The 71,106-nt window shown below is 43.3% G+C and overlaps 16 non-coding genes and 2 pseudogenes across 16 annotated transcripts; all 18 read right to left on the bottom strand.

Moving 5' to 3' along the window:
- Positions 1–17,781: 17,781 nt before the first annotated feature.
- Positions 17,782–17,960, bottom strand: LOC135041115 (U1 spliceosomal RNA; annotated as a pseudogene).
- Positions 17,961–22,449: 4,489 nt separating this feature from the next.
- On the bottom strand, positions 22,450–22,612 carry LOC135041155 (U1 spliceosomal RNA). Its single transcript, XR_010234873.1, has one exon. It is a non-coding gene; the product is annotated as a U1 spliceosomal RNA (small nuclear RNA).
- Positions 22,613–22,764: 152 nt separating this feature from the next.
- Positions 22,765–22,929, bottom strand: LOC135041134 (U1 spliceosomal RNA). Its single transcript, XR_010234854.1, has one exon. It is a non-coding gene; the product is annotated as a U1 spliceosomal RNA (small nuclear RNA).
- A 674-nt stretch (positions 22,930–23,603) lies between these two features.
- LOC135041165 (U1 spliceosomal RNA) lies at positions 23,604–23,764 on the bottom strand. Its single transcript, XR_010234883.1, has one exon. It is a non-coding gene; the product is annotated as a U1 spliceosomal RNA (small nuclear RNA).
- Positions 23,765–23,916: 152 nt separating this feature from the next.
- On the bottom strand, positions 23,917–24,080 carry LOC135041120 (U1 spliceosomal RNA). The gene has a single exon (XR_010234840.1). It is a non-coding gene; the product is annotated as a U1 spliceosomal RNA (small nuclear RNA).
- Positions 24,081–24,754: 674 nt separating this feature from the next.
- Positions 24,755–24,917, bottom strand: LOC135041150 (U1 spliceosomal RNA). Its single transcript, XR_010234868.1, has one exon. It is a non-coding gene; the product is annotated as a U1 spliceosomal RNA (small nuclear RNA).
- Positions 24,918–25,069: 152 nt separating this feature from the next.
- On the bottom strand, positions 25,070–25,233 carry LOC135041128 (U1 spliceosomal RNA). The gene has a single exon (XR_010234848.1). It is a non-coding gene; the product is annotated as a U1 spliceosomal RNA (small nuclear RNA).
- Positions 25,234–25,907: 674 nt separating this feature from the next.
- On the bottom strand, positions 25,908–26,070 carry LOC135041143 (U1 spliceosomal RNA). The gene has a single exon (XR_010234861.1). It is a non-coding gene; the product is annotated as a U1 spliceosomal RNA (small nuclear RNA).
- Positions 26,071–26,222: 152 nt separating this feature from the next.
- Positions 26,223–26,387, bottom strand: LOC135041146 (U1 spliceosomal RNA). Its single transcript, XR_010234864.1, has one exon. It is a non-coding gene; the product is annotated as a U1 spliceosomal RNA (small nuclear RNA).
- Positions 26,388–27,058: 671 nt separating this feature from the next.
- Positions 27,059–27,221, bottom strand: LOC135041159 (U1 spliceosomal RNA). Its single transcript, XR_010234877.1, has one exon. It is a non-coding gene; the product is annotated as a U1 spliceosomal RNA (small nuclear RNA).
- Positions 27,222–27,373: 152 nt separating this feature from the next.
- On the bottom strand, positions 27,374–27,537 carry LOC135041117 (U1 spliceosomal RNA). Its single transcript, XR_010234837.1, has one exon. It is a non-coding gene; the product is annotated as a U1 spliceosomal RNA (small nuclear RNA).
- A 671-nt stretch (positions 27,538–28,208) lies between these two features.
- On the bottom strand, positions 28,209–28,371 carry LOC135041141 (U1 spliceosomal RNA). Its single transcript, XR_010234859.1, has one exon. It is a non-coding gene; the product is annotated as a U1 spliceosomal RNA (small nuclear RNA).
- Positions 28,372–28,523: 152 nt separating this feature from the next.
- LOC135041156 (U1 spliceosomal RNA) lies at positions 28,524–28,689 on the bottom strand. Its single transcript, XR_010234874.1, has one exon. It is a non-coding gene; the product is annotated as a U1 spliceosomal RNA (small nuclear RNA).
- A 972-nt stretch (positions 28,690–29,661) lies between these two features.
- Positions 29,662–29,825, bottom strand: LOC135041124 (U1 spliceosomal RNA). Its single transcript, XR_010234844.1, has one exon. It is a non-coding gene; the product is annotated as a U1 spliceosomal RNA (small nuclear RNA).
- A 674-nt stretch (positions 29,826–30,499) lies between these two features.
- Positions 30,500–30,662, bottom strand: LOC135041114 (U1 spliceosomal RNA). Its single transcript, XR_010234836.1, has one exon. It is a non-coding gene; the product is annotated as a U1 spliceosomal RNA (small nuclear RNA).
- Positions 30,663–30,814: 152 nt separating this feature from the next.
- On the bottom strand, positions 30,815–30,978 carry LOC135041123 (U1 spliceosomal RNA). Its single transcript, XR_010234843.1, has one exon. It is a non-coding gene; the product is annotated as a U1 spliceosomal RNA (small nuclear RNA).
- Positions 30,979–31,670: 692 nt separating this feature from the next.
- On the bottom strand, positions 31,671–31,812 carry LOC135041137 (U1 spliceosomal RNA; annotated as a pseudogene).
- A 152-nt stretch (positions 31,813–31,964) lies between these two features.
- LOC135041149 (U1 spliceosomal RNA) lies at positions 31,965–32,128 on the bottom strand. The gene has a single exon (XR_010234867.1). It is a non-coding gene; the product is annotated as a U1 spliceosomal RNA (small nuclear RNA).
- Between the last annotated feature and the right edge of the window lie 38,978 nt (positions 32,129–71,106).

Genomic DNA, 71,106 nt, shown 5'->3' with positions numbered 1-71,106 from the left:
ATCTCTTTGCAAAAGAGAGATATCGGCAAGGAAAAGCTGCATTGTACTTTTGCATTTTTCTCCCAAACGAAAGACACTAGAATGAAAATTTTAAAGCCTCCTGTTAGTGCTTCATCTACACGTTATAGCCCTGCATTTTCCAATGCCTATCTCTTTGCAAAAGAGAGATATCGGCAAGGAAAAGCTGCATTGTACTTTTGCATTTTTCTCCCAAACGAAAGACACTAGAATGAAAATTTTAAAGCCTCCTGTTAGTGCTTCATCTACACGTTATAGCCCTGAATTTTCCAATGCCTATCTCTTTGCAAAAGAGAGATATCGGCAAGGAAAAGCTGTATTGTACCTTTGCACTTTTCTCCCAAACGAAGGACACTAGAATAAAAATTTAAAAGCCTCCTGTTAGTGCTTCATCTACACGTTATAGCCCTGAATTTTCCAATGCCTATCTCTTTGCAAAAGAGAGATATCGGCAAGGAAAAGCTGTATTGTACCTTTGCATTTTTCTCCCAAACGAAGGACAATAGAATGAAAATTTTAAAGCCTCCTGTTAATGCTTCATCTACACGTTATAGCCCTGAATTTTCCAATGCCTATCTCTTTGCAAAAGAGAGATATCGGCAAGGAAAAGCTGTATTGTACCTTTGCCTTTTTCTCCCAAACGAAGGACACTAGAATGAAAATTTTAAAGCCTCCTATTAGTGCTTCATCTACACGTTATAGCCCTGAATTTTCCAATGCCTATCTCTTTGCAAAAGAGAGATATCGGCAAGGAAAAGCTGTATTGTACCTTTGCATTTTTCTCCCAAACGAAGGACACTAGAATGAAAATTTTAAAGCCTCCTGTTAGTGCTTCATCTACACGTTATAGCCCTGCATTTTCCAATGCCTATCTCTGTGCAAAAGAGAGATATCGGCAAGGAAATGCTGTATTGTACCTTTGCATTTTTCTCCCAAACGAAAGACACTAGAATGAAAATTTTAAAGCCTCCTGTTAGTGCTTCATCTACACGTTATAGCCCTGCATTTTCCAATGCCTATCTCTTTGCAAAAGAGAGATATCGGCAAGGAAAAGCTGCATTGTACTTTTGTATTTTTCTCCCAAACGAAAGACACTAGAATGAAAATTTTAAAGCCTACTGTTAGGGCTTCATCTACACGTTATAGCCCTGAATTTTCCAATGCCTATCTCTTTGCAAAAGAGAGATATCGGCAAGGAAAAGCTGTATTGTACTTTTGTATTTTTCTCCCAAACGAAGGACACTAGAATAAAAATTTAAAAGCCTCCTGTTAGTGCTTCATCTACACGTTATAGCCCTGAATTTTCCAATGCCTATCTCTTTGCAAAAGAGAGATATCGGCAAGGAAAAGCTGTATTGTACCTTTGCATTTTTCTCCCAAACGAAGGACAATAGAATGAAAATTTTAAAGCCTCCTGTTAATGCTTCATCTACACGTTATAGCCCTGAATTTTCCAATGCCTATCTCTTTGCAAAAGAGAGATATCGGCAAGGAAAAGCTGTATTGTACCTTTGCATTTTTCTCCCAAACGAAAGACACTAGAATGAAAATTTTAAAGCCTCCTGTTAGTGCTTCATCTACACGTTATAGCCCTGCATTTTCCAATGCCTATCTCTTTGCAAAAGAGAGATATCGGCAAGGAAAAGCTGTATTGTACCTTTGCATTTTTCTCCCAAACGAAAGACACTAGAATGAAAATTGTAAAGCCTCCTGTTAGTGCTTCATCTACACGTTATAGCCCTGAATTTTCCAATGCCTATCTCTTTGTTATCATGCTGTTAACTGGGTTCAGATCACAAGTTGTACGGTGTGATTGGTGTGGCTGGTATGAGTCTTACCCGGGATTCAAAATCCTTCCTTATTGTGTACGCTCGTCCGGGCACAGTATCCTAACTGAGGCTTGGAGGAGGGTCATAGGGGGAGGAGCCAGTGCACACCAGCTAGTCCTAAAGCTTTTACTTTGTGCCCAGTCTCCTGCGGAGCCGCTATTCCCCATGGTCCTTTCGGAGTCCCCAGCATCCACTACGGACTATGAGAAATAGAATTATCGGTAAGTAAATTCTTATTTTCTGGACTGTGTCCAGGATCATCCTTAGGAATAGAAGACGTGTCTTCGGGATCAGCAGCGATTTTGGAATATTAAGAATCCAACCGTGCTGCCGCAACACTACCTGAGATAGTGCTACCCCGACTACCAACTGTTCCCTGGATCTTGCCCTTATCCGGAGATCGTCCAAGTAAGGGATAATTAAAACTCCCTTCCTTCGAAGGAGTATCATCATTTCGGCCATTACTTTGGTAAAGACCCGGGGTGCCGTGGACAAACCAAACGGCAGCGTCTGAAACTGATAGTGACAGTTCTGTACCACAAACCTGAGGTACCCTTGGTGAGAAGGGTAATTTGGGACATGGAGATAAGCATCCTTGATGTCCAGAGACACCATATAATCCCCTTCTTCCCGGTTTGCCATCACCGCTCTGAGTGACTCCATCTTGAATTTGAACCTTTGTATGTAAGTGTTCAAGGATTTCAGATTTAAATTAGGTCTCACCGAGCCGTCCGGCTTCGGTACCACAAACAGCGTGGAATAATACCCCTTTCCCTGTTGTAGGAGGGGTACCTTGATTATCACCTGCTGGGAATACAGCTTGTGAATGGCTTCCCATACCGCCTCCCTGTCGGAGGGAGACGTCGGTAAAGCAGACTTTAGGAAAACGGCGAAGGGGAGACGTCTCGAATTCCAATTTGTACCCCTGAGATACCACCTGAAGGATCCAGGGGTCCACCTGTGAGTGAGCCCACTGCACGCTGAAATTTATGAGACGGGCCCACACCGTTTCTGTTCCTGGGAACTGGCTGTTTGCTGCAGCCTTTTTCCTCTCCCTCTGCCTCGGGGCAGAAATGAGGAGCCTTTTGCCCGCTTGCCCTTATGGGGCCCAAAGGACTGCGCCTGATAATATGGCGTCTTCTTATGTTGAGAGGCTACCTGGGGTAAAAATGTGGATTTCCCAGCTGTTGCCGTGGCCACCAGGTCTGTTAGACCTACCCCAAATAACTCCTCCCTTTTATAAGGCGATACTTCCATATGCCTTTTGGAATCAGCATCACCTGACCACTGTCTTGTCCATAACCCTCTTCTGGCAGAAATGGACAGCGCACTTACTCTTGATGCCAGTCGGCAAATATCCCTCTGTGCATCACGCATATATAGAAAGCATCTTTTAAATGCTCTATAGTCAGTAATATACTGTCCCTATCTAGGGTATCAATATTGTCAGTCAGGGAATCCGACCAAGCCACCCCAGCACTGCACATCCAGGCTGAGGCGATTGCTGGTCGCAGTATCACACCCGTGTGAGTGTATATACATTTTAGGATATTTTACTGCTTTCTGTCAGCAGGTTCCTTAAGGGCGGCCGTATCCGGGGACGGTAGTGCCACCTGTTTAGACAAGCGCGTGAGCGCTTTATTCACCCTAGGGGGTGTTTCCCAATGTGCCCTATCCTCTGGCGGGAAGGGGTATGATGCTAATAACTTTTTAGGAATTAACAGTTTTTATCGGGGGAAACCCACGCATCATCACACACTTCATTTAATTCCTCAGATGCAGGAAAAACTACAGGCAGTTTTTTCTCACCCAACATAATACCCTTTTTAGTGGTACTGGTATTATCAGAAATGTGTAAAAACATTTTCCATAGCCTCAATCATGTAACGTGTGGCCCTACTGGAAGTCACATTCGTCTCTTAATCGTCGACACTGGAATCAGTATCCGTGTCGGCGTCTGTATCTGCCATCTGCGGTAACGGGCGTTTTAGAGCCCCTGATGGCTTTTGAGACACCTGGACAGGCACAGGCTGAGTAGCCGGCTGTCTCATGTCATCAATCTTTTGTAAAGAGCTGACACTGTCACGTAATTCCTTCCATAAGCTCAGCCACTCAGGTGTCGACTCCCTAGGGGGTGACAACTCCATTACAGGCAATTGCTCCGCCTCCACACCATTTTCCTCCTCATACATGTCGACACAATCGTACCGACACACAGCACACACACAGTGAATGCTCTGATAGAGGACAGGACCCCACTAGCCCTTTGGGGAGACAGAGGGAGAGTATGCCAGCACACACCAGAGCGCTAATAATATATATACAGGGATAACCTTATATAAGTGTTTTTCCCCTTATAGCTGCTGTATTGTTATACTACGCCTAATTAGTGCCCCCCTCTCTTTTTTAACCCCTTTCTGTAGTGTAGTAACTGCAGGGGAGAGCCAGGGAGCTTCCCTCCAACGGAGCTGTGAGAGAAAATGGCGCCAGTGTGCTGAGGAGATAGGCTCCGCCCCCTTCTCGGCGGCCTTTTCTCCCGTTTTTCTGTGGAATCTGGCAGGGGTTAAAATTCATCCATATAGCCCTGGGGGCTATATGTGATGTATTTTCGCCAGCCAAGGTGTTTCTATTGCTGCTCAGGGCGCCCCCCCCTAGCGCCCTGCACCCTCAGTGACCGAAGTGTGAAGTGTGTTGAGGAGCAATGGCGCACAGCTGCAGTGCTGTGCGCTACCTTGGTGAAGACAGGATGTCTTCTGCCGCCGATTTTCCGGACCTCTTCTTGCTTCTGGCTCTGTAAGGGGGCCGGCGGCGCGGCTCTGGGACCGAGCTCCGAGGCTGGGCCTGTGTTCGGTCCCTCTGGAGCTAATGGTGTCCAGTAGCCTAAGAAGCCCAATCCACTCTGCACGCAGGTGAGTTCGCTTCTTCTCCCCTTAGTCCCTCGATGCAGTGAGCCTGTTGCCAGCAGGTCTCACTGAAAATAAAAAACCTAAAACTAAACTTTCACTAAGAAGCTCAGGAGAGCCCCTAGTGTGCACCCTTCTCGGCCGGGCACAAAAATCTAACTGAGGCTTGGAGGATTGTCATAGGGGGAGGAGCCAGTGCACACCAGGTAGTCCTAAAGCTTTACTTTTGTGCCCAGTCTCCAGCGGAGCCGCTAATCCCCATGGTCCTTACGGAGTTCCCAGCATCCACTAGGACGTCAGAGAAACACTGATAGAGTACATTATATTTATGAATTAATTGCTTCCAGATTCTGCAGCAGCATCATCAGCACCACCAGTGTTACTCACAGTCACTTCACACTGACTGCTGCACAACACATCACTTAATTTCCGGGCCGCCCGCCACCTGGTGAAGAGACATGGGAGATGAAGGACCAGCAGTGCCACGTTGAGCGGAAGTATTGTGAATTAGTTACCCACACACTCCTTGTGACACCTGCTCCCCGTCTGCCCTCCCACCCGCCGCCTGCCGTCCGGAACCCGTACTGACAAGTAAGTCTCAGCAGAATGTGTCTGCCAGCAGCTCCCAGTCCCTCCTAGAGGAACACTGCCAGTGGTGTGGTGGCCGCGGCACACTAGGACTGAGAGACCGCAGCAGGAGGAAAGCACAGGTGGGCGGGAGGAGAGCATGGGCGGACATCACCATGTCACATTGCAAGGTGACGCCAGTCCCCCCAGTGAGGCCGCCGACGAATGCACTCAGCATAGTATTAGCAGCAGGCAGAGGGGGGTCGGGTGCAGCGGTGGTGGGAGGTACGGAAATGAGCTGCAGGCTAGGCTCCACCGATCACACACTCAGCGATCACTGTGCTACAGCAAGCGTGGCGTGCAGCGGTGCTGGACATGAGGGAGTGCCTGTGCGCACCAGGCACCCCCTGTACGCACGCCTATGCGCTACCACCACCCATATGCCACACTACATCACTATGCTACAGCCCTCCCATATGCTGCACTTCATAATTACACTATACCCCCCATACAACATACTACATCACCACACTACACTACTCACAATAAAATTAAAACATCCCAGTTCCTCATTCTTAATGAGCTCACGTGAGTTCTCTCCCCAACGGAGCTCCAGACCAAGTAACAATGAAGACACCAGCAGCGTGTAGGGGGCAGGCCTGGTCCACTTGTCAGGAGAGAGCAGTCACAGGAGGGTAAGAAGGGGGCGGGGCCTAGTCCTACAGACGGGAGAGAGCACAGACAGGAGAGAGCAAGGTACAGGGGTAGAAGGGGACGGAGCCTATTCTTACAGGCTTTCAAAATTCGACTTTAAAATTCGACATTTGACAAATTCGACTTTTCTGCAATGGTACAAATGCGGCAATTCGACAAAAGTATATTCAATTGAAGTTTGTAAATTCGACAACAGTGCTTTTAAACAGTAAATTCGTCATTTTCAATCCGCCACACTTTGCTGGCGGAATCTAATAAAAAAAATTTAAAAACATGTTTTTTTTTTGCAGTTTTTTTTTTTTGGTAATAGCATATCTATTTATATTAGAAGGGATTAGGTACTTGGTTTGTCTTTTTTGGAGGCACAAGTATTATTTATATATTTTTTTAAATATTATTTATTTTTTAAATGGAATGTGAAAAACCCGAAAAAAAAATTGCGTGGGTCCCCCCTCCAAAGCATAACCAGCCTCGGGCTCTTCGAGCCGGTCCTGGTTCTAAAAATCTGGGGGGAAAACGGACAGGGGATCCCCCGTATTTTTAAAACCAGCACCGGGCTCTGTGCCTGGTGCTGGTGCAAAAAATACGGGGAACAAAAAGAGTAGGGGTCCCCCGTATTTTTTACACCAGCATCGGGCTCCACTAGCTGGACAGATAATGCCACAGCCGGGGGTCACTTTTATACAGTGCCCTGCGGCCGTGGCATTAAATATCCAACTAGTCACCCCTGGCCGGGGTACCCTTGGGGAGTGGGGACCCCCAGCCACCCAAGGGCCAGGGGTGAAGCCCGAGGCTGTCCCCCCCATCCAAGGGCTGCGGATGGGAGGCTGATAGCCTTGAGAAAATTTAAATAATATTGTTTTTTCTAGTAGTACTACAAGTCCCAGCAAGCCTCCCCCGCAAGCTGGTACTTGGAGAACCACAAGTACCAGCATGCAGGAGAAAAACGGGCCCGCTGGTACCTGTAGTTCTACTGGGGGAAAAATACCCAAATAAAAACAGGACACAGACACCGTAAAAATATAACTTTATTTCCCACCTGCCGACACACCCATACTTACCTATGTTGACATGAAGCAGTCGGTCCTCTTCTCCAAGTAGAATCCACGGGTACCTGAAAATAAAAGATAATTATACTCACCTGATCCAGGTTCCAGATTAAATCCACATACTTGGCAAAACAACAAACCGAACACCCGGACCAGACGGACTGAAAGGGGTCCCATGTTTACACATGGGATCCCTTTCCACGAATGCAGACATCCGAATCTCGCGAGAATCCGACAGCGGGATGATGACGTTCGTGCGCGCTCGGGCTAGCCGAGCAAGGCGGGAAGGTTCGAACCTGCCTCGGACCCGTGTAAAATGGGTGAAGTTCGGGGGGTTCGGATTCCGACGAACCGAACCCACTCATCACTAGTATGTACGTGAGTGTCAGGTGCCGTGCCCGTACATACGTGTCAGTGCCGTGCGTGTACGTACGTGTGTGTCAAGTGTCGTGCGTGTACGTGTGTGTGTGTGTCAGGTGGCGCGTACCTACATGTGTGTATGTCAGGTGCTGTGCATGTGTGTACGTACAGGCGTGTGTCAGGTGCCGCGCATGTACGTACGTGTGTGTGTGTGCCAGGAGCCGCGCGTGTACATGCGTGTGGGTGTCAGGAGCCGTGCGTATACGTACATACGTGTAGGTGTCAGGTGCCGTGCGTATACATACATACGTGTGTGTGTCAGGAGCCGCGCGTGTTCGTACATGTGTGTGTGTGTGTGTGTCAGGAGCCACGCGTGTGTGTGTGTGTGTGTCAGGAGCCGCGCGTGTTCGTACATGTGTGTCAGGTGCCGCACGTGTATGTGTGTGTGTGTGTGTTAAATTCCGCGTGTGTACGTACGTATGTGTGTGCCTGGAGCCGCGCGTGTACATACATGTGTGTGTGTGTCAGGTGCTGTACGTGTATGTGTGTGTCTCAGGTGCTGCACGTGTATATGTGTGTATCTCAGGTGCTGCATTTGTATGCGTCAGCTGCCACGTGGGTGTCAGGTGTTGAGCGTGTATGTGTTTGTGTCGCATCTGTATGTGTGTGACTGTCAGGTGCTGCACGTGTATGTGTGTGTCAGGTGCTGCATGTATATATGTGTGTGTTAGGTGCTGTTCATGTATGTGGGAGTGGCAGGTGCTACATGTGTATATATGTGTGAGTGGCAGGTGCTGCGTGTGTATACGAGTGTGTGTGAGGTGCTGCGAGTGTATGTGTGTGTTAGGTGCTCTGAGTGTATATGATTGTGTGTCAGGTGCTGTGCGTGTGTGCGTTAAATGCCACATGTATGTATGTATGTGTGTCAGGTGCTGCGTGTGTGTGTGGGTGTGTCAGGTGCTGCATGTCTGTGTGTGTGGGTGTGTCAGGTGCTGCATGTGTGTGTGTGTGTCTGTCAGGTGCTGCATGTGTGTGTCAGGTGCTGCATGCCTGCGTGTGTGTCAGGCGCTGCATGTCTGTGTCAGGTGCTGCGTGTGTGTGTGTGTGTCAGGTGCTGTGTGTGTGTGTGTGTCAGGTGCTGCGTATGTGTGTGTGTCAGGTGCTGCGTGTCTGTGTCAGGTGCTGCGTGTCTGCGTGTGTGTGTCAGGTGCTGCGTGTCTGCGTGTGTGTGTCAGGTGCTGCGTGTCTGCGTGTGTGTGTCAGGTGCTGCGTGTCTGCGTGTGTGTGTCAGGTGCTGCGTGTGTGTGTCAGGTGCTGCGTGTCTGCGTGTGTGTGTCAGGCGCTGCATGTCTGTGTGTCAGGTGCTGCGTGTTTGTGTGTCAGGTGCTGTGTGTGTGTGTCAGGTGCTGCGTGCCGTGTGCGTGTGTCAGGTGCGTGAGTGTGCGTGTGTCAGGTGCGTGAGTGTGTGTGTGTCAGGTGCGTGAGTGTGTGTGTGTGTCAGGTGCGTGAGTGTGTGTGTCAGGTGCGTGAGTGTGTGTGTGTCAGGCGTTGCGTGTCTGTGTGTGTCAGGCGCTGCGTGTCTGTGTGTGTAAGGCGCTGCGTGTGAGTGTGTGCGTGTGTGTCAGGTCCGTGTGAGTGTCAGGTGCTGCGTCTGTGTGTGTGTGTCAGGTGCTGCGTGTGTGCGTGTGTGTCAGGCGCTGCGTGTGCGTGTGTCAGGCGCTGCAGGGAGGGCGGGGGGGACGGACAGCAGGGAGGGCGGGGGGGGACGGACACACAGCAGGGAGGGCGGGGGGAGAACGGACACACAGCAGAGAGGAGGAGGGGGGGTGGCCGGACACAGCGGGAGGAGGGGGGGTGGCCGGACACAGCGGGAGGAGGGGGGTGGCCGGACACAGCGGGAGGAGGGGGGGTGGCCGGACACAGCGGGAGGAGGGGGGGTGGCCGGACACAGCGGGAGGGGGGGGTGGCCGGACACAGCGGGAGGGGGGGGTGGACGGACACAGCGAGAGGGGGGGGTGGCCGGACACAGCGGGAGGGGGGGGGGCCGGACACAGCGGGAGGAGGGGAGGGTGGCCGGACACAGCGGGAGGAGGGGAGGGTGGCCGGACACAGCGGGAGGAGGGGAGGGTGGCCGGACACACAGCAGGGAGGGCGCGGGGGGGAACACACTGCAGGGAGGAGGGGGGGGGGACACACAGCAGGGAGGGCAAGGGGGGGGGGGGCGACGGACACACAGCAGGGCGGGGGAGGGAGACGGACACACAGCAGGGAGGGCAAGAGGGGGAGGGGGGGGTGACTGGTGACCATAGAGACCTTGATAAATACCGCATACTGCAGGGAGGGAGGGCCGGACACAGCGGGAGGAGGAGGAGGGAGGAGTGGCCGGACACAGCTGCCCGAGGCGCCTCCTACTGCCAGCCGCACCACAGACGCGGGGAGGAGACGCAGGCAGCCACCAGGGAAGGTCCGGCGGGCGGCCGGGCACACAGCGGGCGAGCGGGCGGGCGAGCGAGCGGGCGGGCGGGAGGGGAGGGTGGCCGGGCGGGCGGGAGGGGAGGGTGGCCGGACACGCGGGGGAGAAGTGGAAGCTGGGTACACAGCGGTGGGCTGCCTGACAGAACTCACCCAGTGCTACGATCTCCTCCCGCTTCATGGACCTCAATGAACTCACACGCCGGGAACCGCTGGCTGTCCTCCTGCAGCTCCACGTGACTCCTTCCCGCTCTGTCTCCTCGTGCCCAACTGCCAGAGCTACTCTCTGTACACCCCCTGCTGGCGGTCACTGCGCAGGCGCAACAAATTGAAATGCCCTATCTCTATAATGGGGCATATTTCTCTTAATTAAAAAAACCCTATAACTTTCTGAAAAACCACAACCCCAAAAGGCACTACACTGGGGCATACTCTATCTAGTAAAACAAACCCCAAGTCTTAATTCGTCCTCTATCCTGAGTTATGCCTTCCCAAAAAAATCTTCATTCACTCTATGGGAAAACGTTGTCAAAAAGCCACAGAGGGAGTGGCAGAAAAAAACTGACAGTTGGAACTTTAGCTTACTCCCAATTCCTCATTTTTTATTATTTTGCCCTGAAATTTGTCCTGCAGCAGCGGGTGACGATTCTACGCGTCCATGCCAAATTTCAGCTCAGTACGTCCAATCAGTTTTGAGGTGTAGCCCCTCAAACACCATGCCCCCATCTCAGAAGTTCCCTATGGGAGAATTCCGTTTGTTCGATTCAGCCTTAATATAAGGGCACGACCGTGCCCTTATAATTGACAGTATTGTTTTCTTTCAAAAATCCACTTAATTTTCTTTACCCGATTATTAAAATGGTAATTGACAAAAACAAACTACATTGTCACCAGAAGAGCAATACAAAATGTACAAGTGATATATTAAAATCATCTTTCCAGCTTGAATTTCAATGATGCATTGGGGCAACGATTTTGTGAGAAACATCTTCACCCTTAAATAAAGATTTTCTTAATTCCTTACCTGTGTGCTAATTAGATATCACCTTGTTTTCACATTAAACAGACTTCCACATGAGAAAACAGCAAAGATGCAGTGGCGTTAATGTTTCCTGGTGTCAACCTGTATTATTTCCGTAGATATTGAAATGAGGATGCATCTTGCTGCCTTTCCAATGAAGCAAGTTTAATTTAGTAATAGGTGAAAAACCATCCCTACAAAGATGTTAATCAGATACTTGGCTTTGTGGACACTTTTCAGAGAACAAATTTGTTATCATAAAAATAAAGCCAGAAAATGAAGAGCTGTTTAATCACTCAATTGGATTTTTCTGCCAGCATTTTTCTTTTTCTCTGCAACCCACTGCTAAATTGTGCTTCCTAGCTGTTTTTTTATAAAATCACTTAATCAAATCTAACTCTGATTACATCAGAGAAGGCCAGGTACCCTACACCATAAGAGGGGGTTTGCAATTTTGACTTGTCTACTTAAATATCACCAAAATCTGATCACAAGGTCAATTACGTCCCTGGGTGGGATTGAACCACCAACCTTTTGATTAATAGTTGAACACACTAACCGATTGCGCCACAGAGACACTTTGCAAAAACTATATACTGACAAAGACTAATAAGCATTCATCTAGAACGTTTCCTAGAAAAACTTTAAAAAGTCAATAATCTGGAGAGTTTTTGTAAGATGTTTCTTCCAGCAACCAATGAAGAAACACATTGGTACTTTCGCATGATGAGTGAGTGCTTCAGGATCTCTTGCACTTACATGTGCAGCAGAGTACTGCAATGGAAGCATGCTGGGCCCATAACCCAGAGGTAGGCAGATTGAAACTATCCTTTGCTATATGCATTTTTTTTTTGTTCATTAAAGTAATCCAAAACTGGGATTGATATTTTAGCTTTTATTTTTACTTAAAGTACAATAACTTTTACCATTTTAATTTGTTTTAATAGTATATTGACAGTATTGTTTTCTTTCAAAAATCCACTTAATTTTCTTTACCCTATTATTAAAATGGTAATTGACAAAAACAAACTACATTGTCACCAGAAGAGCAATACAAAATGTACAAGTGATATATTAAAATCATCTTTCCAGCTTGAATTTCAATGATGCATTGGGGCAACAATTTTGTGAGAAACATCTTCACCCTTAAATAAAGATTTTCTTAATTCCTTACCTGTGTGCTAATTAGATATCACCTTGTTTTCACATTAAACAGACTTCCACATGAGAAAGCAGCAAGGATGCAGTGGCGTTAATGTTTCCTGGTGTCAACCTGTATTATTTCAGTAGATATTGAAATGAGGATGCATCTTGCTGCCTTTCCAATGAAGCAAGTTTAATTTAGTAATAGGTGAAAAACCATCCCTACAAATATGTTAATCAGATACTTGGCTTTGTGGACACTTTTCAGAGAACAAATTAGTTAGCATAAAAATAAAGCCAGAAAATGAAGAGCTGTTTAATCACTCAATTGGATTTTTCTGCCAGCATATTTCTTTTTCTCTGCAACCCACTGCTAAATTGTGCTTCCTAGCTGTTTTTATAAAATCACTGAATCAAATCTAACTCTGATTACATCAGAGAAGGCCAGGTACCCTACACCATAACAGGGGGTTTGAAATTTTGACTTGTCTACTTAAAGATCACCAAAATCTGATAACAAGGTCAATTAAGTCCCTGGGTGGAATTGAACCACCAACCTTTTGGTTAATAGCCTTACACACTAACTGATTGCGCCACAGCGACACTTTGCAAAAGTAGTTACTGACAAAGGCTAATAAGCATTCATCTAGAACGATTCCTAGAAACATTTTAAAAAGTCAATAATGTGGAGAGTTTTTGTAAGATGTTTCTTCCATCAACCAATGAAGAAACACATTGGTACTTTCCCATGATGAGTGAGTGCTTCAGGATCTCTTGCACTTACATGTGCAGCAGAGTACTGTAATGGAAGCATGCTGGGTCCATAACCCAGAGGTAGGCAGATTGAAACTATCCTCTGCTATATGCATTTTTTTTTGTTAATTAAAGTAATCCAAAACTGGGATTGATATTTTTGCTCTTTTATTTTTACTTAAAGTACAATAACTTTTACCATTTTAATTTGTTTTAATAGTATATTGACAGTATTGTTTTCTTTAAAAAATCCAATTAATTTTCTTTACCCGATTATTAAAATGGTAATTGACAAAAGCAAACTACATTGTCACCAGAAGAGCAATACAAAATGTACAAGTGATATATTAAAATCATCTTTCCAGCTTGAATTTCAATGATGCATTGGGGCAACGATTTTGTGAGAAACATCTTCACCCTTAAATAAAGATTTTCTTAATTCATTACCTGTGTGCTAATTAGATATCTCCTTGATTTCACATTAAACAGACTTCCACATGAGAAAGCAGCAAGGATGCAGTGGCGTTGATGTTTCCTGGTGTCAACCTGTATTATTTCAGTAGATATTGAAATGAGGATGCATCTTGCTGCCTTTCCAATTAAGCAAGTTTAATTTAGTAATAGGTGAAAAACCATCCCTACAAAGATGTTAATCAGATACTTGGCTTTGTGGACACTTTTCAGAGAACAAATTTGTTAGCATAAAAATAAAGCCAGAAAATGAAGAGCTGTTTAATCACTCAATTGGATTTTTTTGCCAGCATATTTCTTTTTCTCTGCAACCCACTGCTAAATTGTGCTTCCTAGCTGTTTTTATAAAATCACTGAATCAAATCTATCTTTGATTACATCAGAGAAGGCCAGGTACCCTACACCATAACAGGGGTTTTTGAAATTTTGACTTGTCTACTTAAAGATCAACAAAATCTGATAACAAGGTCAATTACGTCCCTGGGTGGGATTGAACCACCAACCTTTTGGTTAATTGCCGTACACACTAACTGATTGCGCCACAGCGATACTTTTCAAAAGTACATACTGACAAAGGCTAATAAGCATTCATCTAGAACGTTTCCTATAAAAACTTTAAATAGTCAATAATCTGGAGAGTTTTTGTAAGATGTTTCTTCCATCAACCAATGAAGAAACACATTGGTACTTTCCCATGATGAGTGAGTGCTTCAGGATCTCTTGCACTTACATGTGCAGCAGAGTACTGTAATGGAAGCATGCTGGGTCCATAACCCAGAGGTAGGCAGATTGAAACTATCCTCTGCTATATGCATTTTTTTTGTTAATTAAAGTAATCCAAAACTGGGATTGACATTTTTGCTCTTTTATTTTTACTTAAAGTACAATAACTTTTACCATTTTAATTTGTTTTAATAGTATATTGACAGTATTGTTTTCTTTCAAAAATCCAATTAATTTTCTTTACCCGATTATTAAAATGGTAATTGACAAAAACAAACTACATTGTCACCAGAAGAGCAATACAAAATGTACAAGTGATATATTAAAATCATCTTTCCAGCTTGAATTTCAATGATGCATTGGGGCAACGATTTTGTGAAAAACATCTTCACCCTTAAATAAAGATTTTCTTAATTCCTTACCTGTGTGCTAATTAGATATCACCTTGTTTTCACATTAAACAGACTTCCACATGAGAAAACAGCAAAGATGCAGTGGCGTTAATGTTTCCTGGTGTCAACCTGTATTATTTCCGTAGATATTGAAATGAGGATGCATCTTGCTGCCTTTCCAATGAAGCAAGTTTAATTTAGTAATAGGTGAAAAACCATCCCTACAAAGATGTTAATCAGATACTTGGCTTTGTGGACACTTTTCAGAGAACAAATTTGTTATCATAAAAATAAAGCCAGAAAATGAAGAGCTGTTTAATCACTCAATTGGATTTTTCTGCCAGCATTTTTCTTTTTCTCTGCAACCCACTGCTAAATTGTGCTTCCTAGCTGTTTTTTTATAAAATCACTTAATCAAATCTAACTCTGATTACATCAGAGAAGGCCAGGTACCCTATACCATAAGAGGGGGTTTGCAATTTTGACTTGTCTACTTAAATATCACCAAAATCTGATCACAAGGTCAATTACGTCCCTGGGTGGGATTAAACCACCAACCTTTTGATTAATAGCTGAACACACTAACCGATTGCGCCACAGAGACACTTTGCGAAAAGTACATACTGACAAAGACTAATAAGCATTCATCTAGAACGTTTCCTAGAAAAACTTTAAAAAGTCAATAATCTGGAGAGTTTTTGTAAGATGTTTCTTCCAGCAACCAATGAAGAAACACATTGGTACTTTCGCATGATGAGTGAGTGCTTCAGGATCTCTTGCACTTACATGTGTAGCAGAGTACTGCACTGGAAGCATGCTGGGCCCATAACCCAGAGGTAGGCAGATTGAAACTATCCTTTGCTATATGCATTTTTTTTTGTTCATTAAAGTAATCCAAAACTGGGATTGATATTTTAGCTTTTAGTTTTACTTAAAGTACAATAACTTTTACCATTTTAATTTGTTTTAATAGTATATTGACAGTATTGTTTTCTTTCAAAAATCCAATTAATTTTCTTTACCCGATTATTAAAATGGTAATTGACAAAAACAAACTACATTGTCACCAGAAGAGCAATACAAAATGTACAAGTGATATATTAAAATCATCTTTCCAGCTTGAATTTCAATGACGCATTGGGGCAACGATTTTGTGAGAAACATCTTCACCCTTAAATAAAGATTTTCTTAATTCCTTACCTGTGTGCTAATTAGATATCACCTTGTTTTCACATTAAACAGACTTCCATATGAGAAAACAGCAAAGATGCAGTGGCTTGGATTTTTGAAAGAAAACAATACTGTCAATATACTATTAAAACAAATTAAAATGGTAAAAGTTATTGTACTTTAAGTAAAAATAAAAGCTAAAATATCAATCCCAGTTTTGGATTACTTTAATGAACAAAAAAATAATGCATATAGCAAAGGATAGTTTCAATCTGCCTACCTCTGGGTTATGGGCCCAGCATGCTTCCATTGCAGTACTCTGCTGCACATGTAAGTGCAAGAGATCCTGAAGCACTCACTCATCATGCGAAAGTACCAATGTGTTTCTTCATTGGTTGCTGGAAGAAACATCTTACAAAAACTCTCCAGATTATTGACTTTTTAAAGTTTTTCTAGGAAACGTTCTAGATGAATGCTTATTAGTCTTTGTCAGTATGTACTTTTTGCAAAGTGTCTCTGTGGCGCAATCGGTTAGTGTGTGCAGCTATTTATCAAAAGGTTGGTGGTTCAATCCCACCCAGGGACGTAATTGACCTTGTGATTAGATTTTGGTGATATTTAAGTAGACAAGTCAAAATTGCAAACCCCCTCTTATGGTGTAGGGTACCTGGCCTTCTCTGATGTAATCAGAGTTAGATTTGATTAAGTGATTTTATAAAAAATAACAGCTAGGAAGCACAATTTAGCAGTGGGTTGCAGAGAAAAAGAAAAATGCTGGCAGAAAAATCCAATTGAGTGATTAAACAGCTCTTCATTTTCTGGCTTTATTTTTATGATAACAAATTTGTTATCTGAAAAGTGTCCACAAAGCCAAGTATCTGATTAACATCTTTGTAGGGATGGTTTTTCACCTATTACTAAATTAAACTTGCTTCATTGGAAAGGCAGCAAGATGCATCCTCATTTCAATATCTACGGAAATAATACAGGTTGACACCAGGAAACATTAACGCCACTGCATCTTTGCTGTTTTCTCATGTGGAAGTCTGTTTAATGTGAAAACAAGGTGATATCTAATTAGCACACAGGTAAGGAATTAAGAAAATCTTTATTTAAGGGTGAAGATGTTTCTCACAAAATCGTTGCCCCAATGCATCATTGAAATTCAAGCTGGAAAGATGATTTTAATATATCACTTGTACATTTTGTATTGCTCTTCTGGTGACAATGTAGTTTGTTTTTGTCAATTACCATTTTAATAATCGGGTAAAGAAAATTAATTGGATTTTTGAAAGAAAACAATACTGTCAATATACTATTAAAACAAATTAAAATGGTAAAAGTTATTGTACTTTAAGTAAAAATAAAAGAGCAAAAATATCAATCCCAGTTTTGGATTACTTTAATTAACAAAAAAAAATGCATATAGCAGAGGATAGTTTCAATCTGCCTACCTCTGGGTTATGGATTATGGACCCAGCACTTCCATTACAGTACTCTGCTGCACATGTAAGTGCAAAAGATCCTGAAGCACTCACTCATCATGGGAAAGTACCAATGTGTTTCTTCATTGGTTGATGGAAGAAACATCTTACAAAAACTCTCCACATTATTGACTTTTTAATATGTTTCTAGGAATCGTTCTAGATGAATGCTTATTAGCCTTTGTCAGTATGGACTTTTGCAAAGTGTTGCTGTGGCGCAATCAGTTAGTGTGTAAGGCTATTAACCAAAAGGTTGGTGGTTCAATCCCACCCAGGGACTTAATTGACCTTGTTATCAGATTTTGGTGATCTTTAAGTAGACAAGTCAAAATTTCAAACCCCCTGTTATGGTGTAGGGTACCTGGCCTTCTCTGATGTAATCAGAGTTAGATTTGATTCAGTGAATTTATAAAAACAGCTAGGAAGCACAATTTAGCAGTGGGTTGCAGAGAAAAAGAAATATGCTGGCAGAAAAATCCAATTGAGTGATTAAACAGCTCTTCATTTTCTGGCTTTATTTTATGCTAACAAATTTGTGCTCTGAAAAGTGTCCACAAAGCCAAGTATCTGATTAACACCTTTGTAGGGATGGTTTTTCACCTATTATTAAATTAAACTTGCTTCATTGGAAAGGCAGCAAGTGATGTCATCCAAGCAGTGGGTCAAAGTTGGCTTCAAACCTCGTCTGCTTATGAAAAGAGAAAAGGGGTATGCAGGGCATGGCGGCCTTTTGCGGTGCTTGGATGACCCCTAGTTCGCATTAAATAATGCAGTCGAGTTTCCCACATTTGGGGAAATCACAGGGGTCAGCATACCCAGAATGCAATGAATGAACCGCTCCCTGGGAGAACAGTCTTCATGACCATGGTATCTCCTATGCAAAATAAGTATGATTTGGGATAGGGCTGGGGAGGGCCTCTGCTCAGGCACATCTCTGTCAAGTAAAGGAGATTCAACTGAGGCAGCACAAGGGAACTCTCATCTGGGGACAACAACTGCAGGGAGAACACATATTTTCAGATGAACATGGGAGGGCAGAAGGCTGCCTAATACTGAAGCACCCCCAAACAACAAACCAAATGCAACAACTAGTGCAAGCATTCCTGGGGGAAGGCCTGCAGCAGATGGATTTGCATATGGCGATGTCATCCAAGCAGTGGGTCAAAGTTGGCTTCAACCCTCGTCTGCATATGAAAAGAGAAAAGGGGCGTGCAGGGCATGGCGGCCTTTTGCGGCACTTGGATGACCCCTAGTTCACATTTCTTGCAGCAGCTGGGCACTGTAACAGCTCCAGAGCTGCTCTGTATGGCAAGTAAAAGGGTGTGGGCCCTGCAGCACTACCTGTAGTTCGCATTGTGCGAGACCCCTAGTTCGCATTAAACACCCCCACCCTCCTTCGGTGTGGGGCTCATGTTGGCCATGCCCCAGCCCCTGAAGCATTCACGCTGATTTCTTGCAGCAGCTGGGCACTGTAACAGCTCAAGAGCTGCTCTGTAAGGCAAGTAAAAGGGTGTGGGCCCTGCAGCACTACCTGTAGTTTGCATTGTGCTTTGGAAGGCACAAAGTAAGCAGACGGGAGGAGAAGTCAGGATAGTGCACAAGGGTATAGACGGGAGGGGCTCAAGAAAAAAGAAGTGGAAACAGACAGCAAACTAGGCTTCCAATGCACAATGCAAACTACAGGTAGTGCTGCAGGGCCCACACCCTTTTACTTGCCTTACAGAGCAGCTCTGGAGCTGTTTAATCACTCAATTGGATTTTTCTGCCAGCATAATTTTTCTCTTACGTCCTAGAGGATGCTGGGGACTCCGTAAGGACCATGGGGGATAGACGGGCTCCGCAGGAGACATGGGCACTTTAAGAAAGACTTTAGATCTGGGTGTGCACTGGCTCCTCCCTCTATGCCCCTCCTCCAGACCTCAGTTTACTACTGTGCCCAGAGGAGACTGGGTGCTTTTCAGGGAGCTCTCCTGAGTTTCCTGACAGAAAGTATATTTGTTAGATTTTTTTATTTTCAGGGAGCCTGCTGGCAACAGACTCTCTGCATCGAGGGGCGGAGGGGAGAGATGCACACCTACTTCTGTGAGTTGATAGGCTCTGCTTCTTAGGCTACTGTACAGCATTAGCTCCAGAGGGATCGGTACGCAGGTCTCACCCTCGCCGTCCGTCCCAGCGCCGCGCCGCCGTCCCCCTCGCAGAGCCGGAAGATAGAAGCCGGGTGAGTATGAGAAGAAAAGAAGACTTCAGAGGCGGCGGAAGACTTCATGATCTTCACTGAGGTAACGCACAGCAGTAAAGCTGTGCTCCATTGCTCCCATACACCTCTCACACGGCAGTCAGTGTAAGGGTGAAGGGCGCAGGGGGGACGCCCTGGGCAGCAATATAGACCTCTCTTTGGCAAATTAAATATATATGCAGCTAGGCACTGTATATATATATATATAAGAGCCCCCGCCATTTTTTTACTATATTTGAGCGGGACAGAAGCCCGTCGCTGAGGGGGTGGGGCTTCTCCCTCAGCACTCACCAGCGCCATTTTCTCCACGGCACCGCTGAGGGGAAGCTCCACGGACTCTCCCCTGCTTATACCACGGTAGAAAGAGGGTCTTAAAGAAGAGGGGGGCACATAATTAGGCGCATATATATATGGAAATACAGCGCTACTGGGTAAACATAAAATTATTGTGTTTTTTTCCTGGGTCATATAGCGCTGGGGTGTGTGCTGGCATACTCTCTCTCTCTGTCTCTCCAAAGGGCCTTGTTGGGGAACTGTCCTCAGATAAGAGGATTCCCTGAGTGTATGGTGTGTCGGTACACGTGTGTCGACATGTCTGAGGTAGAAGGCTCTCCTAGAGAGGAGCAGGAGCAAATTAATGTGGTGTCTCCATCGACAACGCCGACACCTGACTGGATGGATATGTGGAATGTTTTAAGTGCTAATGTAAACTTATTACACAAGAGATTAGACAAAGCTGAAGCTAGGGAACAGTCAGGGAGTCAACCCATGCCTGTCCCTATGTCGCAGGGACCTTCGGGTCTCAAAAGCGCCCACTATCCCAAATAGTTGACACAGATACCGACACGGATTCTGACTCCAGTGTCGACTACTATGATGCAAAGTTACAGCCAAAATTGGCTAAATGTATTCGATATATGATTATTGCACTAAAAGATGTTTTGCACATCACAGAGTCCCCTGTCCCTGACACGAGGGTACACATGTATAAGGGAAAGAAACCTGAGATAACCTTTCCCCCCTCACATGAGTTGAACGAATTATGTGAAAAAGCTTGGGAATCTCCAGACAAAAAGCTGCAGATTCCCAAAAGGATTCTTATGGCGTATCCTTTCCCGCCAATGGACAGGATACGGTGGGAATCCTCCCCTAGGGTGGATAAAGCATTGACACGCTTATCCAAAAAGGTAGCGCTGCCATCCCAGGATACGGCTACCATCAGGGACCCTGCTGACCGCAAGCAGGAGGTTACCCTAAAGTCCATTTACACACATTCTGGTACCTTACTCAGACCGGCAATTGCGTCGGCCGGGGTTGTAGCGCGGTGGCAGCATTTACAGATACCTTATCAGCAGAGATTGAGACCCTAGATAAGGATGCTATGTTATTGACCATAGGGCATATAAAAGATGCTGTCCTATATATGAGAGATGCTCAAAGTGACATTAGTCTACTGGGTTCTAGAATAAACGCTATGTCGATTTCTGCTAGATGAGTCCTATGGACCCGGCAATGGACAGGTAATGCCGACTCAAAAAGGCATATGGAGGTTTTACCTTACAGGGGTGAGGAATTGTTTGGGGAAGGTCTCTCGGACCTAGTCTCCACAGCTACAGCTGGTAAATCAAATTTTTTGCCTTATATTCCCTCACAGCCTAAGAAAGCACCACATTATCAAATGCAGTCCTTTCGATCACAGAGAAACAAGAAAGTACGAGGTGCGTCGTTTCTTGCCAGAGGTAAGGGCAGAGGGAAGAAGCTGCACAACACAGCTAGTTCCCAGGAACAGAAGTCCTCCCCGGCCTCTACAAAATCCACTGCATGACGCTGGGGCTCCGCTAAAGGAGTCCGCCCAGTTGGGGGCACGTCTTCGAGTTTTCAGCCACATCTGGGTTCATTCGCAGGTGGATCCCTAGGCAATAGAAATTGTTTCTCAGGGTTACAAGCTGAAATTCGAAGAGGTGCCTCCTCGCCGGTTTTTCAAATCGGCCCTACCATCTTCTCCCCAGGAAAGGGAGATAGTGTTAAATGCAATTCACAAATTGTATCTTCAACAGGTGGTGGTCAAGGTTCCCCTGCTTCAACAAGGAAAGGGAAATTATTCGACCCTGTTTGTAGTCCCAAAACCGGACGGTTTGGTCAGACCCATATTAAATTTAAAATCCCTGAACCTATACTTGAAAAGGTTCAAGTTCAAGATGGAATCGCTAAGAGCGGTCATCGCCAGCCTAGAAGGGGGGGATTTTATGATATCTCTGGACATAAAGGATGCATACCTTCATGTACTCATTTATCCACCTCATCAGGCGTACCTAAGATTTGCGGTACAGTATTGTCATTACCAATTTCAGACGTTGCCGTTTGGTCTCTCCAGAATTTTCTCCAAGAATTTTCACCAAGGTAATGACGGAAATTATGGTGCTCCTGCGAAAGCAAGGTGTCACAATTATCCCGTACTTGAACGATCTCCTCATAAAAGCGAGATCAAGAGAGCAGTTGCTGAACAGCGTATAACTTTCACTGAAGGTGTTACAGCAACACGGCTGGATTCTCAATATCCCGAAGTCGCAGTTGGTTCCTACGACTCGTCTGACTTTGCTTGGGCATTATTCTGGATACGGACCAGAAAAGGGTTTATCTTCCGATAGAAAAGGCCCAGGAACTCATGACTCTGGTCAGGAACCTATTGAAACCAAAACAGGTGTCAGTGCATCACTGCACTCGAGTCCTGGGAATGATGGTGGCATCATACGAGGCCATTCCCTTCGGCAGGTTCTATGCGAGGATCTTGCCAGGTGAGATACTATGATCACGTAGGTGCTTCTCCCCTAGTTCGCATTAAACACCTCCACCCTCCTTCGGTGTGGGGCTCATGTTGGCTATGTCCCAGCCCCTGAAGCATTCAAGCTGATTTCTTGCAGCAGCTGGCCACTGTAACAGCTCCAGAGCTGCTCTGTAAGGCAAGTAAAAGGGTGTGGGCCCTGCAGCACTACCTGTAGTTTGCATTGTGCATTGGAAGGCACAAAGTAAGCAGACGGGAGGAGAAGTCAGGATAGTGCACAAGGGTATAGAAGGGAGCGGCTGAAGAAAAGAGAAGTGGAAACAGACAGCAAACTAGGCTGGAGAGAGACCTGAGACAAAGAGATCTGAATTATACGAGAGCCGACCAGGGGAAACACAAATTATGCAGTCAAGTTTCCCACATTTGGGGAAATCGCAGGAGCAGCACACCCAGAGTACAATGGGTGAGCCTTGCCCTGGGAGAAGCACCTTCATGATCATAGTATCTCACCTGGCAGGTAAGTAGGAGTTGGGCTAGAGCTGGGGAGGGTCGCTGCTCGGGTACCCCCCTGTAAAGTGAAGGAGATCCAACTGAGGCAGCACAAGGGAACTCTCGAAAGAAGAACAAGGCTAAAGGAAAATCTGAGACAAAGAAATCTGACTTTTACCAGAGCTGACCAGAAGAAATCACAAACACAGGCCTCCCACTACCACAAATAATGCAGTCAAGTTTCCCACATTTGGGGAAATCACAGGGGTCAGCATACCCAAAATGCAATGAATAAACCTCACCCTGGGAGAAAAATCTTCATGACCATGGTATCTCCTATGCAAAATAAGTATGATTTGGAATAGGGCTGGGGAGGGCCGCTGCTCATGCACATCTCTGTCAAGTAAAGGAGATTTAACTGAGGCAACACAAGGGAACTCTCATCTGGGGACAACAACTGCAGGGAGAACATATATTTTCAGATGAACATGGGAGGGCAGAAGGCTGCCTAATACTGAAGCACCCCCAAACAACAAACCAAATGCAACAACTAGTGCAAGCATTCCTGGGGGAAGGCCTGCCGCAGATGGATTTGCATATGGTGATGTCATCCAAGCAGTGGGTCAAAGTTGGCTTCAACCCTCGTCTGCATATGAAAAGAGAAAAGGGGCGTGCAGGGCATGGTGGCCTTTTGCGGCGCTTGGCTGACCCCTAGTTTGCATTAAACACCTCCACCCTCCTTTGGTGTGGGGCTCATGTTGGCTATGCCCCAGCCCCTGAAGCATTCAAGCTGATTTCTTGCAGCAGCTGGGCACTGTAACAGCTCCAGAGCTGCTCTGTAAGGCAAGTAAAAGGGTGTGGGCCCTGCAGCACTACCTGTAGTTCGCATTGTGCGTTGGAAGGCACAAAGTAAGCAGACAGGAGGAGAAGTCAGGATAGTGCGCAAGGGCATAGAAGGGAGCGGCTCAAGAAAAGAGAAGTGGAAACAGACAGCAAACTAGGCTGGAGAGAGACCTGAGACAAAGAGATCTGAATTATACGAGAGCCGACCAGGGGAAACACAAATTATGCAGTCAAGTTTCCCACATTTGGGGAAATCGCAGGAGCAGCACACCCAGAGCAATGGGTGAGCCTTGCCCTGGGAGAAGCACCTTCATGATCATAGTATCTCACCTGGCAGGTAAGTAGGAGTTGGGCTAGAGCTGGGGAGGGTCACTGCTCGGGTACCCCCCTGTAAAGTGAAGGAGATCCAACTGAGGCAGCACAAGGGAACTCTCGAAAGAAGAACAAGGCTAGAGGAAAATCTGAGACAAAGAAATCTGACTTTTACCAGAGCTGACCAGAGGAAAGCACAAACACAGTCCCCCACTACCACAAATAATGCAGTCAAGTTTCCCACATTTGGGGAAATCACAGGGGTCAGCATACCCAAAATGCAATGAATGAACCTCACCCTGGGAGAACAATCTTCATGACCATGGTATCTCCTATGCAAAATAAGTATGATTTGGAATAGGGCTGGGGAGGGCCGCTGCTCATGCACATCTCTGTCAAGTAAAGGAGATTCAACTGAGGCAGCACAAGGGAACTCTCATCTGGGGACAACCACTGCAGGGAGAACACATATTTTCAGATGAACATGGGAGGGCAGAAGGCTGCCTAATACTGAAGCACCCCCAAACAACAAACCAAATGCAACAACTAGTGCAAGCATTCCTGGGGGAAGTTCTGCAGAAGACGGATTTGCATACGGTGATGTCATCCAAGCAGTGGGTCAAAGTTGGCTTCAACCCTCATCTGCATATGAAAAGAGAAAAGGGGCGTGCAGGGCATGGCGGCCTTTTGCGGTGCTTGGATGACCCCTAGTTCGCATTAAACACCTCCACCCTCCTTTGGTGTGGGGCTCATGTTGGCCATGCCCCATCCCCTGAAGCATTCAAGCAGATTTCTTGCAGCAGCTGGGCACTGTAACAGCTCCAGAGCTGCTCTGTAAGGCAAGTAAAAGGGTGTGGGCCCTGCAGCACTACCTGTAGTTTGCATTGTGCATTGGAAGGCACAAAGTAAGCAGACGGGAGGAGAAGTCAGGATAGTGCACAAGGGTATAAAAGGGAGCGGCTGAAGAAAAGAGAAGTGGAAACAGACAGCAAACTAGGCTGGAGAGAGACCTGAGACAAAGAGATCTGAATTATACGAGAGCCGACCAGGGGAAACACAAATTATGCAGTCAAGTTTCCCACATTTGGGGAAATCGCAGGGGCAGCACACCCAGAGTGCAATGGGTGAGCCTTGCCCTGGGAGAAGCACCATCATGATCATAGTATCTCACCTGGCAGGTAAGTAGGAGTTGGGCTAGAGCTGGGGAGGGTCTCTGCTCGGGCACCCCCCTGTCAAGTGAAGGAGATCCAACTGAGGCAGCACAAGGGAACTCTCAAAAGAAGAACAAGGCTAGAGGAAGATCTGAAACAAAGAAATCTGACTTTTACCAGAGCTGACCAGAGGAAAACACAAACACAGTCCCCCACTACCACAAATAAAGCAGTCGAGTTTCCCACATTTGGGGAAATCACAGGGGTCAGCATACCCAGAATGCAATGAATGAACCTCACCCTGGGAGAATAATCTTCATGACCATGGTATCTCCTATGCAAAATAAGTATGATTTGGGATAGAGCTGGGGTGGGCCGCTGCTCAGGCACATCTCTGTCAAGTTAAGGAGATTCAACTGAGGCAGCACAAGGGAACTCTCATCTGGGGACAACAACTGCAGGGAGAACACATATTTTCAGATGAACATGGGAGGGCAGAAGGCTGCCTAATACTGAAGCACCCCCAAACAACAAACCAAATGCAACAACTAGTACAAGCATTCCTGGGGGAAGTTCTGCAGAAGACGGAATTGCATACGGTGATGTCATCCAAGCAGTGGGCCAAAGTTGGCTGGAACCCTCATCTGCATATGAAAAGAGAAAAGGGGTATGCAGGGCATGGCGGCCTTTTGCGGCGCTTGGATGACCCTTAGTTCGCATTAAACACCCCCACCCTCCTTCGGTGTGGGGCTCATGTTGGCCATGCCCCATCCCCTGAAGCATTCAAGCTGATTTCTTGCAGCAGCTTGGCACTGTAACAGCTCCAGAGCTGTTCTGTTAGGCAAGTAAAAGGGTGTGGGCCCTGCAGCACTACCTGTAGTTTGCATTGCGCATTGGAAGGCACAAAGTAAGCAGACAGGAGGAGAAGTCAGGATAGTGCACAAGGGTATAAAAGGGAGCGGCTCAAGAAAAGAGAAGTTGAAACAGACAGCAAACTAGGCTGGAGAGAGACCTGAGACAAAGAGATCTGAATTATACGAGACCTGACCAGGGGAAACACAAATTATGCAGTCAAGTTTCCCACATTTGGGGAAATCGCAGGGGCAGCACACCCAGAGTGCAATGGGTGAGCCTTGCCCTGGGAGAAGCACCTTCATGATCATAGTATCTCACCTGGCAGGTAAGTAGGAGTTGGGCTAGAGCTGGGGAGGGTCGCTGCTCGGGCACCCCCCTGTCAAGTGAAGGAGATCCAACTGAGGCAGCACAAGGAAACTCTCGAAAGAAGAACAAGGCTAGAGGAAGATCTGAGACAAAGAAATTTGACTTTTACCAGAGCTGACCAGAGGAAAACACAAACACAGTCCCCCACTACCAACAAATAAAGCAGTCGCGTTTCCCACATTTGGGGAAATCACAGGGGTCAGCATACCCAGAATGCAATGAATGAACCTCACCCTGGGAGAGTAATCTTCATGACCATGGTATCTCCTATGCAAAATAAGTATGATTTGGGATAGGGCTGGGGAGGGCCGCTGCTCATGCACATCTCTGTCAAGTAAAGGAGATTCAACTGAGACAGCACAAGGGAACTCTCATCTGGGGACAACAACTGCAGGGAGAACACATATTTTCAGATGAACATGGGAGGGCAGAAGGCTGCCTAATACTGAAGCACCCCCAAACAACAAACCAAATGCAACAACTAGTGCAAGCATTCCTGGGGTAAGTTCTGCAGAAGACGGATTTGCATACGGTGATGTCATCCAAGCAGTGGGTCAAAGTTGGCTTCAACCCTCATCTGCATATGAAAAGAGAAAAGGGGCGTGCAGGGCATGGCGGCCTTTTGCGGTGCTTGGATGACCCCTAGTTCGCATTAAACACCCCCACCCTCCTTTGGTGTGGGGCTCATGTTGGCCATGCCCCATCCCCTGAAGCATTCAAGCTGATTTATTGCAGCAGCTGGGCACTGTAACAGCTCCAGAGCTGCTCTGAACGGCAAGTAAAAGGGTGTGGGCCCTGCAGCACTACCTGTAGTTTGCATTGTGCATTGGAAGGCACAAAGTAAGCAGACGGGAGAAGTCAGGATAGTGCGCAAGGGCATAGAAGGGAGCGGCTCAAGAAAAGAGAAGTTGAAACAGACAGCAAACTAGGCTGGAGAGAGACCTGAGACAAAGAGATCTGAATTATACGAGAGCCGACCAGGGGAAACACAAATTATGCAGTCAAGTTTCCCACATTTGGGGAAATCGCAGGAGCAGCACACCCAGAGTGCAATGGGTGAGCCTTGCCCTGGGAGAAGCACCTTCCTGATTATAGTATCTCACCTGGCAGGTAAGTAGGAGTTGGGCTAGAGCTTGGGAGGGTCGCTGCTCGGGCACCCCCCTGTCAAGTGAAGGAGATCCAACTGAGGCAGCACAAGGAAACTCTCGAAAGAAGAACAAGGCTAGAGGAAGATCTGAGACAAAGAAATCTGACTTTTACCAGAGCTGACCAGAGGAAAGCACAAACACAGTCCCCCACTACCACAAATAATGCAGTCGAGTTTCCCAAATTTGGGGAAATCACAGGGGTCAGCATACCCAGAATGCAATGAATGAACCTCACCCTGGGAGAACAATCTTCATGACCATGGTATCTCCTATGCAAAATAAGTATGATTTGGGATAGGGCTGGGGAGGGCCGCTGCTCAGGCACATCTCTGTCAAGTAAAGGAGATTCAACTGAGGCAGCACAAGGGAACTCTCATCTGGGGACAACAACTGCAGGGAGAACACATATTTTCAGATGAACATGGGAGGACAGAAGGCTGCCTAATACTGAAGCACCCCCAAACAACAAACCAAATGCAACAACTAGTAAAAGCATTCCTGGGTGAAGGTCTGCAGAAGACGGATTTGCATACGGTGATGTCATCCAAGCAGTGGGCCAAAGTTGGCTGGAACCCTCATCTGCATATGAAAAGAGAAAAGGGTTATGCAGGGCATGGCGGCCTTTTGCGGCGCTTGGATGACCCCTAGTTCGCATTAAACACCTCCACCCTCCTTCGGTGTGGGGCTCATGTTGGCTATGCCCCAGCCCCTGAAGCATTCAAGCTGATTTCTTGCAGCAGCTGGGCACTGTAACAGCTCCAGAGCTGCTCTGTAAGGCAACTAAAAGGGTGTGGGCCCTGCAGCACTACCTGTAGTTCGCATTGTGCGTAGGAAGGCACAAAGTAAGCAGACGGGAGAAGTCAGGATAGTGCGCAAGGGCATAGAAGGGAGCGGCTCAAGAAAAGAGAAGTGGAAACAGACAGCAAACTAGGCTGGAGAGAGACCTGAGACAAAGAGATCTGAATTATACGAGAGCCGACCAGGGGAAACACAAATTATGCAGTCAAGTTTCCCACATTTGGGGAAATCGCAGGGGCAGCACACCCAGAGTGCAATGGGTGAGCCTTGCCCTGGGAGAAGCACCTTCATGATCATAGTATCTCACCTGGCAGGTAAGTAGGAGTTGGGCAAGAGCTGGGGAGGGTCGCTGCTCGGGCACCCCCCTGTCAAGTGAAGGAGATCCAACTGAGGCAGCACAAAGGAACTCTCGAAAGAAGAACAAGGCTAGAGGAAGATCTGAGACAAAGAAATCTGACTTTTACCAGAGCTGACCAGAAGAAAGCACAAACACAGTCCCCCCACTACCAACAAATAAAGCAGTCGCGTTTCCCACATTTGGGGAAATCACAGGGGTCAGCATACCCAGAATGCAATAAATGAACCTCACCCTGGGAGAGTAATCTTCATGACCATGGTATCTCCTATGCAAAATAAGTATGATTTGGGATAGGGCTGGGGAGGGCCGCTGCTCATGCACATCTCTGTCAAGTAAAGGAGATTCAACTGAGGCAGCACAAGGGAACTCTCATCTGGGGACAACCACTGCAGGGAGAACACATATTTTCAGATGAACATGGGAGGGCAGAAGGCTGCCTAATACTGAAGCACCCCCAAACAACAAACCAAATGCAACAACTAGTGCAAGCATTCCTGGGGGAAGGCCTGCAGCAGATGGATTTGCATACGGTGATGTCATCCAAGCAGTGGGTCAAAGTTGGCTTCAACCCTCGTCTGCATATGAAAAGAGAAAAGGGGCGTGCAGGGCATGGCGGCCTTTTGCGACGCTTGGATGACCCCTAGTTCGCATTAAACACCTCCACCCTCCTTCGGTGTGGGGCTCATGTTGGCTATGCCCCAGCCCCTGAAGCATTCAAGCTGATTTCTTGCAGCAGCTGGGCACTGTAACAGCTCCAGAGCTGCTCTGTACGGCAAGTAAAAGGGTGTGGGCCCTGCAGCACTACCTGTAGTTTGCATTGTGCATTGGAAGGCACAAAGAAAGCAGACAGGAGGAGAAGTCAGGATAGTGCACAAGGGTATAAAAGGGAGGGGCTCATGAAAAAAGAAGTGGAAACAGACAGCAAATTAGGCTGGAGAGAGACCTGAGACAAAGAGATCTGAATTATACGAGAGCCGACCAGGGGAAACACAAATTATGCAGTCAAGCTTCCCACATTTGGGGAAATCAGAGTGCAATGGGTGAGCCTTGCCCTGGGAGAAGCACCTTCATGATCATAGTATCTCACCTGGCAGGTAAGTAGGAGTTGGGCTAGAGCTGGGGAGGGTCGCTGCTCGGGCACCCCCCTGTCAAGTGAAAGAGATCCAACTGAGGCAGCACAAGGGAACGCTCGAAAGAAGAACAAGGCTAGAGGAAGATCTGAGACAAATAAATCTGACTTTTACCAGAGCTGACCAGAGGAAAGCACAAACACAGTCCCCCACTACCACAAATAATGCAGTCAAGTTTCCCACATTTGGGGAAATCACAGGGGTCAGCATACCCAGAATACAATGAATGAACCTCACCCTGGGAGAACAATCTTCATGACCATGGTATCTCCTATGCAAAATAAGTATGATTTGGGATAGGGCTGGGGAGGGCCGCTGCTCAGGCACATCTCTGTCAAGTAAAGGAGATTCAACTGAGGCAGCACAAGGGAACTCTCATCTGGGGACAACAACTGCAGGGAGAACACATATTTTCAGATGAACATGGGAGGGCAGAAGGCTGCTTAATACTGAAGCACCCCCAAACAACAAACCAAATGCAACAACTAGTGCAAGCATTCCTGGGGGAAGGCCTGCAGCAGATGGATTTGCATACGGTGATGTCATCCAAGCAGTGGGTCAAAGTTGGCTTCAACCCTCGTCTGCATATGAAAAGAGAAAAGGGGCGTGCAGGGCATGGCGGCCTTTTGCGGCGCTTGGATGACCCCTAGTTCACATTAAACACCTCCACCCTCCTTCGGTGTGGGGCTCATGTTGGCTATGCCCCAGCCCCTGAAGCATTCAAGCTGATTTCTTGCAGCAGCTGGGCACTGTAACAGCTCCAGAGCTGCTCTGTACGGCAAGTAAAAGGGTGTGGGCCCTGCAGCACTACCTGTAGTTTGCATTGTGCATTGGAAGGCACAAAGTAAGCAGACAGGAGGAGAAGTCAGGATAGTGCACAAGGGTATAAAAGGGAGGGGCTCATGAAAAAAGAAGTGGAAACAGACAGCAAACTAGGCTGGAGAGAGACCTGAGACAAAGAGATCTGAATTATACGAGAGCTGACCAGGGGAAACACAAATTATGCAGTCAAGCTTCCCACATTTGGGGAAATCGCAGGGGCACCACACCCAGAGTGCAATGGGTGAGCCTTGCCCTGGGAGAAGCACCTTCATGATCAAAGTATCTCACCTGGCAGGTAAGTAGGAGTTGGGCTAGAGCTGAGGAGGGTCGCTGCTCTGGCACCCCCCTGTCAAGTGAAAGAGATCCAACTGAGGCAGCACAAGGGAACTCTCGAAAGAAGAACAAGGCTAGAGGAAGATCTGAGACAAATAAATCTGACTTTTACCAGAGCTGTCCAGAGGAAAGCACAAACACAGTCCCCCACTACCACAAATAATGCAGTCGAGTTTCCCACATTTGGGGAAATCACAGGGGTCAGCATACCCAGAATGCAATGAATGAACCTCACCCTGGGAGAACAATCTTCATGACCATGGTATCGCCTATGCAAAATAAGTATGATTTTGGATAGGGCTGGGGAGGGCCGCTGCTCAGGCACATCTCTGTCAAGTAAAGGAGATTCAACTGAGGCAGCACAAGGGAACTCTCATCTGGGGACAACAACTGCAGGGAGAACACATATTTCCAGATAAACATGGGAGGGCAGAAGGCTGCCTAATACTGAAGCACCCCCAAACAACAAACCAAATGCAACAACTAGTACAAGCATTCCTGGGGGAAGGCCTGCAGCAGATGGATTTGCATATGGTGATGTCATCCAAGCAGTGGGTCAAAGTTGGCTTCAACCCTCGTCTGCATATGAAAAGAGAAAAGGGGCGTGCAGGGCATGGCGGCCTTTTGCGGCGCTTGGATGACCCCTAGTTCGCATTAAACACCTCCACCCTCCTTCGGTGTGGGGCTCATGTTGGCTATGCCCCAGCCCCTGAAGCATTCAAGCTGATTTCTTGCAGCAGCTGGGCACTGTAACAGCTCCAGAGCTGCTCTGAACGGCAAGTAAAAGGGTGTGGGCCCTGCAGCACTACCTGTAGTTTGCATTGTGCATTGGAAGGCACAAAGTAAGCAGACGGGAGAAGTCAGGATAGTGCGCAAGGGCATAGAAGGGAGAGGCTCAAGAAAAGAGAAGTTGAAACAGACAGCAAACTAGGCTGGAGAGAGACCTGAGACAAAGAGATCTGAATTATATGAGAGCCGACCAGGGGAAACACAAATTATGCAGTCAAGTTTCCCACATTTGGGGAAATCGCAGGAGCAGCACACCCAGAGTGCAATGGGTGAGCCTTGCCCTGGGAGAAGCACCTACATGATCATAGTATCTCACCTGCCAGGTAAGTAGAAGTTGGGCTAGAGCTGGGGAGGGTCGCTGCTCGGGTACCCCCCTGTCAAGTGAAGGAGATCCATCTGAGGCAGCACAAGGGAACTCTCGAAAGAAGAACAAGGCTAGAGGAAGATCTGAGACAAATAAATCTGACTTTTACCAGAGCTGACCAGAGGAAAGCACAAACACAGTCCCCCACTACCACAAATAATGCAGTCGAGTTTCCCACATTTGGGGAAATCACAGGGGTCAGCATACCCAGAATGCAATGAATGAACCTCACCCTGGGAGAACAATCTTCATGACCATGGTATCTCCTATGCAAAATAAGTATGATTTGGGATAGGGCTGGGGAGGGCCGCTGCTCAGGCACATCTCTGTCAAGTAAAGGAGATTCAACTGAGGCAGCACAAGGGAAATATCATCTGGGGACAACAACTGCAGGGAGAACACAAATTTTCAGATGAACATGGGAGGGCAGAAGGCTGCCTAATAATGAAGCACCCCCAAACAACAAACCAAATGCAACAACTAGTGCAAGCATTCCTGGGGGAAGGCCTGCAGCAGATGGATTTGCATACGGTGATGTCATCCAAGCAGTGGGTCAAACAACAAACCAAATGCAACAACTAGTGCAAGCATTCCTGGGGGAAGGCCTGCAGCAGATGGATTTGCATACGGTGATGTCATCCAAGCAGTGGGTCAAAGTTGGCTTCAACCCTCGTCTGCATATGAAAAGAGAAAAGGGGCGTGCAGGGCATGGCGGCCTTTTGCGGTGCTTGGATGACCCCTAGTTCGCATTAAACACCTCCACCCTCCTTCGGTGTGGGGCTCATGTTGGCTATGCCCCAGCCCCTGAAGCATTCAAGCTGATTTCTTGCAGCAGCTGGGCACTGTAACAGCTCCAGAGCTGCTCTGTACGGCAAGTAAAAGGGTGTGGGCCCTGCAGCACTACCTGTAGTTTGCATTGTGCATTGGAAGGCACAAAGTAAGCAGGCAAGGTCCAGAGAACAGTTAGAGGTCGGAGTAGCACTATCTCAAGTAGTACTACGACAGCACGGATGGATTCTAAATATTCCAAAATCGCAGCTGATTCCGACGACACGTCTGCTGTTCCTAGGGATGATTCTGGACACAGTACAGAAAAAGGTGTTTCTCCCGGAGGAGAAAGCCAAGGAGTTATCCGACATAGTCAGGAACCTCCTAAGACCAGGCCAAGTGTCAGTACAATGCACAATGGTCCTGGGAAAGATGGTGGCTTCTTACGAAGCGATTCCATTCGGCAGATTCCATGCAAGAACTTTTCAGTGGGATCTGCTGGACAAATGGTCCGGATCGCATCTTCAAATGCATCAGCGGATAACCCTGTCTCCAAGGACAAGGATGTCTCTCCTGTGGTGGTCCCTCCTAGAGGGCCGCAGATTCGGCATTCAGGATTGGGTCCTGGTGACCACGGATGCCAGCCTGAGAGGCTGGGGAGCAGTCACACAGGGAAGAAATTTCCTGGGCTTGTGGTCAAGCATGGAAACGTCACTTCACATAAATATCCTGGAACTAAGGGCCATTTACAATGCCCTAAGTCAGGCAAGACCTCTGCTTCAGGGTCAGCCGGTGTTGATCCAGTCGGACAACATCACGGCAGTCGCCCACGTAAACAGACAGGGCGGCACAAGAAGCAGGAGGGCAATGATGGAAGTGGCAAGGATTCTTCGCTGGGCGGAGAATCATGTGATAGCACTGTCAGCAGTGTTCATTCCGGGAGTGGACAACTGGGAAGCAGACTTCCTCAGCAGACACGATCTTCACCCGGGGGAGTGGGGACTTCACCCAGAAGTCTTCCACATGATTGTGAACCGTTGGGAAAAACCAAAGGGTGGACATGATGGCGTCCCGCCTCAACAAAAAGCTGGACAGATATTGCGCCAGGTCAAGGGACCCTCAGGCAATAGCTGTGGACTCTCTGGTAACACCGTGGGTGTACCAGTCAGTGTATGTGTTCCCTCCTCTTCCTCTCATACCAAAAGTACTGAGAATCATAAGAAGGAGAGGAGTAAAGACTATACTCGTGGCTCCGGATTGGCCAAGAAGGACTTGGTACCCGGAAATTCAAGAGATGCTCACGGAAGACCCGTGGCCTCTACCTCTAAGAAAGGACCTGCTCCAGCAGGGACCATGTCTGTTCCAAGACTTACCGCGGCTGCGTTTGACGGCATGGCGGTTGAACGCCGGATCCTGAAGGAAAAAGGCATTCCGGATGAAGTCATCCCTACCCTGATCAAAGCCAGGAAGGATGTAACCATACAACATTATCACCGTATTTGGCGTAAATATGTTGCGTGGTGCGAGGCCAGGAAGGCCCCTACAGAGGAATTTCAACTGGGTCGTTTCCTGCATTTCCTGCAAACAGGACTGTCTATGGGCCTCAAATTAGGGTCCATTAAGGTTCAAATTTCGGCCCTGTCAATATTCTTCCAAAAAGAACTGGCTTCTGTTCCTGAAGTTCAGACGTTTGTCAAGGGAGTACTGCATATACAGCCTCCTTTTGTGCCTCCAGTGGCACCTTGGGATCTCAATGTAGTTTTGGGATTCCTAAAATCACATTGGTTTGAACCACTCACCACTGTGGACTTAAAATATCTCACATGGAAAGTGGTAATGCTGTTAGCCCTGGCTTCAGCCAGGCGTGTCTCAGAATTGACCAAAACAAAAAACTGCAACAAACGAGCGCCTAATCATCAAAATAAAAAGTGAAAACCAATACGTGTTTCATAGAATTAAATAATCACAATTTTATGTTCCTGATAGTCTGCGCTTGCCGGAATACTATGTGTAGTATTGTGGTGATAGCATAGAAAAAGAACAAACGGCTGCGCTGAATATCAGGAACGAAACATGATGTACAGAGAGCCAACGTAAAAAATAACAATGTTTATTAATAAAACATATAAAAAGATTAATTGTCAAATAACCGGTGAAAAATATATACAAATATATATAAGAACAGTCACTAGACGTGAGCTAGTGGTATATTGTAATGACTCAGCTTATTGGGGTGAAAAGTTCAGTGATTCACTTGTTAGATAGTTGATAAATACCAGGTGTGTTGGTAGGATCCTAATGAATAAAAAAGTCCCTCAGTTGAAATTGATATTCAATACCTTTCCAAAATGGGCTGGTAAGAGCCGAGCGTCCTCGGCTTCAATGTCCTGCAATGCCCATATACGCTGTGCAGCGGAAAGGAATGGACCGTCTCTCTCACAACCCGGTCGTGGCGGCGTGTGCGCTGAAGCCGCTGATGTCGGATGCTGTAGAAGGAGGGTGCAGCGGGGACCAAGGAACACCTGGAAGATTTCACCTGAGCTGAGTGTGGATAGGGGCGGGTCCTGACGCGTTTCGTCACGTTCACGTGACTTTCTCAAAGGTAGAATGTTCTTATATATATTTATATATATTTTTCACCGGTTATTTGACAATTAATCTTTTTATATGTTTTATTAATAAACATTGTTATTTTTTACGTTGGCTCTCTGTACATCGTGTCTCAGAATTGGCGGCTTTATCCTATAAAAGCCCTTACCTAATTTTTCATATGTGGTGCCTGCGGCTACTAGGGACTTGGAGGATTCCAAGTTGCTGGACGTAGTCAGGGCCCTGAAAATATATGTTTCCAGGACGGCTGGAGTCAGAAAATCTGATTCGCTGTTTATCCTGTATGCACCCAGCAAGCTGGGTGCTCCTGCTTCTAAGCAGACGATTGCTCGTTGGATTTGTAGTACAATTCAGCTTGCACATTCTGTGGCAGGCCTGCCACAGCCAAAATCTGTAAAAGCCCATTCCACACGGAAAGTGGGCTCATCTTGGGCGGCTGCCCGAGGGGTCTCGGCTTTACAACTTTGCCGAGCAGCTACTTGGTCAGGGGAAAACATGTTTGCTAAATTCTACAAATTTGATACCCTGGCTGAGGAGGACCTGGAGTTCTCTCATTCGGTGCTGCAGAGTCATCCGCACTCTCCCACCCGGTTGGGAGCTTTGGTATAATCCCCATGGTCCTTTCGGAGTCCCCAGCATCCACTAGGACGTTAGAGAAAATAAGAATTTACTTACCGATAATTCTATTTCTCATAGTCCATAGTGGATGCTGGGCGCCCATCCCAAGTGCGGATTGTCTGCATTACTTGTACATAGTTATTGTTACAAAAATCGGGTTATTGTTGTTGTGAGCCATCTTTTCAGAGGCTCCTTCTGTTATCATGCTGTTAACTGGGTTCAGATCACAAGTTGTACGGTGTGATTGGTGTGGCTGGTATGAGTCTTACCCGGGATTCAAAATCCTTCCTTATTGTGTACGCTCGTCCGGGCACAGTATCCTAACTGAGGCTTGGAGGAGGGTCATAGGGGGAGGAGCCAGTGCACACCAGCTAGTCCTAAAGCTTTTACTTTGTGCCCAGTCTCCTGCGGAGCCGCTATTCCCCATGGTCCTTTCGGAGTCCCCAGCATCCACTACGGACTATGAGAAATAGAATTATCGGTAAGTAAATTCTTATTTTCTGGACTGTGTCCAGGATCATCCTTAGGAATAGAAGACGTGTCGTCGGAATCAGCTGCGATTTTGGAATATTAAGAATCCAACCGTGCTGCCGCAACACTACTTGAGATAGTGCTACCCCGACTACCAACTGTTCCCTGGATCTTGCCCTTATCCGGAGATCGTCCAAGTAAGGGATAATTAAAACTCCCTTCCTTCGAAGGAGTATCATCATTTCGGCCATTACTTTGGTAAAGACCCGGGGTGCCGTGGACAAACCAAACGGCAGCGTCTGAAACTGATAGTGACAGTTCTGTACCACAAACCTGAGGTACCCTTGGTGAGAAGGGTAATTTGGGACATGGAGATAAGCATCCTTGATGTCCAGAGACACCATATAATCCCCTTCTTCCCGGTTTGCCATCACCGCTCTGAGTGACTCCATCTTGAATTTGAACCTTTGTATGTAAGTGTTCAAGGATTTCAGATTTAAATTAGGTCTCACCGAGCCGTCCGGCTTCGGTACCACAAACAGCGTGGAATAATACCCCTTTCCCTGTTGTAGGAGGGGTACCTTGATTATCACCTGCTGGGAATACAGCTTGTGAATGGCTTCCCATACCGCCTCCCTGTCGGAGGGAGACGTCGGTAAAGCAGACTTTAGGAAAACGGCGAAGGGGAGACGTCTCGAATTCCAATTTGTACCCCTGAGATACCACCTGAAGGATCCAGGGGTCCACCTGTGAGTGAGCCCACTGCACGCTGAAATTTATGAGACGGGCCCCCACCGTTTCTGTTCCTGGGAACTGGCTGTTTGCTGCAGCCTTTTTCCTCTCCCTCTGCCACGGGGCAGAAATGAGGAGCCTTTTGCCCGCTTGCCCTTATGGGGCCCAAAGGACTGCGCCTGATAATACGGCGTCTTCTTATGTTGAGAGGCTACCTGGGGTAAAAATGTGGATTTCCCAGCCGTTGCCGTGGCCACCAGGTCTGTTAGACCTACCCCAAATAACTCCTCCCTTTTATAAGGCGATACTTCCATATGCCTTTTGGAATCAGCATCACCTGACCACTGTCTTGTCCATAACCCTCTTCTGGCAGAAATGGACAGCGCACTTACTCTTGATGCCAGTCGGCAAATATCCCTCTGTGCATCACGCATATATAGAAAGCATCTTTTAAATGCTCTATAGTCAGTAATATACTGTCCCTATCTAGGGTATCAATATTGTCAGTCAGGGAATCCGACCAAGCCACCCCAGCACTGCACATCCAGGCTGAGGCGATTGCTGGTCGCAGTATCACACCCGTGTGAGTGTATATACATTTTAGGATATTTTACTGCTTTCTGTCAGCAGGTTCCTTAAGGGCGGCCATATCCGGGGACGGTAGTGCCACCTGTTTAGACAAGCGTGTGAGCGCTTTATTCACCCTAGGGGGTGTTTCCCAATGTGCCCTATCCTCTGGCGGGAAGGGGTATGATGCTAATAACTTTTTAGGAATTAACAGTTTTTATCGGGGGAAACCCACGCATCATCACACACTTCATTTAATTCCTCAGATGCAGGAAAAACTACAGGCAGTTTTTTCTCACCCAACATAATACCCTTTTTAGTGGTACTGGTATTATCAGAAATGTGTAAAAACATTTTCCATAGCCTCAATCATGTAACGTGTGGCCCTACTGGAAGTCACATTCGTCTCTTAATCGTCGACACTGGAATCAGTATCCGTGTCGGCGTCTGTATCTGCCATCTGCGGTAACGGGCGTTATAGAGCCCCTGATGGCTTTTGAGACACCTGGACAGGCACAGGCTGAGTAGCCGGCTGTCTCATGTCATCAATCTTTTGTAAAGAGCTGACACTGTCACGTAATTCCTTCCATAAGCTCAGCCACTCAGGTGTCGACTCCCTAGGGGGTGACAACTCCATTACAGGCAATTGCTCCGCCTCCACACCATTTTCCTCCTCATACATGTCGACACAATCGTACCGACACACACACACACAGGGAATGCTCTGATAGAGGACAGGACCCCACTAGCCCTTTGGGGAGACAGAGGGAGAGTATGCCAGCACACACCAGAGCGCTATATATATATATATATATACAGGGATAACCTTATATAAGTGTTTTTCAACTTATAGCTGCTGTATTGTTATACTACGCCTAATTAGTGCCCCCCTCTCTTTTTTAACCCCTTTCTGTAGTGTAGTAACTGCAGGGGAGAGCCAGGGAGTTTCCCTCCAACGGAGCTGTGAGAGAAAATGGCGCCAGTGTGCTGAGGAGATAGGCTCCGCCCCCTTCTCGGCGGCCTTTTCTCCCGTTTTTCTGTGGAATCTGCCAGGGGTTAAAATTCATCCATATAGCCCTGGGGGCTATATGTGATGTATTTTCGCCAGCCAAGGTGTTTCTATTGCTGCTCAGGGTGCCCCCCCCTAGCGCCCTGCACCCTCAGTGACCGAAGTGTGAAGTGTGCTGAGGAGCAATGGCGCACAGCTGCAGTGCTGTGCGCTACCTTGGTGAAGACAGGATGTCTTCTGCCGCCGATTTTCCGGACCTCTTCTTGCTTCTGGCTCTGTAAGGGGGCCGGCGGCGCGGCTCTGGGACCGAGCTCCGAGGCTGGGCCTGTGTTTGGTCCCTCTGGAGCTAATGGTGTCCAGTAGCCTAAGAAGCCCAATCCACTCTGCACGCAGGTGAGTTCGCTTCTTCTCCCCTTAGTCCCTCGATGCAGTGAGCCTGTTGCCAGCAGGTCTCACTGAAAATAAAAAACCTAAAACTAAACTTTCACTAAGAAGCTCAGGAGAGCCCCTAGTGTGCACCCTTATCGGCCGGGCACAAAAATCTAACTGAGGCTTGGAGGATTGTCATAGGGGGAGGAGCCAGTGCACACCAGGTAGTCCTAAAGCTTTACTTTTGTGCCCAGTATCCTGCGGAGCCGCTAATCCCCATGGTCCTTACGGAGTTCCCAGCATCCACTAGGACGTCAGAGAAACACTGATAGAGTACATTATATTTATGAATTAATTGCTTCCAGATTCTGCAGCAGCATCATCAGCACCACCAGTGTTACTCACAGTCACTTCACACTGACTGCTGCACAACACATCACTTAATTTCCGGGCCGCCCGCCACCTGGTGAAGAGACATGGGAGATGAAGGACCAGCAGTGCCACGTTGAGCGGAAGTATTGTGAATTAGTTACCCACACACTCCTTGTGACACCTGCTCCCCGTCTGCCCTCCCACCCGCCGCCTGCCGTCCGGAACCCGCACTGACAAGTAAGTCTCAGCAGAATGTGTCTGCCAGCAGCTCCCAGTCCCTCCTAGAGGAACACTGCCAGTGGTGTGGCGGCCGCGGCACACTAGGACTGAGAGACCGCAGCAGGAGGAAAGCACAGGTGGGCGGGAGGAGAGCATGGGCGGACATCACCACGTCACATTGCAAGGTGACGCCAGTCCCCCCAGTGAGGCCGCCGACGAATGCACTCAGCATAGTATTAGCAGCAGGCAGAGGGGGGTCGGGTGCAGCGGTGGTGGGAGGTACGGAAATGAGCTGCAGGCTAGGCTCCACCGATCACACAGTCAGCGATCACTGTGCTACAGCAAGCGTGGCGTGCAGCGGTGCTGAACATTAGGGAGTGCCTGTGCGCACCAGGCACCCCCTGTACGCACGCCTATGCGCTACCACCCCCCATATGCCACACTACATCACTATGCTACAGCCCTCCCATATGCTGCACTTCATAATTACACTATACCCCCCATACAACATACTACATCACCACACTACACTACTCACAATAAAATTAAAACATCCCAGTTCCTCATTCTTAATGAGCTCACGTGAGTTCTCTCCCCAACGGAGCTCCAGACCAAGTAACAATGAAGACACCAGCAGCGTGTAGGGGGCAGGCCTGGTCCACTTGTCAGGAGAGAGCAGTCACAGGAGGGTAAGAAGGGGGCGGGGCCTAGTCCTACAGACGGGAGAGAGCACAGACAGGAGAGAGCAAGGTACAGGGGTAGAAGGGGACGGAGCCTATTCTTACAGGCTTTCAAAATTCGACTTTAAAATTCGACATTTGACAAATTCGACTTTTCTGCAATGGTACAAATGCGGCAATTCGACAAAAGTATATTCAATTGAAGTTTGTAAATTCGACAACAGTGCTTTTAAACAGTAAATTCGTCATTTTCAATCCGCCACACTTTGCTGGCGGAATCTAATAAAAAAAATTTAAAAACATGTTTTTTTTTTGCAGTTTTTTTTTTTTGGTAATAGCATATCTATTTATATTAGAAGGGATTAGGTACTTGGTTTGTCTTTTTTGGAGGCACAAGTATTATTTATATATTTTTTAAAATATTATTTATTTTTTAAATGGAATGTGAAAAACCCGAAAAAAAAATTGCGTGGGTCCCCCCTCCAAAGCATAACCAGCCTCGGGCTCTTCGAGCCGGTCCTGGTTCTAAAAATCCGGGGGAAAAACGGACAGGGGATCCCCCGTATTTTTAAAACCAGCACCGGGCTCTGCGCCTGGTGCTGGTGCAAAAAATACGGGGGACAAAAAGAGTAGGGGTCCCCCGTATTTTTTACACCAGCATCGGGCTCCACTAGCTGGACAGATAATGCCACAGCCGGGGGTCACTTTTATACAGTGCCCTGCGGCCGTGGCATTAAATATCCAACTAGTCACCCCTGGCCGGGGTACCCTGGGGGAGTGGGGACCCCTTCAATCAAGGGGTCCCCCCCCCCAGCCACCTAAGGGCCAGGGGTGAAGCCCGAGGCTGTCCCCCCCATCCAAGGGCTGCGGATGGGAGGCTGATAGCCTTGAGAAAATTTAAAGAATATTGTTTTTTCTAGTAGTACTACAAGTCCCAGCAAGCCTCCCCCGCAAGCTGGTACTTGGAGAACCACAAGTACCAGCATGCAGGAGAAAAACGGGCCCGCTGGTACCTGTAGTTCTACTGGGGAAAAAATACCCAAATAAAAACAGGACACAGACACCGTGAAAGTATAACTTTATTTCCCACCTGCCGACACACACATACTTACCTATGTTGACATGAAGCAGTCGGTCCTCTTCTCCAAGTAGAATCCACGGGTACCTGAAAATAAAAGATAATTATACTCACCTGATCCAGGTTCCAGATTAAATCCACGTACTTGGCAAAACAACAAACCGAACACCCGGACCAGACGGACTGAAAGGGGTCCCATGTTTACACATGGGATCCCTTTCCACGAATGCAGACATCCGAATCTCGCGAGAATCCGACAGCGGGATGATGACGTTCGTGCGCGCTCAGGCTAGCCGAGCAAGGCGGGAAGGTTCGAACCTGCCTCGGACCCGTGTAAAATGGGTGAAGTTCGGGGGGTTCGGATTCCGACGAACCGAACCCACTCATCACTAGTATGTACGTGAGTGTCAGGTGCCGTGCGCGTACATACGTGTCAGTGCCGTGCGTGTACGTACGTGTGTGTCAAGTGTCGTACGTGTACGTGTGTGTGTGTGTGTGTGTGTCAGGTGGCGCGTACCTACATGTGTGTATGTCAGGTGCTGTGCATGTGTGTACGTACAGGCGTGTGTCAGGTGCCGCGCGTGTACGTACGTGTGTGTGTGTGTGCCAGGAGCCGCGCGTGTACATGCGTGTGGGTGTCAGGAGCCGTGCGTATACGTACATACGTGTAGGTGTCAGGTGCCGTGCGTATACGTATATACGTGTGTGTGTCAGGAGCCGCGCGTGTTCGTACATGTGTGTGTGTGTGTGTGTGTCAGGAGCCACGCGTGTGTGTGTGTCAGGAGCCACGCGTGTTCGTACATGTGTGTCAGGTGCCGCACGTGTATGTGTGTGTGTGTGTTAAATTCCGCGTGTGTACGTACGTACGTATGTGTGTGCCTGGAGCCGCGCGTGTACATACATGTGTGTGTGTGTCAGGTGCTGTACGTGTATGTGTGTGTCTCAGGTGCTGCACGTGTATATGTGTGTATCTCAGGTGCTGCATTTGTATGCGTCAGCTGCCACGTGGGTGTCAGGTGTTGAGCGTGTATGTGTTTGTGTCGCATCTGTATGTGTGTGACTGTCAGGTGCTGCACGTGTATGTGTGTGTCAGGTGCTGCATGTATATATGTGTGTGTTAGGTGCTGTTCATGTATGTGGGAGTGGCAGGTGCTACATGTGTATATATGTGTGAGTGGCAGGTGCTGCGTGTGTATACGAGTGTGTGTGAGGTGCTGCGAGTGTATGTGTGTGTTAGGTGCTCTGAGTGTATATGATTGTGTGTCAGGTGCTGTGCGTGTGTGCGTTAAATGCCACATGTATGTATGTGTGTCAGGTGCTGCGTGTGTGTGTGGGTGTGTCAGGTGCTGCATGTCTGTGTGTGTGGGTGTGTCAGGTGCTGCATGTGTGTGTGTGTGTGTGTGTCTGTCAGGTGCTGCATGTGTGTGTCAGGTGCTGCATGTCTGCGTGTGTGTGTCAGGCGCTGCATGTCTGTGTCAGGTGCTGCGTGTGTGTGTGTCAGGTGCTGTGTGTGTGTGTGTGTCAGGTGCTGCGTATGTGTGTGTGTGTCAGGTGCTGCGTGTCTGTGTCAGGTGCTGCGTGTCTGCGTGTGTGTGTCAGGTGCTGCGTGTCTGCGTGTGTGTGTCAGGTGCTGCATGTCTGCGTGTGTGTGTCAGGTGCTGCGTGTGTGTGTGTGTGTCAGGTGCTGCGTGTCTGCGTGTGTGTGTCAGGTGCTGCGTGTCTGTGTGTGTGTGTCAGGCGCTGCATGTCTGTGTGTCAGGTGCTGCGTGTGTGTGTGTGTGTCAGGTGCTGTGTGTGTGTCAGGTGCTGCGTGCCGTGTGCGTGTGTCAGGTGCGTGAGTGTGCGTGTGTCAGGTGCGTGAGTGTGTGTGTGTCAGGTGCGTGAGTGTGTGTGTGTGTGTGTGTGTCAGGTGCGTGAGTGTGTGTGTCAGGTGCGTGAGTGTGTGTGTGTCAGGCGCTGCGTGTCTGTGTGTGTCAGGCGCTGCGTGTCTGTGTGTGTCAGGCGCTGCGTGTGAGTGTGTGCGTGTGTGTCAGGTCCGTGTGAGTGTCAGGTGCTGCGTCTGTGTGTGTGTGTCAGGTGCTGCGTGTGTGCGTGTGTGTCAGGCGCTGCGTGTGCGTGTGTCAGGCGCTGCAGGGAGGGCGGGGGGGGACGGACACACAGCAGGGAGGGCGGGGGGAGAACGGACACACAGCAGAGAGGAGGAGGGGGGGTGGACAGACACAGCGGGAGGAGGGGGGGTGGCCTGACACAGCGGGAGGAGGGGGGGTGGCCGGACACAGCGGGAGGAGGGGGGGGTGGCCGGACACAGCGGGAGGGGGAGGGTGGCCGGACACAGCGGGAGGGGGGGGTGGACGGACACAGCGGGAGGGGGGGTGGCCGGACACAGCGGGAGGGGGGGGGTGGCCGGACACAGCGGGAGGAGGGGAGGGTGGCCGGACACAGCGGGAGGAGGGGAGGGTGGCCGGACACAGCGGGAGGGGGGGGTGGCCAGACACAGCAGGAGTGGGGGGGGTGGCCGGTCACAGCGGGAGGGGGGGGTGGCCGGACACAGCGGGAGGGGGGGGGTGGACGGACACAGCGAGAGGGGGGGGGTGGCCAGACACAGCGGGAGGGGGGGGTGGCCGGACACAGCGGGAGGAGGGGAGGGTGGCCGGACACACAGCAGGGAGGGCACGGGGGGGAACACACTGCAGGGAGGAGGGGGGGACACACAGCAGGGAGGGCAAGGGGGGGGGGGGCGACGGACACACAGCAGGGGGGGGGGAGACGGACACACAGCAGGGAGGGCGAGAGGGGGAAGGGGGGGTGACTGGTGACCATAGAGACCTTGATAAATACCGCATACTGCAGGTAGGGAGGGCCGGACACAGCGGGAGGAGGAGGAGGGAGGAGTGGCCGGACACAGCTGCCCGAGACGCCTCCTACTGCCAGCCGCACCACAGACGCGGGGAGGAGACGCAGGCAGCCACCAGGGAAGGTCCGGCGGGCGGCCGGGCACACAGCGGGCAAGCGGGCGGGCGAGCGGGCGAGCGGGCGGGCGGGCGGGCGGGAGGGGAGGGTGGCCGGGCGGACGGGAAGGGAGGGTGGCCGGACACGCGGGGGAGAAGTGGAAGCTGGGTACACAGCGGTGGGCTGCCTGACAGAACTCACCCAGTGCTACGCAGCTCCGGCGATCTCCTCCCGCTTCATGGACCTCAATGAACTCACACGCCGGGAACCGCTGGCTGTCCTCCTGCAGCTCCACGTGACTCCTTCCCGCTCTGTCTCCTCGTGCCCAACTGCCAGAGCTACTCTCTGTACACCCCCTGCTGGCGGTCACTGCGCAGGCGCAACAAATTGAAATGCCCTATCTCTATAATGGGGCATATTTCTCTTAATTAAAAAAACCCTATAACTTTCTGAAAAACCACAACCCCAAAAGGCACTACACTGGGGCATACTCTATCTAGTAAAACAAACCCCAAGTCTTAATTCGTCCTCTATCCTGAGTTATGCCTTCCCAAAAAAATCTTCATTCACTCTATAGGAAAACGTTGTCAAAAAGCCACAGAGGGAGTGGCAGAAAAAAACTGACAGTTGGAATTTAGCTTACTCCCAATTCCTCATTTTTTATTATTTTGCCCTGAAATTTGGCCTGCAGCAGCGGGTGACGATTCTACGCGTCCATGCCAAATTTCAGCTCAGTACGTCCTATCAGTTTTGAGGTGTAGCCCCTCAAACACCATGCCCCCATCTCAGAAGTTCCCTATGGGAGAATTCCGTTTGTTCGATTCAGCCTTAATATAAGGGCACGACCGTGCCCTTATAATTGACAGTATTGTTTTCTTTCAAAAATCCACTTAATTTTCTTTACCCGATTATTAAAATGGTAATTGACAAAAACAAACTACATTGTCACCAGAAGAGCAATACAAAATGTACTAGTGATATATTAAAATCATCTTTCCAGCTTGAATTTCAATGATGCATTGGCGCAACGATTTTGTGAGAAACATCTTCACCCTTAAATAAAGATTTTCTTAATTCCTTACCTGTGTGCTAATTAGATATCACCTTGTTTTCACATTAAACAGACTTCCACATGAGAAAACAGCAAAGATGCAGTGGCGTTAATGTTTCCTGGTGTCAACCTGTATTATTTCCGTAGACATTGAAATGAGGATGCATCTTGCTGCCTTTCCAATGAAGCAAGTTTAATTTAGTAATAGGTGAAAAACCATCCCTACAAAGATGTTAATCAGATACTTGGCTTTGTGGACACTTTTCAGAGAACAAATTAGTTAGCATAAAAATAAAGCCAGAAAATGAAGAGCTGTTTAATCACTCAATTGGATTTTTCTGCCAGCATTTTTCTTTTTCTCTGCAACCCACTGCTAAATTGTGCTTCCTAGCTGTTTTTTTATAAAATCACTGAATCAAATCTAACTCTGATTACATCAGAGAAGGCCAGGTACCCTACACCATAAGAGGGGGTTTGCAATTTTGACTTGTCTACTTAAATATCACCAAAATCTGATCACAAGGTCAATTACGTCCCTGGGTGGGATTGAACCACCAACCTTTTGATTAATAGCTGAACACACTAACCGATTGCGCCACAGAGACACTTTGCAAAAAGTATATACTGACAAAGACTAATAAGCATTCATCTAGAACGTTTCCTAGAAAAACTTTAAAAAGTCAATAATCTGGAGAGTGTTTGTAAGATGTTTCTTCCAGCAACCAATGAAGAAACACATTGGTACTTTCGCATGATGAGTGAGTGCTTCAGGATCTCTTGCACTTACATGTGCAGCAGAGTACTGCAATGGAAGCATGCTGGGTCCATAACCCAGAGGTAGGCAGATTGAAACTATCCTTTGCTATATGCATTTTTTTGTTGTTCATTAAAGTAATCCAAAACTGGGATTGATATTTTAGCTTTTATTTTTACTTAAAGTACAATAACTTTTACCATTTTAATTTGTTTTAATAGTATATTGACAGTATTGTTTTCTTTCAAAAATCCACTTAATTTTCTTTACCCTATTATTAAAATGGTAATTGACAAAAACAAACTACATTGTCACCAGAAGGGCAATACAAAATGTACAAGTGATATATTAAAATCATCTTTCCAGCTTGAATTTCAATGATGCATTGGGGCAACGATTTTGTGAGAAACATCTTCACCCTTAAATAAAGATTTTCTTAATTCCTTACCTGTGTGCTAATTAGATATCACCTTGTTTTCACATTAAACAGACTTCCACATGAGAAAGCAGCAAGGATGCAGTGGCGTTAATGTTTCCTGGTGTCAACCTGTATTATTTCAGTAGATATTGAAATGAGGATGCATCTTGCTGCCTTTCCAATGAAGCAAGTTTAATTTAGTAATAGGTGAAAAACCATCCCTACAAATATGTTAATCAGATACTTGGCTTTGTGGACACTTTTCAGAGAACAAATTAGTTAGCATAAAAATAAAGCCAGAAAATGAAGAGCTGTTTAATCACTCAATTGGATTTTTCTGCCAGCATTTTTCTTTTTCTCTGCAACCCACTGCTAAATTGTGCTTCCTAGCTGTTTTTATAAAATCACTGAATCAAATCTAACTCTGATTACATCAGAGAAGGCCAGGTACCCTACACCATAACAGGGGGTTTGAAATTTTGACTTGTCTACTTAAAGATCACCAAAATCTGATAACAAGGTCAATTAAGTCCCTGGGTGGGATTGAACCACCAACCTTTTGGTTAATAGCCTTACACACTAACTGATTGCGCCACCGCGACACTTTGCAAAAGTACATACTGACAAAGGCTAATAAGCATTCATCTAGAACGATTCCTAGAAACATTTTAAAAAGTCAATAATGTGGAGAGTTTTTGTATGATGTTTCTTCCATCAACCAATGAAGAAACACATTGGTACTTTCCCATGATGAGTGAGTGCTTCAGGATCTCTTGCACTTACATGTGCAGCAGAGTACTGTAATGGAAGCATGCTGGGTCCATAACCCAGAGGTAGGCAGATTGAAACTATCCTCTGCTATATGCATTTTTTTTTTGTTAATTAAAGTAATCCAAAACTGGGATTGATATTTTTGCTCTTTTATTTTTACTTAAAGTACAATAACTTTTACCATTTTAATTTGTTTTAATAGTATATTGACAGTATTGTTTTCTTTCAAAAATCCAATTAATTTTCTTTACCCGATTATTAAAATGGTAATTGACAAAAGCAAACTACATTGTCACCAGAAGAGCAATACAAAATGTACAAGTGATATATTAAAATCATCTTTCCAGCTTGAATTTCAATGATGCATTGGGGCAACGATTTTGTGAGAAACATCTTCACCCTTAAATAAAGATTTTCTTAATTCCTTACCTGTGTGCTAATTAGATATCACCTTGTTTTCACATTAAACAGACTTCCACATGAGAAAGCAGCAAGGATGCAGTGGCGTTAATGTTTCCTGGTGTCAACCTGTATTATTTCAGTAGATATTGAAATGAGGATGCATCTTGCTGCCTTTCCAATGAAGCAAGTTTAATTTAGTAATAGGTGAAAAACCATCCCTACAAAGATGTTAATCAGATACTTGGCTTTGTGGACACTTTTCAGAGAACAAATTTGTTAGCATAAAAATAAAGCCAGAAAATGAAGAGCTGTTTAATCAGTCAATTGGATTTTTTTGCCAGCATATTTCTTTTTCTCTGCAACCCACTGCTAAATTGTGCTTCCTAGCTGTTTTTATAAAATCACTGAATCAAATCTAACTCTGATTACATCAGAGAAGGCCAGGTACCCTACACCATAACAGGGGTTTTCGAAATTTTGACTTGTCTACTTAAATATCACCAAAATCTGATTACAAGGTCAATTACATCCCTGGGTGGGATTGAACCACCAACCTTTTGATTAATAGCTGAACACACTAACCGATTGCGCCACAGAGACACTTTGCAAAAAGTACATACTGACAAAGACTAATAAGCATTCATCTAGAACGTTTCCTAGAAAAACTTTAAAAAGTCAATAATCTGGAGAGTTTTTGTAAGATGTTTCTTCCAGCAACCAATGAAGAAACACATTGGTACTTTCGCATGATGAGTGAGTGCTTCAGGATCTCTTGCACTTACATGTGCAGCAGAGTACTGCACTGGAAGCATGCTGGGCCCATAACCCAGAGGTAGGCAGATTGAAACTATCCTTTGCTATATGCATTTTTTTTTTTGTTCATTAAAGTAATCCAAAACTGGGATTGATATTTTAGCTTTTATTTTTACTTAAAGTACAATAACTTTTACCATTTTAATTTTTTTTAATAGTATATTGACAGTATTGTTTTCTTTCAAAAATCCAATTAATTTTCTTTACCCGATTATTAAAATGGTAATTGACAAAAACAAACTACATTGTCACCAGAAGAGCAATACAAAATGTACAAGTGATATATTAAAATCATCTTTCCAGCTTGAATTTCAATGATGCATTGGGGCAACGATTTTGTGAGAAACATCTTCACCCTTAAATAAAGATTTTCTTAATTCCTTACCTGTGTGCTAATTAGATATCACCTTGTTTTCACATTAAACAGACTTCCACATGAGAAAGCAGCAAGGATGCAGTGGCGTTAATGTTTCCTGGTGTCAACCTGTATTATTTCAGTAGATATTGAAATGAGGATGCATCTTGCTGCCTTTCCAATGAAGCAAGTTTAATTTAGTAATAGGTGAAAAACCATCCCTACAAATATGTTAATCAGATACTTGGCTTTGTGGACACTTTTCAGAGAACAAATTAGTTAGCATAAAAATAAAGCCAGAAAATGAAGAGCTGTTTAATCACTCAATTGGATTTTTCTGCCAGCATATTTCTTTTTCTCTGCAACCCACTGCTAAATTGTGCTTCCTAGCTGTTTTTATAAAATCACTGAATCAAATCTAACTCTGATTACATCAGAGAAGGCCAGGTACCCTACACCATAACAGGGGGTTTGAAATTTTGACTTGTCTACTTAAAGATCACCAAAATCTGATAACAAGGTCAATTAAGTCCCTGGGTGGGATTGAACCACCAACCTTTTGGTTAATAGCCTTACACACTAACTGATTGCGCCACAGCGACACTTTGCAAAAGTACATACTGACAAAGGCTAATAAGCATTCATCTAGAACGATTCCTAGAAACATTTTAAAAAGTCAATAATGTGGAGAGTTTTTGTAAGATGTTTCTTCCATCAACCAATGAAGAAACACATTGGTACTTTCCCATGATGAGTGAGTGCTTCAGGATCTCTTGCACTTACATGTGCAGCAGAGTACTGTAATGGAAGCATGCTGGGTCCATAACCCAGAGGTAGGCAGATTGAAACTATCCTCTGCTATATGCATTTTTTTTTGTTAATTAAATTAATCCAAAACTGGGATTGATATTTTTGCTCTTTTATTTTTACTTAAAGTACAATAACTTTTACCATTTTAATTTGTTTTAATAGTATATTGACAGTATTGTTTTCTTTCAAAAATCCAATTAATTTTCTTTACCCGATTATTAAAATGGTAATTGACAAAAACAAACTACATTGTCACCAGAAGAGCAATACAAAATGTACAAGTGATATATTAAAATCATCTTTCCAGCTTGAATTTCAATGATGCATTGGGGCAACGATTTTGTGAGAAACATCTTCACCCTTAAATAAAGATTTTCTTAATTCCTTACCTGTATGCTAATTAGATATCACCTTGTTTTCACATTAAACAGACTTCCACATGAGAAAACAGCAAAGATGCAGTGGCGTTAATGTTTCCTGGTGTCAACCTGTATTATTTCCGTAGATATTGAAATGAGGATGCATCTTGCTGCCTTTCCAATGAAGCAAGTTTAATTTAGTAATAGGTGAAAAAACATCCCTACAAAGATGTTAATCAGATACTTGGCTTTGTGGACACTTTTCAGAGAACAAATTTGTTATCATAAAAATAAAGCCAGAAAATGAAGAGCTGTTTAATCAGTCAATTGGATTTTTTTGCCAGCATATTTCTTTTTCTCTGCAACCCACTGCTAAATTGTGCTTCCTAGCTGTTTTTATAAAATCACTGAATCAAATCTAACTCTGATTACATCAGAGAAGGCCAGGTACCCTACACCATAACAGGGGTTTTCGAAATTTTGACTTGTCTACTTAAATATCACCAAAATCTGATCACAAGGTCAATTACGTCCCTGGGTGGGATTGAACCACCAACCTTTTGATTAATAGCTGAACACACTAACCGATTGCGCCACAGAGACACTTTGCGAAAAGTACATACTGACAAAGACTAATAAGCATTCATCTAGAACGTTTCCTAGAAAAACTTTAAAAAGTCAATAATCTGGAGAGTTTTTGTAAGATGTTTCTTCCAGCAACCAATGAAGAAACACATTGGTACTTTCGCATGATGAGTGAGTGCTTCAGGATCTCTTGCACTTACATGTGCAGCAGAGTACTGCACTGGAAGCATGCTGGGCCCATAACCCAGAGGTAGGCAGATTGAAACTATCCTTTGCTATATGCATTTTTTTTTTGTTCATTAAAGTAATCCAAAACTGGGATTGATATTTTAGCTTTTATTTTTACTTAAAGTACAATAACTTTTACCATTTTAATTTTTTCTAATAGTATATTGACAGTATTGTTTTCTTTCAAAAATCCAATTAATTTTCTTTACCCGATTATTAAAATGGTAATTGACAAAAACAAACTACATTGTCACCAGAAGAGCAATACAAAATGTACAAGTGATATATTAAAATCATCTTTCCAGCTTGAATTTCAATGATGCATTGGGGCAACGATTTTGTGAGAAACATCTTCACCCTTAAATAAAGATTTTCTTAATTCCTTACCTGTGTGCTAATTAGATATCACCTTGTTTTCACATTAAACAGACTTCCACATGAGAAAGCAGCAAGGATGCAGTGGCGTTAATGTTTCCTGGTGTCAACCTGTATTATTTCAGTAGATATTGAAATGAGGATGCATCTAGCTGCCTTTCCAATGAAGCAAGTTTAATTTAGTAATAGGTGAAAAACCATCACTACAAATATGTTAATCAGATACTTGGCTTTGTGGACACTTTTCAGAGAACAAATTAGTTAGCATAAAAATAAAGCCAGAAAATGAAGAGCTGTTTAATCATTCAATTGGATTTTTCTGCCAGCATATTTCTTTTTATCTGCAACCCACTGCTAAATTGTGCTTCCTAGCTGTTTTTATAAAATCACTGAATCAAATCTAACTCTGATTACATCAGAGAAGGCCAGGTACCCTACACCATAAGAGGGGGTTTGCAATTTTGACTTGTCTACTTAAATATCACCAAAATCTGATCACAAGGTCAATTACGTCCCTGGGTGGGATTGAACCACCAACCTTTTGATTAATAGCTGAACACACTAACCGATTGCGCCACAGAGACACTTTGCAAAAAGTACATACTGACAAAGACTAATAAGCATTCATCTAGAACGTTTCCTAGAAAAACTTTAAAAAGTCAATAATCTGGAGAGTGTTTGTAAGATGTTTCTTCCAGCAACCAATGAAGAAACACATTGGTACTTTCGCATGATGAGTGAGTGCTTCAGGATCTCTTGCACTTACATGTGCAGCAGAGTACTGCAATGGAAGCATGCTGGGTCCATAACCCAGAGGTAGGCAGATTGAAACTATCCTTTGCTATATGCATTTTTTTTTTGTTCATTAAAGTAATCCAAAACTGGGATTGATATTTTAGCTTTTATTTTTACTTAAAGTACAATAACTTTTACCATTTTAATTTGTTTTAATAGTATATTGACAGTATTGTTTTCTTTCAAAAATCCACTTAATTTTCTTTACCCTATTATTAAAATGGTAATTGACAAAAACAAACTACATTGTCACCAGAAGAGCAATACAAAATGTACAAGTGATATATTAAAATCATCTTTCCAGCTTGAATTTCAATGATGCATTGGGGCAACGATTTTGTGAGAAACATCTTCACCCTTAAATAAAGATTTTCTTAATTCCTTACCTGTGTGCTAATTAGATATCACCTTGTTTTCACATTAAACAGACTTCCACATGAGAAAGCAGCAAGGATGCAGTGGCGTTAATGTTTCCTGGTGTCAACCTGTATTATTTCAGTAGATATTGAAATGAGGATGCATCTTGCTGCCTTTCCAATGAAGCAAGTTTAATTTAGTAATAGGTGAAAAACCATCCCTACAAAGATGTTAATCAGATACTTGGCTTTGTGGACACTTTTCAGAGAACAAATTTGTTAGCATAAAAATAAAGCCAGAAAATGAAGAGCTGTTTAATCAGTCAATTGGATTTTTTTGCCAGCATATTTCTTTTTCTCTGCAACCCACTGCTAAATTGTGCTTCCTAGCTGTTTTTATAAAATCACTGAATCAAATCTAACTCTGATTACATCAGAGAAGGCCAGGTACCCTACACCATAACAGGGGTTTTCGAAATTTTGACTTGTCTACTTAAATATCACCAAAATCTGATCACAAGGTCAATTACGTCCCTGGGTGGGATTGAACCACCAACCTTTTGATTAATAGCTGAACACACTAACCGATTGCGCCACAGAGACACTTTGCAAAAAGTACATACTGACAAAGACTAATAAGCATTCATCTAGAACGTTTCCTAGAAAAACTTTAAAAAGTCAATAATCTGGAGAGTTTTTGTAAGATGTTTCTTCCAGCAACCAATGAAGAAACACATTGGTACTTTCGCATGATGAGTGAGTGCTTCAGGATCTCTTGCACTTACATGTGCAGCAGAGTACTGCACTGGAAGCATGCTGGGCCCATAACCCAGAGGTAGGCAGATTGAAACTATCCTTTGCTATATGCATTTTTTTTTTGTTCATTAAAGTAATCCAAAACTGGGATTGATATTTTAGCTTTTATTTTTACTTAAAGTACAATAACTTTTACCATTTTAATTTGTTTTAATAGTATATTGACAGTATTGTTTTCTTTCAAAAATCCAATTAATTTTCTTTACCCGAGTATTAAAATGGTAATTGACAAAAACAAACTACATTGTCACCAGAAGAGCAATACAAAATGTACAAGTGATATATTAAAATCATCTTTCCAGCTTGAATTTCAATGATGCATTGGGGCAACGATTTTGTGAGAAACATCTTCACCCTTAAATAAAGATTTTCTTAATTCCTTACCTGTGTGCTAATTAGATATCACCTTGTTTTCACATTAAACAGACTTCCACATGAGAAAGCAGCAAGGATGCAGTGGCGTTAATGTTTCCTGGTGTCAACCTGTATTATTTCAGTAGATATTGAAATGAGGATGCATCTTGCTGCCTTTCCAATGAAGCAAGTTTAATTTAGTAATAGGTGAAAAACCATCCCTACAAAGATGTTAATCAGATACTTGGCTTTGTGGACACTTTTCAGAGAACAAATTTGTTAGCATAAAAATAAAGCCAGAAAATGAAGAGCTGTTTAATCAGTCAATTGGATTTTTTTGCCAGCATATTTCTTTTTCTCTGCAACCCACTGCTAAATTGTGCTTCCTAGCTGTTTTTATAAAATCACTGAATCAAATCTAACTCTGATTACATCAGAGAAGGCCAGGTACCCTACACCATAACAGGGGTTTTCGAAATTTTGACTTGTCTACTTAAATATCACCAAAATCTGATCACAAGGTCAATTACGTCCCTGGGTGGGATTGAACCACCAACCTTTTGATTAATAGCTGAACACACTAACCGATTGCGCCACAGAGACACTTTGCAAAAAGTACATACTGACAAAGACTAATAAGCATTCATCTAGAACGTTTCCTAGAAAAACTTTAAAAAGTCAATAATCTGGAGAGTTTTTGTAAGATGTTTCTTCCAGCAACCAATGAAGAAACACATTGGTACTTTCGCATGATGAGTGAGTGCTTCAGGATCTCTTGCACTTACATGTGCAGCAGAGTACTGCACTGGAAGCATGCTGGGTCCATAACCCAGAGGTAGGCAGATTGAAACTATCCTTTGCTATATGCATTTTTTTTTGTTCATTAAAGTAATCCAAAACTGGGATTGATATTTTAGCTTTTATTTTTACTTAAAGTACAATAACTTTTACCATTTTAATTTGTTTTAATAGTATATTGACAGTATTGTTTTCTTTCAAAAATCCAATTAATTTTCTTTACCCGATTATTAAAATGGTAATTGACAAAAACAAACTACATTGTCACCAGAAGAGCAATACAAAATGTACAAGTGATATATTAAAATCATCTTTCCAGCTTGAATTTCAATGATGCATTGGGGCAACGATTTTGTGAGAAACATCTTCACCCTTAAATAAAGATTTTCTTAATTCCTTACCTGTGTGCTAATTAGATATCACCTTGTTTTCACATTAAACAGACTTCCACATGAGAAAGCAGCAAGGATGCAGTGGCGTTAATGTTTCCTGGTGTCAACCTGTATTATTTCAGTAGATATTGAAATGAGGATGCATCTTGCTGCCTTTCCAATGAAGCAAGTTTAATTTAGTAATAGGTGAAAAACCATCACTACAAATATGTTAATCAGATACTTGGCTTTGTGGACACTTTTCAGAGAACAAATTAGTTAGCATAAAAATAAAGCCAGAAAATGAAGAGCTGTTTAATCACTCAATTGGATTTTTCTGCAAGCATATTTCTTTTTCTCTGCAACCCACTGCTAAATTGTGCTTCCTAGCTGTTTTTATAAAATCACTGAATCAAATCTAACTCTGATTACATCAGAGAAGGCCAGGTACCCTACACCATAACAGGGGGTTTGAAATTTTGACTTGTCTACTTAAAGATCACCAAAATCTGATAACAAGGTCAATTAAGTCCCTGGGTGGGATTGAACCACCAACCTTTTGGTTAATAGCCTTACACACTAACTGATTGCGCCACAGCGACACTTTGCAAAACTATATACTGACAAAGGCTAATAAGCATTCATCTAGAACGATTCCTAGAAACATTTTAAAAAGTCAATAATGTGGAGAGTTTTTGTAAGATGTTTCTTCCATCAACCAATGAAGAAACACATTGGTACTTTCCCATGATGAGTGAGTGCTTCAGGATCTCTTGCACTTACATGTGCAGCAGAGTACTGTAATGGAAGCATGCTGGGTCCATAACCCAGAGGTAGGCAGATTGAAACTATCCTCTGCTATATGCATTTTTTTTGTTAATTAAAGTAATCCAAAACTGGGATTGATATTTTTGCTCTTTTATTTTTACTTAAAGTACAATAACTTTTACCATTTTAATTTGTTTTAATAGTATATTGACAGTATTGTTTTCTTTCAAAAATCCAATTAATTTTCTTTACCCGATTATTAAAATGGTAATTGACAAAAACAAACTACATTGTCACCAGAAGAGCAATACAAAATGTACAAGTGATATATTAAAATCATCTTTCCAGCTTGAATTTCAATGATGCATTGGGGCAACGATTTTGTGAGAAACATCTTCACCCTTAAATAAAGATTTTCTTAATTCCTTACCTGTGTGCCAATTAGATATCACCTTGTTTTCACATTAAACAGACTTCCACATGAGAAAGCAGCAAGGATGCAGTGGCGTTAATGTTTCCTGGTGTCAACCTGTATTATTTCAGTAGATATTGAAATGAGGATGCATCTTGCTGCCTTTCCAATGAAGCAAGTTTAATTTAGTAATAGGTGAAAAACCATCCCTACAAAGATGTTAATCAGATACTTGGCTTTGTGGACACTTTTCAGAGAACAAATTTGTTAGCATAAAAATAAAGCCAGAAAATGAAGAGCTGTTTAATCAGTCAATTGGATTTTTTTGCCAGCATATTTCTTTTTCTCTGCAACCCACTGCTAAATTGTGCTTCCTAGCTGTTTTTATAAAATCACTGAATCAAATCTAACTCTGATTACATCAGAGAAGGCCAGGTACCCTACACCATAACAGGGGTTTTCGAAATTTTGACTTGTCTACTTAAATATCACCAAAATCTGATCACAAGGTCAATTACGTCCCTGGGTGGGATTGAACCACCAACCTTTTGATTAATAGCTGAACGCACTAACCGATTGCGCCACAGAGACACTTTGCAAAAAGTACATACTGACAAAGACTAATAAGCATTCATCTAGAACGTTTCCTAGAAAAACTTTAAAAAGTCAATAATCTGGAGAGTTTTTGTAAGATGTTTCTTCCAGCAACCAATGAAGAAACACATTGGTACTTTCGCATGATGAGTGAGTGCTTCAGGATCTCTTGCACTTACATGTGCAGCAGAGTACTGCACTGGAAGCATGCTGGGCCCATAACCCAGAGGTAGGTAGATTGAAACTATCCTTTGCTATATGCATTTTTTTTTTGTTCATTAAAGTAATCCAAAACTGGGATTGATATTTTAGCTTTTATTTTTACTTAAAGAACAATAACTTTTACCATTTTAATTTGTTTTAATAGTATATTGACAGTATTGTTTTCTTTCAAAAATCCAATTAATTTTCTTTACCCGAGTATTAAAATGGTAATTGACAAAAACAAACTACATTGTCACCAGAAGAGCAATACAAAATGTACAAGTGATATATTAAAATCATCTTTCCAGCTTGAATTTCAATGATGCATTGGGGCAACGATTTTGTGAGAAACATCTTCACCCTTAAATAAAGATTTTCTTAATTCCTTACCTGTGTGCTAATTAGATATCACCTTGTTTTCACATTAAACAGACTTCCACATGAGAAAGCAGCAAGGATGCAGTGGCGTTAATGTTTCCTGGTGTCAACCTGTATTATTTCAGTAGATATTGAAATGAGGATGCATCTTGCTGCCTTTCCAATGAAGCAAGTTTAATTTAGTAATAGGTGAAAAACCATCCCTACAAAGATGTTAATCAGATACTTGGCTTTGTGGACACTTTTCAGAGAACAAATTTGTTAGCATAAAAATAAAGCCAGAAAATGAAGAGCTGTTTAATCAGTCAATTGGATTTTTTTGCCAGCATATTTCTTTTTCTCTGCAACCCACTGCTAAATTGTGCTTCCTAGCTGTTTTTATAAAATCACTGAATCAAATCTAACTCTGATTACATCAGAGAAGGCCAGGTACCCTACACCATAACAGGGGTTTTCGAAATTTTGACTTGTCTACTTAAATATCACCAAAATCTGATCACAAGGTCAATTACGTCCCTGGGTGGGATTGAACCACCAACCTTTTGATTAATAGCTGAACACACTAACCGATTGCGCCACAGAGACACTTTGCAAAAAGTACATACTGACAAAGACTAATAAGCATTCATCTAGAACGTTTCCTAGAAAAACTTTAAAAAGTCAATAATCTGGAGAGTTTTTGTAAGATGTTTCTTCCAGCAACCAATGAAGAAACACATTGGTACTTTCGCATGATGAGTGAGTGCTTCAGGATCTCTTGCACTTACATGTGCAGCAGAGTACTGCACTGGAAGCATGCTGGGTCCATAACCCAGAGGTAGGCAGATTGAAACTATCCTTTGCTATATGCATTTTTTTTTTGTTCATTAAAGTAATCCAAAACTGGGATTGATATTTTAGCTTTTATTTTTACTTAAAGTACAATAACTTTTACCATTTTAATTTGTTTTAATAGTATATTGACAGTATTGTTTTCTTTCAAAAATCCAATTAATTTTCTTTACCCGATTATTAAAATGGTAATTGACAAAAACAAACTACATTGTCACCAGAAGAGCAATACAAAATGTACAAGTGATATATTAAAATCATCTTTCCAGCTTGAATTTCAATGATGCATTGGGGCAACGATTTTGTGAGAAACATCTTCACCCTTAAATAAAGATTTTCTTAATTCCTTACCTGTGTGCTAATTAGATATCACCTTGTTTTCACATTAAACAGACTTCCACATGAGAAAGCAGCAAGGATGCAGTGGCGTTAATGTTTCCTGGTGTCAACCTGTATTATTTCAGTAGATATTGAAATGAGGATGCATCTTGCTGCCTTTCCAATGAAGCAAGTTTAATTTAGTAATAGGTGAAAAACCATCACTACAAATATGTTAATCAGATACTTGGCTTTGTGGACACTTTTCAGAGAACAAATTAGTTAGCATAAAAATAAAGCCAGAAAATGAAGAGCTGTTTAATCACTCAATTGGATTTTTCTGCCAGCATATTTCTTTTTCTCTGCAACCCACTGCTAAATTGTGCTTCCTAGCTGTTTTTATAAAATCACTGAATCAAATCTAACTCTGATTACATCAGAGAAGGCCAGGTACCCTACACCATAACAGGGGGTTTGAAATTTTGACTTGTCTACTTAAAGATCACCAAAATCTGATAACAAGGTCAATTAAGTTCCTGGGTGGGATTGAACCACCAACCTTTTGGTGAATAGCCTTACACACTAACTGATTGCGCCACAGCGACACTTTGCAAAACTATATACTGACAAAGGCTAATAAGCATTCATCTAGAACGATTCCTAGAAACATTTTAAAAAGTCAATAATGTGGAGAGTTTTTGTAAGATGTTTCTTCCATCAACCAATGAAGAAACACATTGGTACTTTCCCATGATGAGTGAGTGCTTCAGGATCTCTTGCACTTACATGTGCAGCAGAGTACTGTAATGGAAGCATGCTGGGTCCATAACCCAGAGGTAGGCAGATTGAAACTATCCTCTGCTATATGCATTTTTTTTGTTAATTAAAGTAATCCAAAACTGGGATTGATATTTTTGCTCTTTTATTTTTACTTAAAGTACAATAACTTTTACCATTTTAATTTGTTTTAATAGTATATTGACAGTATTGTTTTCTTTCAAAAATCCAATTAATTTTCTTTACCCGATTATTAAAATGGTAATTGACAAAAACAAACTACATTGTCACCAGAAGAGCAATACAAAATGTACAAGTGATATATTAAAATCATCTTTCCAGCTTGAATTTCAATGATGCATTGGGGCAACGATTTTGTGAGAAACATCTTCACCCTTAAATAAAGATTTTCTTAATTCCTTACCTGTGTGCTAATTAGATATCACCTTGTTTTCACATTAAACAGACTTCCACATGAGAAAGCAGCAAGGATGCAGTGGCGTTAATGTTTCCTGGTGTCAACCTGTATTATTTCAGTAGATATTGAAATGAGGATGCATCTTGCTGCCTTTCCAATGAAGCAAGTTTAATTTAGTAATAGGTGAAAAACCATCCCTACAAAGATGTTAATCAGATACTTGGCTTTGTGGACACTTTTCAGAGAACAAATTTGTTAGCATAAAAATAAAGCCAGAAAATGAAGAGCTGTTTAATCAGTCAATTGGATTTTTTTGCCAGCATATTTCTTTTTCTCTGCAACCCACTGCTAAATTGTGCTTCCTAGCTGTTTTTATAAAATCACTGAATCAAATCTAACTCTGATTACATCAGAGAAGGCCAGGTACCCTACACCATAACAGGGGTTTTCGAAATTTTGACTTGTCTACTTAAATATCACCAAAATCTGATCACAAGGTCAATTACGTCCCTGGGTGGGATTGAACCACCAACCTTTTGATTAATAGCTGAACGCACTAACCGATTGCGCCACAGAGACACTTTGCAAAAAGTACATACTGACAAAGACTAATAAGCATTCATCTAGAACGTTTCCTAGAAAAACTTTAAAAAGTCAATAATCTGGAGAGTTTTTGTAAGATGTTTCTTCCAGCAACCAATGAAGAAACACATTGGTACTTTCGCATGATGAGTGAGTGCTTCAGGATCTCTTGCACTTACATGTGCAGCAGAGTACTGCACTGGAAGCATGCTGGGCCCATAACCCAGAGGTAGGCAGATTGAAACTATCCTTTGCTATATGCATTTTTTTTTTGTTCATTAAAGTAATCCAAAACTGGGATTGATATTTTAGCTTTTATTTTTACTTAAAGAACAATAACTTTTACCATTTTAATTTGTTTTAATAGTATATTGACAGTATTGTTTTCTTTCAAAAATCCAATTAATTTTCTTTACCCGAGTATTAAAATGGTAATTGACAAAAACAAACTACATTGTCACCAGAAGAGCAATACAAAATGTACAAGTGATATATTAAAATCATCTTTCCAGCTTGAATTTCAATGATGCATTGGGGCAACGATTTTGTGAGAAACATCTTCACCCTTAAATAAAGATTTTCTTAATTCCTTACCTGTGTGCTAATTAGATATCACCTTGTTTTCACATTAAACAGACTTCCACATGAGAAAGCAGCAAGGATGCAGTGGCGTTAATGTTTCCTGGTGTCAACCTGTATTATTTCAGTAGATATTGAAATGAGGATGCATCTTGCTGCCTTTCCAATGAAGCAAGTTTAATTTAGTAATAGGTGAAAAACCATCCCTACAAAGATGTTAATCAGATACTTGGCTTTGTGGACACTTTTCAGAGAACAAATTTGTTAGCATAAAAATAAAGCCAGAAAATGAAGAGCTGTTTAATCAGTCAATTGGATTTTTTTGCCAGCATATTTCTTTTTATCTGCAACCCACTGCTAAATTGTGCTTCCTAGCTGTTTTTATAAAATCACTGAATCAAATCTAACTCTGATTACATCAGAGAAGGCCAGGTACCCTACACCATAACAGGGGTTTTCGAAATTTTGACTTGTCTACTTAAATATCACCAAAATCTGATCACAAGGTCAATTACGTCCCTGGGTGGGATTGAACCACCAACCTTTTGATTAATAGCTGAACACACTAACCGATTGCGCCACAGAGACACTTTGCAAAAAGTACATACTGACAAAGACTAATAAGCATTCATCTAGAACGTTTCCTAGAAAAACTTTAAAAAGTCAATAATCTGGAGAGTTTTTGTAAGATGTTTCTTCCAGCAACCAATGAAGAAACACATTGGTACTTTCGCATGATGAGTGAGTGCTTCAGGATCTCTTGCACTTACATGTGCAGCAGAGTACTGCACTGGAAGCATGCTGGGCCCATAACCCAGAGGTAGGCAGATTGAAACTATCCTTTGCTATATGCATTTTTTTTTTGTTCATTAAAGTAATCCAAAACTGGGATTGATATTTTAGCTTTTATTTTTACTTAAAGTACAATAACTTTTACCATTTTAATTTGTTTTAATAGTATATTGACAGTATTGTTTTCTTTCAAAAATCCAATTAATTTTCTTTACCCGATTATTAAAATGGTAATTGACAAAAGCAAACTACATTGTCACCAGAAGAGCAATACAAAATGTACAAGTGATATATTAAAATCATCTTTCCAGCTTGAATTTCAATGATGCATTGGGGCAACGATTTTGTGAGAAACATCTTCACCCTTAAATAAAGATTTTCTTAATTCCTTACCTGTGTGCTAATTAGATATCACCTTGTTTTCACATTAAACAGACTTCCACATGAGAAAGCAGCAAGGATGCAGTGGCGTTAATGTTTCCTGGTGTCAACCTGTATTATTTCAGTAGATATTGAAATGAGGATGCATCTTGCTGCCTTTCCAATGAAGCAAGTTTAATTTAGTAATAGGTGAAAAACCATCCCTACAAAGATGTTAATCAGATACTTGGCTTTGTGGACACTTTTCAGAGAACAAATTTGTTAGCATAAAAATAAAGCCAGAAAATGAAGAGCTGTTTAATCAGTCAATTGGATTTTTTTGCCAGCATATGTCTTTTTCTCTGCAACCCACTGCTAAATTGTGCTTCCTAGCTGTTTTTATAAAATCACTGAATCAAATCTAACTCTGATTACATCAGAGAAGGCCAGGTACCCTACACCATAACAGGGGTTTTCGAAATTTTGACTTGTCTACTTAAATATCACCAAAATCTGATCACAAGGTCAATTACGTCCCTGGGTGGGATTGAACCACCAACCTTTTGATTAATAGCTGAACGCACTAACCGATTGCGCCACAGAGACACTTTGCAAAAAGTACATACTGACAAAGACTAATAAGCATTCATCTAGAACGTTTCCTAGAAAAACTTTAAAAAGTCAATAATCTGGAGAGTTTTTGTAAGATGTTTCTTCCAGCAACCAATGAAGAAACACATTGGTACTTTCGCATGATGAGTGAGTGCTTCAGGATCTCTTGCACTTACATGTGCAGCAGAGTACTGCACTGGAATCATGCTGGGCCCATAACCCAGAGGTAGGCAGATTGAAACTATCCTTTGCTATATGCATTTTTTTTTTGTTCATTAAAGTAATCCAAAACTGGGATTGATATTTTAGCTTTTATTTTTACTTAAAGAACAATAACTTTTACCATTTTAATTTGTTTTAATAGTATATTGACAGTATTGTTTTCTTTCAAAAATCCAATTAATTTTCTTTACCCGAGTATTAAAATGGTAATTGACAAAAACAAACTACATTGTCACCAGAAGAGCAATACAAAATGTACAAGTGATATATTAAAATCATCTTTCCAGCTTGAATTTCAATGATGCATTGGGGCAACGATTTTGTGAGAAACATCTTCACCCTTAAATAAAGATTTTCTTAATTCCTTACCTGTGTGCTAATTAGATATCACCTTGTTTTCACATTAAACAGACTTCCACATGAGAAAGCAGCAAGGATGCAGTGGCGTTAATGTTTCCTGGTGTCAACCTGTATTATTTCAGTAGATATTGAAATGAGGATGCATCTTGCTGCCTTTCCAATGAAGCAAGTTTAATTTAGTAATAGGTGAAAAACCATCCCTACAAAGATGTTAATCAGATACTTGGCTTTGTGGACACTTTTCAGAGAACAAATTTGTTAGCATAAAAATAAAGCCAGAAAATGAAGAGCTGTTTAATCAGTCAATTGGATTTTTTTGCCAGCATATTTCTTTTTCTCTGCAACCCACTGCTAAATTGTGCTTCCTAGCTGTTTTTATAAAATCACTGAATCAAATCTAACTCTGATTACATCAGAGAAGGCCAGGTACCCTACACCATAACAGGGGTTTTCGAAATTTTGACTTGTCTACTTAAATATCACCAAAATCTGATCACAAGGTCAATTACGTCCCTGGGTGGGATTGAACCACCAACCTTTTGATTAATAGCTGAACACACTAACCGATTGCGCCACAGAGACACTTTGCAAAAAGTACATACTGACAAAGACTAATAAGCATTCATCTAGAACGTTTCCTAGAAAAACTTTAAAAAGTCAATAATCTGGAGAGTTTTTGTAAGATGTTTCTTCCAGCAACCAATGAAGAAACACATTGGTACTTTCGCATGATGAGTGAGTGCTTCAGGATCTCTTGCACTTACATGTGCAGCAGAGTACTGCACTGGAAGCATGCTGGGCCCATAACCCAGAGGTAGGCAGATTGAAACTATCCTTTGCTATATGCATTTTTTTTTTGTTCATTAAAGTAATCCAAAACTGGGATTGATATTTTAGCTTTTATTTTTACTTAAAGTACAATAACTTTTACCATTTTAATTTGTTTTAATAGTATATTGACAGTATTGTTTTCTTTCAAAAATCCAATTAATTTTCTTTACCCGATTATTAAAATGGTAATTGACAAAAACAAACTACATTGTCACCAGAAGAGCAATACAAAATGTACAAGTGATATATTAAAATCATCTTTCCAGCTTGAATTTCAATGATGCATTGGGGCAACGATTTTGTGAGAAACATCTTCACCCTTAAATAAAGATTTTCTTAATTCCTTACCTGTGTGCTAATTAGATATCACCTTGTTTTCACATTAAACAGACTTCCACATGAGAAAGCAGCAAGGATGCAGTGGCGTTAATGTTTCCTGGTGTCAACCTGTATTATTTCAGTAGATATTGAAATGAGGATGCATCTTGCTGCCTTTCCAATGAAGCAAGTTTAATTTAGTAATAGGTGAAAAACCATCACTACAAATATGTTAATCAGATACTTGGCTTTGTGGACACTTTTCAGAGAACAAATTAGTTAGCATAAAAATAAAGCCAGAAAATGAAGAGCTGTTTAATCACTCAATTGGATTTTTCTGCCAGCATATTTCTTTTTCTCTGCAACCCACTGCTAAATTGTGCTTCCTAGCTGTTTTTATAAAATCACTGAATCAAATCTAACTCTGATTACATCAGAGAAGGCCAGGTACCCTACACCATAACAGGGGGTTTGAAATTTTGACTTGTCTACTTAAAGATCACCAAAATCTGATAACAAGGTCAATTAAGTCCCTGGGTGGGATTGAACCACCAACCTTTTGGTTAATAGCCTTACACACTAACTGATTGCGCCACAGCGACACTTTGCAAAACTATATACTGACAAAGGCTAATAAGCATTCATCTAGAACGATTCCTAGAAACATTTTAAAAAGTCAATAATGTGGAGAGTTTTTGTAAGATGTTTCTTCCATCAACCAATGAAGAAACACATTGGTACTTTCCCATGATGAGTGAGTGCTTCAGGATCTCTTGCACTTACATGTGCAGCAGAGTACTGTAATGGAAGCATGCTGGGTCCATAACCCAGAGGTAGGCAGATTGAAACTATCCTCTGCTATATGCATTTTTTTTGTTAATTAAAGTAATCCAAAACTGGGATTGATATTTTTGCTCTTTTATTTTTACTTAAAGTACAATAACTTTTACCATTTTAATTTGTTTTAATAGTATATTGACAGTATTGTTTTCTTTCAAAAATCCAATTAATTTTCTTTACCCGATTATTAAAATGGTAATTGACAAAAACAAACTACATTGTCACCAGAAGAGCAATACAAAATGTACAAGTGATATATTAAAATCATCTTTCCAGCTTGAATTTCAATGATGCATTGGGGCAACGATTTTGTGAGAAACATCTTCACCCTTAAATAAAGATTTTCTTAATTCCTTACCTGTGTGCTAATTAGATATCACCTTGTTTTCACATTAAACAGACTTCCACATGAGAAAACAGCAAAGATGCAGTGGCGTTAATGTTTCCTGGTGTCAACCTGTATTATTTCCGTAGATATTGAAATGAGGATGCATCTTGCTGCCTTTCCAATGAAGCAAGTTTAATTTAGTAATAGGTGAAAAACCATCCCTACAAAGATGTTAATCAGATACTTGGCTTTGTGGACACTTTTCAGAGAACAAATTTGTTATCATAAAAATAAAGCCAGAAAATGAAGAGCTGTTTAATCACTCAATTGGATTTTTCTGCCAGCATTTTTCTTTTTCTCTGCAACCCACTGCTAAATTGTGCTTCCTAGCTGATTTTTTATAAAATCACTTAATCAAATCTAACTCTGATTACATCAGAGAAGGCCAGGTACCCTACACCATAAGAGGGGGTTTGCAATTTTGACTTGTCTACTTAAATATCACCAAAATCTGATCACAAGGTCAATTACGTCCCTGGGTGGGATTGAACCACCAACCTTTTGACTAATAGCTGAACACACTAACCGATTGCGCCACAGAGACACTTTGCAAAAAGTCCATACTGACAAAGACTAATAAGCATTCATCTAGAACGTTTCCTAGAAAAACTTTAAAAAGTCAATAATCTGGAGAGTTTTTGTAAGATGTTTCTTCCAGCAACCAATGAAGAAACACATTGGTACTTTCCCATGATGAGTGAGTGCTTCAGGATCTCTTGCACTTACATGTGCAGCAGAGTACTGTAATGGAAGCATGCTGGGTCCATAACCCAGAGGTAGGCAGATTGAAACTATCCTCTGCTATATGCATTTTTTTTTTGTTAATTAAAGTAATCCAAAACTGGGATTGATATTTTTGCTCTTTTATTTTTACTTAAAGTACAATAACTTTTACCATTTTAATTTGTTTTAATAGTATATTGACAGTATTGTTTTCTTTCAAAAATCCAATTAATTTTCTTTACCCGATTATTAAAATGGTAATTGACAAAAGCAAACTACATTGTCACCAGAAGAGCAATACAAAATGTACAAGTGATATATTAAAATCATCTTTCCAGCTTGAATTTCAATGATGCATTGGGGCAACGATTTTGTGAGAAACATCTTCACCCTTAAATAAAGATTTTCTTAATTCCTTACCTGTGTGCTAATTAGATATCACCTTGTTTTCACATTAAACAGACTTCCACATGAGAAAGCAGCAAGGATGCAGTGGCGTTAATGTTTCCTGGTGTCAACCTGTATTATTTCAGTAGATATTGAAATGAGGATGCATCTTGCTGCCTTTCCAATGAAGCAAGTTTAATTTAGTAATAGGTGAAAAACCATCCCTACAAAGATGTTAATCAGATACTTGGCTTTGTGGACACTTTTCAGAGAACAAATTTGTTAGCATAAAAATAAAGCCAGAAAATGAAGAGCTGTTTAATCAGTCAATTGGATTTTTTTGCCAGCATATTTCTTTTTCTCTGCAACCCACTGCTAAATTGTGCTTCCTAGCTGTTTTTATAAAATCACTGAATCAAATCTAACTCTGATTACATCAGAGAAGGCCAGGTACCCTACACCATAACAGGGGTTTTCGAAATTTTGACTTGTCTACTTAAATATCACCAAAATCTGATCACAAGGTCAATTACGTCCCTGGGTGGGATTGAACCACCAACCTTTTGATTAATAGCTGAACACACTAACCGATTGCGCCACAGAGACACTTTGCAAAAAGTACATACTGACAAAGACTAATAAGCATTCATCTAGAACGTTTCCTAGAAAAACTTTAAAAAGTCAATAATCTGGAGAGTTTTTGTAAGATGTTTCTTCCAGCAACCAATGAAGAAACACATTGGTACTTTCGCATGATGAGTGAGTGCTTCAGGACCTCTTGCACTTACATGTGCAGCAGAGTACTGCACTGGAAGCATGCTGGGCCCATAACCCAGAGGTAGGCAGATTGAAACTATCCTTTGCTATATGCATTTTTTTTTGTTCATTAAAGTAATCCAAAACTGGGATTGATATTTTAGCTTTTATTTTTACTTAAAGTACAATAACTTTTACCATTTTAATTTTTTTTAATAGTATATTGACAGTATTGTTTTCTTTCAAAAATCCAATTAATTTTCTTTACCCGATTATTAAAATGGTAATTGACAAAAACAAACTACATTGTCACCAGAAGAGCAATACAAAATGTACAAGTGATATATTAAAATCATCTTTCCAGCTTGAATTTCAATGATGCATTGGGGCAACGATTTTGTGAGAAACATCTTCACCCTTAAATAAAGATTTTCTTAATTCCTTACCTGTGTGCTAATTAGATATCACCTTGTTTTCACATTAAACAGACTTCCACATGAGAAAGCAGCAAGGATGCAGTGGCGTTAATGTTTCCTGGTGTCAACCTGTATTATTTCAGTAGATATTGAAATGAGGATGCATCTTGCTGCCTTTCCAATGAAGCAAGTTTAATTTAGTAATAGGTGAAAAACCATCACTACAAATATGTTAATCAGATACTTGGCTTTGTGGACACTTTTCAGAGAACAAATTAGTTAGCATAAAAATAAAGCCAGAAAATGAAGAGCTGTTTAATCACTCAATTGGATTTTTCTGCCAGCATATTTCTTTTTCTCTGCAACCCACTGCTAAATTGTGCTTCCTAGCTGTTTTTATAAAATCACTGAATCAAATCTAACTCTGATTACATCAGAGAAGGCCAGGTACCCTACACCATAAGAGGGGGTTTGCAATTTTGACTTGTCTACTTAAATATCACCAAAATCTGATCACAAGGTCAATTACGTCCCTGGGTGGGATTGAACCACCAACCTTTTGATTAATAGCTGAACACACTAACCGATTGCGCCACAGAGACACTTTGCAAAAAGTACATACTGACAAAGACTAATAAGCATTCATCTAGAACGTTTCCTAGAAAAACTTTAAAAAGTCAATAATCTGGAGAGTTTTTGTAAGATGTTTCTTCCAGCAACCAATGAAGAAACACATTGGTACTTTCGCATGATGAGTGAGTGCTTCAGGATCTCTTGCACTTACATGTGCAGCAGAGTACTGCACTGGAAGCATGCTGGGCCCATAACCCAGAGGTAGGCAGATTGAAACTATCCTTTGCTATATGCATTTTTTTTTGTTCATTAAAGTAATCCAAAACTGGGATTGATATTTTAGCTTTTATTTTTACTTAAAGTACAATAACTTTTACCATTTTAATTTGTTTTAATAGTATATTGACAGTATTGTTTTCTTTCAAAAATCCACTTAATTTTCTTTACCCTATTATTAAAATGGTAATTGACAAAAACAAACTACATTGTCACCAGAAGAGCAATACAAAATGTACAAGTGATATATTAAAATCATCTTTCCAGCTTGAATTTCAATGATGCATTGGGGCAACGATTTTGTGAGAAACATCTTCACCCTTAAATAAAGATTTTCTTAATTCCTTACCTGTGTGCTAATTAGATATCACCTTGTTTTCACATTAAACAGACTTCCACATGAGAAAGCAGCAAGGATGCAGTGGCGTTAATGTTTCCTGGTGTCAACCTGTATTATTTCAGTAGATATTGAAATGAAGATGCATCTTGCTGCCTTTCCAATGAAGCAAGTTTAATTTAGTAATAGGTGAAAAACCATCCCTACAAATATGTTAATCAGATACTTGGCTTTGTGGACACTTTTCAGAGAACAAATTAGTTAGCATAAAAATAAAGCCAGAAAATGAAGAGCTGTTTAATCACTCAATTGGATTTTTCTGCCAGCATTTTTCTTTTTCTCTGCAACCCACTGCTAAATTGTGCTTCCTAGCTGTTTTTATAAAATCACTGAATCAAATCTAACTCTGATTACATCAGAGAAGGCCAGGTATCCTACACCATAACAGGGGGTTTGAAATTTTGACTTGTCTACTTAAAGATCACCAAAATCTGATAACAAGGTCAATTAAGTCCCTGGGTGGGATTGAACCACCAACCTTTTGGTTAATAGCCTTACACACTAACTGATTGCGCCACCGCGACACTTTGCAAAAGTACATACTGACAAAGGCTAATAAGCATTCATCTAGAACGATTCCTAGAAACATTTTAAAAAGTCAATAATGTGGAGAGTTTTTGTATGATGTTTCTTCCATCAACCAATGAAGAAACACATTGGTACTTTCCCATGATGAGTGAGTGCTTCAGGATCTCTTGCACTTACATGTGCAGCAGAGTACTGCACTGGAAGCATGCTGGGTCCATAACCCAGAGGTAGGCAGATTGAAACTATCCTCTGCTATATGCATTTTTTTTTTGTTAATTAAAGTAATCCAAAACTGGGATTGATATTTTTGCTCTTTTATTTTTACTTAAAGTACAATAACTTTTACCATTTTAATTTGTTTTAATAGTATATTGACAGTATTGTTTTCTTTCAAAAATCCAATTAATTTTCTTTACCCGATTATTAAAATGGTAATTGACAAAAGCAAACTACATTGTCACCAGAAGAGCAATACAAAATGTACAAGTGATATATTAAAATCATCTTTCCAGCTTGAATTTCAATGATGCATTGGGGCAACGATTTTGTGAGAAACATCTTCACCCTTAAATAAAGATTTTCTTAATTCCTTACCTGTGTGCTAATTAGATATCACCTTGTTTTCACATTAAACAGACTTCCACATGAGAAAGCAGCAAGGATGCAGTGGCGTTAATGTTTCCTGGTGTCAACCTGTATTATTTCAGTAGATATTGAAATGAGGATGCATCTTGCTGCCTTTCCAATGAAGCAAGTTTAATTTAGTAATAGGTGAAAAACCATCCCTACAAAGATGTTAATCAGATACTTGGCTTTGTGGACACTTTTCAGAGAACAAATTTGTTAGCATAAAAATAAAGCAAGAAAATGAAGAGCTGTTTAATCAGTCAATTGGATTTTTTTGCCAGCATATTTCTTTTTCTCTGCAACCCACTGCTAAATTGTGCTTCCTAGCTGTTTTTATAAAATCACTGAATCAAATCTAACTCTGATTACATCAGAGAAGGCCAGGTACCCTACACCATAACAGGGGTTTTCGAAATTTTGACTTGTCTACTTAAATATCACCAAAATCTGATCACAAGGTCAATTACGTCCCTGGGTGGGATTGAACCACCAACCTTTTGATTAATAGCTGAACACACTAACCGATTGCGCCACAGAGACACTTTGCAAAAAGTACATACTGACAAAGACTAATAAGCATTCATCTAGAACGTTTCCTAGAAAAACTTTAAAAAGTCAATAATCTGGAGAGTTTTTGTAAGATGTTTCTTCCAGCAACCAATGAAGAAACACATTGGTACTTTCGCATGATGAGTGAGTGCTTCAGGATCTCTTGCACTTACATGTGCAGCAGAGTACTGCACTGGAAGCATGCTGGGCCCATAACCCAGAGGTAGGCAGATTGAAACTATCCTTTGCTATATGCATTTTTTTTTGTTCATTAAAGTAATCCAAAACTGGGATTGATATTTTAGCTTTTATTTTTACTTAAAGTACAATAACTTTTACCATTTTAATTTGTTTTAATAGTATATTGACAGTATTGTTTTCTTTCAAAAATCCAATTAATTTTCTTTACCCGATTATTAAAATGGTAATTGACAAAAACAAACTACATTGTCACCAGAAGAGCAATACAAAATGTACAAGTGATATATTAAAATCATCTTTCCAGCTTGAATTTCAATGATGCATTGGGGCAACGATTTTGTGAGAAACATCTTCACCCTTAAATAAAGATTTTCTTAATTCCTTACCTGTG

The sequence above is a fragment of the Pseudophryne corroboree genome, unplaced genomic scaffold, assembly GCF_028390025.1.
Source record: "Pseudophryne corroboree isolate aPseCor3 unplaced genomic scaffold, aPseCor3.hap2 scaffold_792, whole genome shotgun sequence".
Lineage (NCBI taxonomy): Eukaryota > Metazoa > Chordata > Amphibia > Anura > Myobatrachidae > Pseudophryne > Pseudophryne corroboree.
The sequence above is the reverse complement of the archived record's forward strand: the minus strand, read 5'-3'. Positions and strand labels throughout refer to the sequence as shown.